The following is a 72,089-nucleotide window of genomic DNA, read 5'->3' as shown; positions in this document are numbered from 1 at the left end:
ATTTATTTGCTCTAATTGGGTGGATTTTATCAACGTTTTCCATATTTATTCAATAAAATAGCATAGTTTTGTGAATTCTTCCTAATTTGTGCTTAAGAATGAAAACATGCTTTTTAGGCCCTAAAATTGCTAAATTTTATTCACTTTAATTCCATTTGATGCCTTGATGTGTTTGTTTGAAGGCAAAGATTGGATTGAAGAAATGAAGAAAAAAAGAATGTAATAGTGGAGAATTCATGAATAAATGAAGTTTTGGAAATCTTCCATGCGAGGCGTACGCGTGACAAGTAGCACGTGACCTCATTAAATGCAATACACTAGGGGCGAATTCTAGGCCTCCAAAACCCAATCCAACTCATTTCTGAAGCTATTTCAAGCAGAATTCAAGAGGAAACAAAGGGGGAGCAATTAGGTTTAGCTTAGTATTATGTTGTAGGTAATTTTCTAGAGAGAGAAGCTCCCCCTTCTCTCTAGAGATTAGGGTTTCTTAGTTTAATTTCTCTCTTTAATTCTTGTTTTATTATAGTTTTATTTCTTTGTCATGATCTATTGTCTTAATTCTCTTAGTTCTTCTTATTAATTTCTCTTTTACGTAACTTTTTATTTTATGAACACTCTTGTTAATTTTAATTTTCTTTTAATGCAATTTAATATTTTTATGTTTATTGATATTTGATTAAGTTGTTATTATTAATTTCTTGCATTTGGTAGTTTTAGAATTTATTATTATTGCAATTTAATATGCTTTTATTTTCATGCACACCAAGTGTTTGATAAAATGCCTGGCTTAGTTTTAGTGTAGTTTTCCACACTCTTGGCTTGGAATTGAGGACTTAGGTGACCTTGAATCATTGATGTCTATTCTTAATTGATATATTATGGTAATTAGTTGATTTGGTTTCCACTAATGCTAGTCTTTCACTAAGCTAATTAGTGAGTTAGCTAGGACTTGTGGATTGAGATCAGTTATGCCTATTTGACTTATTCTCGATGTTAGGGTTGACTAAGTAGGATTAACTCTTCATAATCATCATATGTTTATGGTCAATGGCTAGGATAGGTAACCTTAACTCTCACTCCTTGCCAAGAGGTTTCTAGTATTTAAATTTTCCTTTCTTTTGATTAATTGCCTTGAGCTTAGTTGCTTTTGATATTTAGTTATTGTTCGCTTATTTAATTTCTTGCTATTTACATTTCTTGCTTCTTGCCATCAAAACCCCAATCTCTCATAACCAATAATTGAGCACCTCATTGCAATTCCTAGGGATAATAACCCGGGAATTCAAACTCCCGGTTTATATTTGTTTTCAATTGTGACAATTCTTATTTTAAACTTTGATGTTGGGATTCCATTGCCAGTTTGGACTGTGCTATCAACGAAGAAGTTCTCTTTTCTAGAGTGAAATTCTAAATTGACACAAATCTCACTCATCAAACACCAAACTTATTTTATGCAATCACATGCCAAATTATTTGAAAGTAAATCTAAGTAAAAAATTGTTACCAATAGTTGGGTTGACTCCTAACAAGCGCTCTTTTAATGTCATTAGCTTGACTTTTGGTTCTTGAATTTCTTCCTCTTCTTCCAGTTGGTTAAGAGGAATGACTTCAATGAGGGAGAGGAGAAATTTGATGTCCCTAGATTTTATTTCCACCTAACAAGCTTTCTTTTATTGTTATTAACTTGATTTAACTTGCTTGTTGGAGTAGGGGTTGGATTGCTTTTTGTTGACTTTCTCTTTTTCATGGATATTATCTTTTGTTTATTGGTCACAATCCCTCTTTCAGTGCTTTCTATGATTGCCTTCACTTCTTCCTTTTCAAGGTTTAAGTGTTGTGTAATGGTTAGAAGATACCTTTCATCAAGAACTTCTTGGATTGATGGTTCAATTAAATCACTCTCCATGCAACTCTCTGCTTAATTGGAGTATGGACTCTCTTGGTTGATTTCCTCCCTTTCTTTTGTAGGATCTTGCATTGTTTCTTTTGGGAGGGACTTTGCATGTTCTTTTGCCAGTTCATGTAGCCTTTGAGGATATGGAATCCTAGACTTGTATGCCTCCACAATCTCCTTCTTCATTGGGATTTTACTTGGTGCAAGGGCCTCTTTGTCTTGCTCTTGCACTTCTAACTCCTTCTTTGTAGCCTCATTTTGATCTTCAATCTCCTTGCTAAGCACTACTCCACTTATGATCTTGTATTCTTCCTAGGGGTGTTCATGGTTTGGTTAATTCAAAAACCAAACCAGTTTTTTGGTTAACCAAAAATATAGTCTTGGTTAATTAACCAAATTGGTTGTACATGATAAAACCGGTTATTAATCGGTTAGTAAAATTTGAAACTGATTTTTAATCGGTTATTAAAATAATACCGGTTTTTACACTAAAAAAACCGGTTTTTCACCAAAAATTGGTTTTTATACCAAAAAATTGGTTTTTACAATTAAAAACTGGTTTTTACACAAATTAATTTTTTTATACAAAAACCTAAATTTTTAACCTTTTCTTTAAATTGAATTTTTTTAATCTCAAAATTAATTTTTTTTCTTTCTAAATGATACGAGTAACATTTGTAAATAATGAAATCCCTTCCATTGCTTCGTTCCTTCCTCTTTCTTATCTCTTTTCAGCATTTTCTATAAATAATTTTTTCTAATGTAAATAATTTTCTTTCTAAATGATACGAGTAACATTTTCTTATCTCCTTCTATCCATCTCTCCTTTTCTCTCCCCCTCCTCTCCTCTCTTCCTTCTCTCTCTCTTCCCTTCCCCTCTTTCTCCCCTTCCCCTCTCTTTGTCTTACTCTCTCTCTCTCTCTCTCTCTTTTCTTTCTTCCTTTTTTCTCTCCCTCTCTCTCTCTCTCTCTCTCCCATTTTTCTCTCTCCTCCTCTCTTCCTTTTTCTCTTTCTCCCCTCCTCTCTATCTATCTATCTATCTATCTATCTCTCCCCTTCTCCTCTTTCTCCCCCTCCCCTTTCTTTCTCTCTATCATTATCTCCCTCTCTCTCCCCATGCTCTCTCTCTCTCTCTCCCTATCCCTCTTTCTCTCTCCCCTTCCCTCTTTCTCTCTCCTTTCCTCTCTCCTTTCCTCTCCCCTCCTCTCTTTCCCCATCTCTCTCTTCTTGCCATCTTTCTCTCTCTTTTTCTCTCTCTCTTTCCCTTCTTCTCTCTTCTCATCTCTCCCATTTCCTCTATCTCCTCCTCCTCTCTCCTTTTTCTCTCTTACTTTAGAGAAAAGAGAAGAAAAGAGAGAGAAGAGAGATAGAGAGTGAGAGAAAGCTGAGAGAAAAAGAGAAAAGAGAGAGTAGGGGAAGAAAGAGGAAAAAGAGAGAGAAGAAAGAGAGGAAGAGGAGGAGAGAGAGAGAATGAAGAGAGATAAAGAAGGAAAGGAAAGAGAGAGGAGTGAGAGAGTGAAAGAGAGAAAAGAAAAAAGGAAAGAGAGAGAGAGAGAGAGAGAGAGAGAGAGAGAGAAAGAGAGAGTAGGGGGAGAGAGAGAGAGGAGGGAGAGATGAGAGAGAGAGAAAGAGAGAGAAGGGGAAAGGAGAGAAATAGGGGAGAGAGAGAAGAAGAAGAGAGAGATAGAGAGATGAGATAGAGGAAATGAAAGAGGGAATGAGGAGAGATGAGTAGAGAGAGGAAGGGGAGGAGAGAGAGAAAGAGAGAAAAGGGAGGGGGAGAATGAGGGCAAGGAGAGAGAGAGAGAGAGAGAGAAAGAGACAGAGGGGAGAGAAGGAGAGAGAGAGAGAAGGAGAGAAAAAGAGGGAGAGAGCAAAGGAGAGAGAGGGAGAAAAGGAAAGAGAGAGAAAGCGGAAAAGGGAGAGACATAGCATGGGGAGAGAGAGGGAGAGAAGGATAGAGAGACATGGGAGAGAGAAAGAAAGAGGAGGTGGAGCAAAAAGGGAAGGGGAGAGAGAGAGAGAGAGAAAAAAAGGGAGGGGAGAGAGTGGAGGGAAAGGGGAGAGAGAAAAAGAGAGGGAGAAGGGGAAAGAGAGAGATAGGGGAGAGAGAGAGAGAAAGGAAGAGGGGAGGGAAGGGAGGGGGAGAGAGAGAGAGAGAGAGAGAGAGAGAAGTGAGAGAAAGAGGGAGAGAGAGAAGCAGAGAGAGAGGGGAAGGAGAGGGAGAGAGAAGGGGAGAAGAGATAGAGAGGAAAAAGAGTGAGTGAGAGAGAGAGAGAGAGAGAGAGAGAAAGAGAGAGAGAGAGAGAGAGAAAAGAAGAGAGAGGGAAGGAAGGGGAGAGAGAGAGGGGGAAAGGAGAAAAAGAGGAGGGAAAAGAAGAGAAAGAAAGGGATAGAGAGAAAGGAGAGAGAGAGAAGGGGAAATTTAATTTGGTTTTGGTTAACCAATTCGAAAAAATATAGATATGGTTTTTAAAATTGTTTTATTAAACTAGTTAACCAAAATATGGTTATAATTTTTTAACCGATTAACCATATTTTGGTTTGTTTATGAACACCCCTAATTCTTCCCTTGGGTTGAAAATTGCATTGTGGTGCACGAAATCGTGATTGTTCATTCCTTGGTAACAGTGCCAAAAACTTCGTACGCACGTTCATAATCTTAGTTCTTTTTCACAACTTCGCACAACTAACCAGCAAGTGCACTGGGTCGTCCAAGTAATAAACCTTACGTGAGTAAGGGTCGATCCCACGGAGATTGTCGGCTTGAAGCAAGCTATGGTCATCTTGCAAATCTCAGTCAGGCAGATTCAAATGGTTATGGTGAATTGATAGTTAAAATATAATTAAAATATAAAATAGGATAGAGATACTTATGCAATTCATTGGTGAGAGTTTCAGATAAGCGTATGGAGATGCTTTTGTTCCTTCTGAACCTCTGCTTTCCTACTGCTTTCATCCAATCACTCATACTCCTTTCCATGGCAAGCTGTATGTTGGGCATCACCGTTGTCAATGGCTACATCCCGTCCTCTCAGTGAAAATGGTCCAAATGCGCTGTCACCGCATGGCTAATCATCTGTCGGTTCTCGATCATGCTTGAATAGGATCCAGTGATCCTTTTACGTCTATCACTACGCCCAGCACTCGCGAGTTTGAAGCTCGTCACAGCCATCCCTTCCCAGATCCTACTCGAAATACCACAGACAAGGTTTAGACTTTCCGGATCTCAAGAATGCCTGCCAATAATTCTAGCCTATACCACGAAGACTCTGATCGTAAATCAGGAGGCTAAGAGATATTTATTCAAGCTTGCTTTCATGTAGAACGGAAGTGTTTGTTAGGCACGCGTTCATAAGTGAGAATGGTGATGAGCGTTACATAATCATCACATTCATCATGTTCTTGTGTGCGAATAAATATCTTAGAGAAAAAATAGGCTTGAGTTGAATAGAAAAACAATAGTACTTTGCATTAATTCATGAGGAACAGCAGAGCTCCACACCTTAATCTATGGTGTGTAGAAACTCTACCGTTGAAAATATATAAGAACAAGGTCTAGGCATGGCCGAATGGCCAGCCTCCCCAAATGGCATATGAATTCGAAAATAGGGAAAAAGACTGATCCCTGATCAAGGATGATCAAAAGATGTAAAATAAATCACTAAAAGTAGTTTTTATACTAAACTAGTAGCTAGGGTTACATAAGATAAGTAAATAATGTAGAAATCCACTTCCGGGCCCACTTGGTGTGTGCTTGGGCTGAGCATTGAGCTTTCATGTGTAGAGACTCTTTTTGGAGTTAAACGCCAGGTTGTAGCCTGTTTCTGGCGTTTAACTCTGATTTGCAACCTGTTTCTGGCGTTTAACTCTAGAATAGGGCAGGAAGTTGGCGTTTGAACGCCAGTTTGCGTCGTCAAAACTCGGGCAAAGTATGGACTATTATATATTGCTGGAAAGCCCTGGATGTCTACTTTTCAACGCAATTGAGAGCGCACCAATTGGATTTCTGTAGCTCCAGAAAATCCACTTCGAGTGTAGGGGGTCAGAATCCAACAGCATCTGCAGTCCTTCTTCAACCTCTGAATCATATTTTTGCTCAAGTCCCTCAATTTCAGCCAGAAATTACCTGAAATCATAAAAAAACACACAAACTCCTAGTAAAGTCTAGAAATGTGATTTTTATTTAAAAACTAATAAAATTATATTAAAAACTAACTAAATCATACTAAAAACTATGTAAAAACAATGCCAAAAAGCGTATAAATTATCCGCTCATCACATTGCTAGGGAGAATATTGGTATGTCTCTTAGCAAGATGTTTGGCCATTTGTCTCGTTTTCCTTTCAAGGTTCCTTATGGTTGCCTCTTGATTTTTCATGTTGGCTCTAGTGTCTTTCATAAATTGTTCCATTGCAATTTTCAGAGAGGACTTTGAAGAACTTTGTGGAGTATAGGTATTGTATTGAAGTTGTTCTAGGAGGCATGAAAGGAGTTTTGTGGGTAGTAAAATGAGTTTTGTAGATTTTGAAATGGATTTTGTGGGTTTTGAAAGGAGTAATCAGGAGGTGAGGGTGGAAAGTCTTGCCTAACTGCAGCAAAAGATTTCTCTAGTTCATTCATGGCACGATCAAAACATGATGACTCTTGATGAGTGGGATATAGAATATTGAAATCTCTTTGGTAATAATTTTTCCAGTCACCATTTAGATAGATGCTCCATTCATGGAAGTATGAATTATGTTGTGGCCCTGGGAAGTATCCCATGTGGTTTGATTGCTCAAACCCCATCATTCCTTGTTCTTGATACTTCCAACCATCATTAGCATAGTAGCTTGAATCATTTTGTGGTGGTGAAAAATATCCCATATACTTTTCTTGACCAAAGGATGATGTAAACTCCATTCTTCCTTGATTACTCTATAACAAACACAATCACCAAGAGAAATTGAAATTTTTATGTCACAAGTAAGGAATTCTTAGTGAGGCAATAACACCAAATAGTTAAGTGACAAAAAAAAGAAATAATTAAAAGCAAATAAATGACTAAAACAAAGAAAGAAAAAGTGTCTAAGATAGGTAATCAATAAACCAGTGGTTTGTTAATCACAATTAATCCCTGACAATGGCACCAAAAATTTGATACGAAATTTATAATTCAATATTCCGCAGAACTACCAGCAAGTGCACCGGGTTGCATTAAAGGATATTTCCTTTGTCAGAGAAAAAAATTTGGAAGAAAGATCAAACCAGGGCACAACAAATCAGAGGCCTAAGGACTTTTTAGAGAAAATTATTAGAGAAAAGAAGGAGAATAAATATAAAATCAAAGAAATGCAACAAGAAAGAGCTGGCCCAAATGGAGGTAGGAACAATAATCAGCCCAATAATTCATCCAGTCGAACATATACAGTAGAGAGTCCTATGCACCAGGAAGCCATGGAGAAAGGGGAAATGTTTATAAGAAAGAAGTAGGGCCTAAAGGAGAACAAGATTGATAAAGAGGACAGTAACTAGATCAAGAAATACAAAGAGGCCCAAGAGAAGATGGATTAGGAAACAAACTAAATGATGAACATAGAGGAATTGTTAAAGGAAAAATTCAGCAACATGGTACTAGGCTGGGCGAGTAGCAAAATGGTTAAGACTAGTGGAAAAAACATATCGAATAATGAACAAAGCAAAGAAAAGAATGCATTGTGTAATGAGGCGCAAAGAGAAAAAGAAAAATAAGTGTATACGACTGAAAGCGGAGCTTGCGATTTTGTTGAATTGACAAGCGAAGATGAGGAATAAAAGGAGTCAAGTGTTGAAAAAAAGCTTAGTGTAAAAACCGAAAAATCGAATCAAATCAATGGATATGACCAAGAGTTTAGGACAGCTTATTTTTTTCTTAATTAGTGTAAAAACCGAAAAATCGAATCAAATCAATAAAAATCAAACCGAACATTTTAATTGGTTTGATTTGATTTCGTTTGGTTGGCCTCACCAAAAAAGTTGAATTAAACCAAACTGAACGTTTTACATATAATTTGTTCGGGTGACTTTTTTTTCAAAATACTGAACTAAACCGCAAACCAAACACTCCTAATATCAAATATCTGCAAGAAGTATTATGTTTAGTTTCTTATAGTTTTATAATGTTTTTAAATATCAAGAGTACAATTTTGAAAAGTATAGGGAAGTCTTGGAAGGATACAAGGAGCAGGTTGTATCATGAGTATTATGACTCAACAAAGACATTTGAACAAAATTTTGTGTTCACTTTTTGAAGTATATCTTCATCTACATATTCTTTATTTAGGTGAAATATGGTGATGGTATAAACTATATTGTTACCGTAGTAACTACAAGGGAGGAAAGTTATGGAACTTAGTGCACAAACAAAGTGATGGCTCCTATATCCATAAAGAAGCTCGGGCCATTGGTGTAAATACTACGTTGTGATGCTTCATTTTGTTTCCCGTTGGTTTTAGTTACAAAATTGTGTTGAAAGTATATTCGATTATGCTCTAGCCCACAATTGCTTATTTTGCTTATTTATATCTATAGGAAAGAATTGTGGAAATTGAGCAACATGATGAATTCTCTAGAGTGTTATCTCAAAATGATTTTCTTGTTCAAGCTCTTGAAAAAGAGTACTCTGGTAGAGTGCATGGTGCGGATTTTGGGCCGACTCCTAGTCAACTCTTTGGTCCAAATTCACATCAGTCGGGCGATGGAACCCAAACAGAAGAGACCCAAAGGGTGCTGCTTGAACTACAGGCAGAGGTAGTGGCAAAGAAATTGAAAAGGAAGACAGTGGAGGATGAGGTAGCCAACAGCAGAGAAGATAAAGAGGCAAGTAATAGAAAGTGTTCTGAGATAGTTAATTCAATGGCAAGCTGAGGAGCTGCCACTAGACATCGCTGCAGGGTTGTATTTCTTGGAAGGACAAAGTGAAAAATAGAGATTATGATTGTATATTATTTTATTTGAAGTATACATTATTTTTAAATTGACTATGCAACTCTTAATTAGAGATATACTTTATTGATATTTATAGATATCTGAATTTGTTTTGCAGTTATGTTTTCATAAGTTTTTGCTATCGATTTAGATATTTAGAGGAAAAAGTAATAAGATTTTTACTATTAAAAAACAAACCCCCTAAAAGTCACACAAAAAGTACCTTAATGTTTAAAGAAAAATAGTGGCAATTTGTGTTATAAAATACAATATTTTTGCAGCAATTTAAAATGGGATCTAGCGGCGTTATAAATAGACAAAAATAAATTTAAAAATTGTGCGGTTTCAAATAGCGGTGATTAGTAACGACCCCAAAAAAAATTGAAGAAAATTAATAGTTCCAAATAGCGGTAATTTATGCCCGTTGAAAGTTCCTAATTGGACATATTGCAGCGGTTTCAAACTGCTGCTAAATAATCTGACGCGATACATTTGATTAGCAACGGTTATACTAGTGGTTGCTAAAAACTGCTGCAAAATTTAATCCCCGCATCCTAAAGGACATCGGTTAGTTAAGTGCTGGAGATCGGTTTTGCGGCAGTTTTAGATAATTTGATAGTTTGACTAAATTTTCATTTACTAATCTTAATTATCAACTTTATATGAATATAACTGCATGTAAATTTTCCGTAAATATTTGGTATACTATATTTATATTGATAAGAACTTAAAAGTTTAAATTTTTTAATTTAAAATATGGTTCTGAAAATCGGACCGGACCGGTCGGTCGAGCCGGTCCAATTAGAAACCGGCAATGCCAATGGTTTGGTTTTATGTCTAAAACCGCTCAAGACAGAACCGGCCACAAGCCACTGAATTGGCCAGGAACTGACCAGTTGGACCGGACCGAGAACTGGCCAGTTTTCCCTAAATGACGTTGTTTCGTAAAATTATAAAAAAAAAATGACAGAATGCGTTACCCCGAACCCCCTCCTTCGTTCAATTGCTTTTCTTTCCTTCCTCAAATTAGAGAAATAAAAAGTGAACTCAACTCAAAACCCTAGCTTGCTGCCACGGTTCCACCATCATCGAACGGAGTGAGCGATTGCCACCGTCCGTGGTTGTCCGAGGCTTCTCTATTCGTCCTGTCCTTAACCCCTTGTTTGCTCTGTTCTTCCTTGCTCGGTGTCCATCCTCCATCGTCTTCGTCCTGCTTGCCGTCATGTCGTCGCCTTCATCTCGTCGCCATCATCTTGTGTCCTAATCTCTGTTGCGCTCAATCCCTCTTAAAGGTTAGTGGCAGTGCTCAGAATAATTCATTTTTCTTTTTATTCTCTGTCCTAAAAGTGAAATCATTGATAAGATTACATGGATTTTGTGTTTTTCTTGAAATTATTAATAAAAAATGACTTTGCTATGTTGCTGCTCTTTTTGAATTTCTGGCTCTGGTATTTTGAAATTTTATTGATGATTTATGGATTTCAGGGTTCTGTGTTTTTGTTGATTGTTGCTGTTTTTAAATTTTTATTGATGATTTATTTGATTTTTGTTGATTGTTGCTGTTTTTAAATTTTGACTCTGTTGTGTTGTTGTGTTTTTTATTGTGTTGAAGAGAGCTGTTGCTTTTTACTGTAGTGATGGTTTATTGATTTTAGTTATGGATAATTATTTGTTGAATGATTATTTGATTTTTGTTCTGCTGTGCTGCTGCTGTTTTTGACTGTGTTGATGATTTATTGATTTCAGTTATAGATGATAGTATTAATCAAGAAGCAATTGCTGATAATAATACATCTGTGGATAATAATTTCCTGCTAATCTTCCTATTTCGAATGATGCTGTTAATCCTAATCCTCTTAGTTCTAATGATAATCAATCACAAGCTTCTTCTAATTTACGAAAAAAAAAAACAGATTTAGTTTGAAAATATGTTGCTTGAGAATATGAGCACAAAGTATTCCATCTGGCCTGTGATTTTTATTCCATATAATCTTCTACCATGCCTTTGCATGGAACAGACATCTTTCATTCTATCCACGCTTATACCTGGGCCAAAAATGCCAGGCTACGACATAGATGTTTATTTGCAGAGAAATTTTGATCTTTTATTATAAGAGTTACGTTGATTCCTTAATTTAATGATTTGGGTCGCGGTTTTTCATGTTTATCTACTTTTAGGATTTCTTGATTTATGTTTAGTAAGGCATAACTTCAAAGAGGAGTAACTTTAATTTATACTCGTTAGAACTTTATTTTAACTTTATAAATTCAGAGTATGACTTAATTTTCTTCTTTTACATTTATGTTTGAATGAAAATTTAAATGCCAATAGAGTAAAGAAGAAAATCTTATTGGTAAATTTGTTCACATGAGTTAACATATATAGCTTATTTAACTTGTTAACTTTTTTATGTAAAACGAATCTAGAAAAAGTGTTACGAGTGTAAGTAACAATAATTTAAACATATGTAGTTTAAAATAATATTGTTAACTTAACTATATTATACTCAGATGGTTATTACTAAAAAAAACATTGTAACATGTGGTAATACGTATTTTGCGGCGGTTTAAAGAAAACCGACGCAAAATGTAAAACGATAACTCACCCGACGATACATATAGCGGCGGTTCTAAGAAAACTGCCGCTAAATGCAAGGCTGATTGCAGCCCCAACCCCTAAGAGTCGCTATATGCGCTACAGTTGTCATTTTGCGACAGTTTTAAAAAATCGCCGTAAAATTTTTGCCACTATCTGATGGAATTGTTGTAGTTCGATAAGCAGTACGATTCTCAGTACCTTGATTTAAAACGTATTGAAAGTAGTTAAAATATTGGCTTCTTATAAAAAGTAATAAGAGTTAGCATCCCAGCTGTGAGGCGTGTGAATGCGTATCTCTCACCAAAAGAAGAAGAATGAAGGATCCCACAATTAGGCGATGCAAAAGAGTGAAATAATTAATGTTGTCTTGGCTTTAATACAAATCAATAATACACTACATTGGTAGCACGAATTATGCAAGGAGCAATCAAATATTTATTTCTGTATGACACACACCTAACAACAATAGCAATGATGGAAATAAATATTTTTGTTCCTATCTATCTCTACTAAGCAATCCTTTTAAAACACATACATCAATTAAACCACAATGAATAATAACAATCTTAATTATGGGACGCATTTAATTTAATTTAAAGCTCGTCGTTAAGAGACGATGGTAAAGGGTTAGTAGATGAGGTTTTGATAGGGTAGGAAGCCTCTATTGCAATGCCACATTGACCATGCTTGTGGGATATGCCCCTTTGCATCCTAATGTAGCCATGTTCTCCCCATTCTGGTCCCCATGAATTTTTCACTATCCAATATTTGTATCCGTCTTTTGTTGTTCCATACCCAACAATTGCAACCCCATGGTCTAGGTTAGTACCACATGCCCCATTAAATACTCCCTGCAATATTCTTGCAAACATTAATGTCGTTCCAACTAAACCATAGAAAATCAATTTTTAGTTAATTAATTTTAGAATTTAAAATTTAAAATTTAAATAATCTACTGTAACTATGGAGCGTTAAATAATAATAATGAATAATGTTTCAAATTAGTCTTTACAAAATTTTAATAGAATATTTTTATTTTTAATAACTTTTTATTTTATTAAACAAATATATTTTCATATCAAATTGTTTGTCTATATTAAAAAAATTATATAAAAATTAAAAAATTATTATATTTTTATTAAATAATAATAAAGACTAATTTATTTAATTTTTCATCCAGAATTAATTGGAAGATTAATTTGTCTAAAAAAAATTACATATTGATCATTTGATTAATAAAATTTTTTGAAAATTAAAAAGTCGTTTAAAAGTATAGCATTACTCAATAATAAATAAACTTGCCTCAGAGTAAAATTGAAAGTCAGATCCCGAGGCTTCAATGGCAACAGACACAGGTTGGTTGGCAACAGCCTTAAGCAATGCCGCCTCATTGTTCGTTGGAACATTCTCATGTCCATCAATTGACACTACATCCTTCTTCGCCTGCATCAATATATCAGTGTTTTTACAAGGGTTAGAATTTTAGCTGTACACTAATAAGTACCTTGTATGGTGTAGTTAATTATGAGTTTAAGATTGATACATTGGTGTAAAACGTTTTACATAATAATTTAATCATATTTTTTAAATGACTATTTATACAATAAATATAAAATGTAATTATTTTACTGACATATTATTATATAATTAAAAAGATTAAAATATGTTAGGTACCTTGGATGCATCGCAGGTGCCATCTTGTGCAGTGTAAGGGTAATCAGTTTCGGTTGTAATGCCACCCTTTTGTTTGATGAACTCGAAGGCATAATCCATAAGGCCACCATTGCATCCTTGATTTTGGTTTGTGTCACAATCTATGAGTTCTTGCTCGGATAAGGATACTAGGTTACGTGTCTTTATTTGGTTGATGCCTTCAACTGCTACCACTGTTGAAAATGCCCAGCAGCTACCTGATGTACCACACCACAAAAAAATTTTCATTTCAACCATCATTTATCATATATAATCCAAACAGAAACATCATTAGGAGTTTTCTAAACATTTTTAATTGAAAATATAGTACATACAGCTAACATATTTTTATAAATTACTTTCTTTTTTAAATTATCAATATTTGAACGTTGAACCTCAAACAGAATACTACTCAAATTTAATGCTTCATTCATAATTTAATCACGACAATTTACTAAAAAAATCAATAATTAATAAATGGAAATGAAAATAAGGGCCGAGGAAGAAAATTTTGAATCTAATACTGATACGTGCTTCAAATGTTCGTGATATGAAGAGTTCAAGTGTTATTTAGAAGATATTAGTTTACATTTTTAGAATATTTTAATTTAATGTATTTTGATTTTTGTTTATTTAATTACTAGATTGGGCCTTATGTTTATGGGCTTTAGGATTTTTATTTGTTTTAACCTAATAAGAGGTTATAAATACCTCCTTAGCTATTGTAGTCGTAGTATAGAATTTTTAGAGGTTTGAAAACCCCTTTTTGGTTTCGTGATGAAACCATGGTGTGGATAATTGAGGTTGAGGAGTCCCTCTCTTGTTACATCGGGGAATTGAGTAGAAGGTTGAGGAGTCCCTTCGATTCAATTTCCAAATTATGGCGTTGACAAGTTAGGTTGAGGAGTCCCTTTCTTGTTGCGTCAAGAAATTGGGTATAAAGTAGAGTGATTCTCTTTGTATTCAATTTCAACCTATCCTTTTTTGTTTTTATTTCAATTTCAATGTATCTTTTATATTCAATTTCAATTCTTGTCTTGTTTATTTCTTTTATTTTCGTATCATTTGGTATCAGAGCTCAGGTATTAGATTAATTCTTATTAATCTATATTTGTTCTTCTTTTATCATAAAAAAAAAGAGTCAAGTGTCTATCGATTTTATTGTTTAAAAAAAATAAAATAAAAAAGCATACATTGCAAAAAAAAAGGAGAAAAAAAATGGAATATATATAAAAAAGAAAAAAATTATCTTTCTTGTAATTTTTGTGCTTTTCATATTCTATTTTTCCACCTACAAGATTCGAGGACGAATCTTTTTTGAAGAGGAGGAGAATGATACGTGCTTCAAATGTTCGTGATATGAAGAGTTCAAGTGTTATTTAGAAGATATTAGTTTACATTTTTAGAATATTTTAATTTAATGTATTTTGAGTTTTGTTTATTTAATTACTAGATTGGGCCTTATGTTTATGGGCTTTAGGATTTTTATTTGTTTTAACCTAATAAGAGGTTATAAATACCTCCTTAGCTATTGTAGTCGTAGCATAGAATGATTTAGAGGTTTTAAACCTTTTTTGGTTTCGTGATGAAACCATGGTGTGGACAATTGAGGTTGAAGAGTCCCTCTCTTGTTGCATCGGGGAATTGGTTAGAAGGTTGAGGAGTCCCTTCGAATCAATTTCCAAACCATGGCGTTGACAAGTTAGATTGAGGAGTCCCTTTCTTGTTGCGTCAAGAAATTGGGTAGAAGTAGAGTGATTCTTTTTGTACTCAATTTCAATCTATCATTTTTGTTTCTATTTCAATTTCAATGTATCTTTTTTATTCAAATTCAATTCTTGTCTTATTTATCTTTTTATTTCTTTATCAAATACTTTTTGTTAGGAATATAAAAAATGATATCATCATGTGATACACACTTTTTCTTGTTAGAATAATATATATTCTAACATTTCTGATGATGATGTGAGTTGTTGATTAATTATAAATATCTATTTACGAAATAAGTTAATCATAATTTTTTTATAAGCAATGTTATATGATTAATAAAATTTATATTTTACTAATATTTAGACAATTCTAAATACGAACAAAGACTAAATTTTAATAGTATAAAAATAAAATATTAATTTAAAATATAAATTAATATTAATAAAATTATTATTAGCCTCTTAACATTTCCTTTCAAAATCACAAAAAAAATCGCTTCGGAGCAAAGGTATAATAATAATAATAATAATAATAATAATAATAATAATAATAATAATAATAATAAATAATGGTGAGTATTTTGCTTATTACCGCATTGGCCTTGATCTTTCACAGGAGTGACAGCACCTTTCTTCCTCCAATCCACAGAAGCAGGAACCCTCTCAACATTCTCATACATGAAGGTCCCATTGCCACGTGGCATGCCGCGGAACATTCTATGATGTCCCACCTTGGAGGCAGCATAGATGGTTCTGAACTCATGGTTGGTCAAGTCAGCAAATTTGTTCAGCTTCAACTTGTAAGGCTTGTCCAACTTGTTTGTTTCATGGACATGCATCACGTTCGCCTTGAACACCTCGAAACGTTTCTTCTTATCATCGAGGCTTCTAGAAACCGTGTGGTGGCTCCGCCACCTCTCGTACAAGTCCCATAGGGATTCCTCCGATTCGAGTTCTCTCTCCTGGAACTCGAAGCTCTCGGAGAATCCTAGGACTAAAGCGAGGGATAGAATAACACACAAGAGCTTCTTCATTGTGTTTTTCTTTGTATATGTGCTTTTGGTTTCAATTATTCGATGGATGAATGTGAATGAAGTTGGAGAAAACAAAGAGCTTGGGATGCTTTATATAGCTAGGGAAATGAAATGAAAAGAAAAAGAAGAAGAAAACAATGGATAATCTGAATGGAAGAAGTTACATGTTCCTTAAGGGCATCAACAATTAATCATCGATAATGATAACGATCATGCATGATCATGCCATGGACTATACGTTGAACACGAGCTAGGATTATGGGGAAGCTAAGAGAGAAAAAAGGACTATTATTATTACGATTTTGTTAGGTATATAATAATTTTTGTAAACAATATAAATAATAAATTTTAAAATTAATCTAATAAAATAAAAAATATTCCACTCTTAAATTATCTCTTAAATTTTAAAATTAGAATAACTATTTATATACTTAATAAATTGAACATCCATCTATTATTAACTGGTATGAATAAATTAAATAAAAAAAATAATCATCTAATTAAAAATAATCAATATAATTATCTATATATATATTGAATTAAATATCTAACATATTTATTTTTCATATTATTTAATATTTTTATTGTTTTCTTATATTTTTTCCTATTATTATGTGTTGATTTTGCATAAATATGGAAGCAATAAGGACTTCGTAGTGAGATTAATTTATTGTTGGTACACGTTGTATACATCGATATCACACCTGTAAGATTTTAGATATATAGATAATCAAATAAAGGAAGGAAAGTTAAGAAGTTTTGATTACTTATGGATAATAAAATAAATATAAGAGTTGGTGCATAATTGGTGTATATGTTTGGCTAATGATATCTTTAATTTGTGTGCTTCAAGAGTCATCTTTCGATTGCATGCCGACCACGCTATTACCATATCGAGAGTGATAGGTAGGTTTATATATGAGTGTACTTGTGCCTCAGTTACGTTTAGTTATGAACCACTATTTGTTTGTTCTTATTGTGTGTTCGTAACAGCATCATTATTCATGCATATCCACATAGCTAGGATGTACGTGTATATATGATCTCTTAATTAATAACAGTAATGTTAAATAGTCAAAAACTCACCAATGATAAATAAAAATATACATAGTTAATCATTTATAGGAGATTATGCTCTCTCTTAATTTAATAAACATAATTAATCTCCTTTTATATAATTATTTTCTTTCACTTAATTACACCAAAAATTAATCTAAATTTTATGTAAATCAAATTTTAAAAATTTCTTTTTTATTATTACATTTTTTTCCAAAGAAATGAGACTTAAATCTGCGCGCAATCTCTAAGTAAGTATAGAAAAATTATGTCATTTGAGTTATAATTTGTTGGTTCTTATTATTACATCTAACAATTATAAAATCTTTCTTTTAAATAAAAATTTTAAAGTAGTACACTACATTTTATAAAAAAAATTCAAATATCTCAAATTCGATTAGTCTTAATTTATTAAAAAATAAAAACATAAAAAATATTATTTTATGACCTGACAAATAAAATAATAAAAAATAAATAATAATAAATTAATCTCAATTTGTTGATTAAGGATGTTATAAGTTTGAATTATGAATGTTATACATATAAAATTATAAATGCTAAATTAGAGATATTTTAACACTTCTACTATACAATTTATATTATACATTAAAATTATATGTTATAAAATAAAAAGTTAAAAATGAAACATGAAAAAAATTATGAAATTATTTTTTAAATATAATTATTAACTAATCACATTAAAATCAATAAATAAACATAGATAAAAATATAAATAAAAATATAAAATAATTTGAAATCATGACTCATTAACGCACAAGTGAGATAATTTGAAAAATAAATAGCTTGAAATTGAGTAATATTAATTGTAAAAACATATTAACCATGAAAATTATATGTATGAAATTATGGATAATATGAGTGTGAAATTATGAATGTTATGTGTGTGAAATTAAATGCTAAGTTAAAGATATTTTTACAAATTTCAGTATACAACATATATTTTTACATATATATTGTTATAAATATAAAATAGAATATAAAATACAAAAAATATGAATTTTTTTTTAAATAAGATGGTCAAATTCACATGCCATAAAATAAAAAAAATAGAATAATTATTATAAATATAAAATACAAAAAAATATGAATTCTTTTTTAAATAAGATGGTCAAATTCAAATGTCATAAAATAAAAAAAATAGAATAATTGATACTTGACAAGGATTGTAATAAAAAAAATAAAAAATATAAAATAATAATTAAAAAACTAAGACAATACTTGTAAAAAACAATCTTATATTGTGAATAAGGATTGAGTACTTACAAAATTTAGATGAATGAAAATTTTTTCATTAAAAAACATGTTTGTGTTCTTTGGGAGGAGTTATGTAATATTAGTCAGAATGTCACGCTTTTTGCTACGTCATTTTGATAATAAAGAGTATTATGACAATTTTAAATATATCTTTAGTATTAACCTTTAAACTAAAAATCGCATTTTACTTTATGTGAAAAAAAAAAATTATTATACACACACGTATATAAGAAACCTTCATACAAGTAATATGTCAAACTTCATATATATCTTGTTACAATTCCTATTCCTCTTTACAAGATATAATAACAACAACAACTACTACTACTAAGGCATTAAAAACAAATATAGTGCAACCAAAATACTTAGAAAGGTCTTCGCTGGCTTCTCGTCCATTTCCTGAAAAACAGAGGGCTGTAGAGGATGAGAACCTAATCGCACACGATCTCAAAATCCAAATTTATATTTCAACCTATAAAAACTCTAATCAAAACAAATATATCATAGCATTTCACTACATATACTGAAGAAGTAATTTCAACAAACTCACCGCTGATTCATCCAATATAACATAACCAAATCATGACCTCCGGCCCAACACATAATCACATCACCATCACGGCTTCTGGCCTAACACAATATCACATCATGATCTCCGACCAAAAATATACACAAATCACGAGTCACAATCACACAGAGAGTCAAATAATCGCACAAAAGAGCAAGTATAACAAGTAGCACAATTAGTAGTTAACAAAGTATCAATTAGGCAAACTAAGTAACTACGCAGACCCAAAAAATGTAAAAAAATGAAGTATATGATGCATGTCTGTCCTATTGGCCATGAGCTCACGTGCTGATTATCTACTAAACCTGTCACAAAATTCGGTTGACATCCTGGATCAGTCTCTCAATGCGCATCTCTACGAGAAATTATACAAATCATGGTACCATTATCTCAACGGAGAGTGTCATTTCACCTTCTCATAGAGGTATAAACCGTGCCAAACAATGGAGAGTGCCGTCTCACATCAACGGAGGGTGTCCTCTCACCTTCCCGAGAGAAAATGGGCATTATGTATTGTCATTTTCACTGAGCCTTATGCACACATCTCAAGTGAGCATTACTTATCACCATCCTCATGAGATTTTGCTCAAAATCATATCACGCAAGAGGAATAACACCTAAACCTTGGCACATAACCAGGACAAATCACCGTCAGTTATCACATTTCAATAATATTCACAATCAATTATGCTCAGAATCATTTAACAGAACAATGATAAAAATGTTTCTGGAGCAAAACGATTTACTGCACAAAATGGAACCAAGAACGTTTTTGAACCAAGAACGATTTACGACAATGGTAAAGTTCAACGGCGGCAAGAGCAGCTCGACGGCAACGGAAATGCAGGCTCGACGGCCACTATGGTAGCTCCGGCGTCATTCTCCTTCTAGTTCTCTCTCGCGGTGGTGCGACGGCAATGTGACAGTGGATTTGATAGCGACGACGACGTACAGCTCGGCAACGGTGACCAGGTGTCGACGACGGAGGCCCTTTAGCGGTGGGACACAATCGGCTGGCCTGGGACTTGGTGAAGCTCGACGGCGGCGACTCCTCTCTCCCTCGTGTCACATCTTTCTCTCTCTTCCTCCTCTTGCTTCGACGACGACGGTATCGGCAATACTTAGTCCCGCCGGCGTCGTCCCCTTCCTCCATCCCCTCTCCTTCTTCTTCCTCTTTTCCCGCCGGGTCACTCTCTCTTTTTGTTTTCTTTCTTCTGACCGCTGGGGATGAGTGGTGGCTATGTAGAGGTGAGGGTGTGAGTGTAATGTGTATTAGGATTTGGTGTGAGTTGTTTTGGGAATGAAGGGTTTGGGTAGAGTAGGAATTTTAATAAAAATTAAAGGGTAGAGTAATAATTTAGAACCAAATCTAATCCAATATAATTTTACTTTGAAAATACTAATTATTCTTCAACTTACACATTATTTTCAATTGAATACTCTAATTTAAAAATTAGAGATAATCAAATTAATTTTTCTTTATTCATAAAATAAGGTTCAAAATCAATATATTTAAATTAAAGCATGTAATATTCTCATTATTTTTCAATTACTAAAACTTTAAATTATAAATGATAAATTTTTTAATTTATATATAAAAATCTCTGAAAATATAATCTTAAATAAATATAATAAATCATAAATAACTTCTTATTTAATTTTTAAAAATATAGAGTCTTACAAGATATGTTCTATTTTAGTCTTTGAGATTGGTAAATTGTACTGATATAGTCTCTAACTTCCTAATTACTATAATTTGATCCTTTAGATTAAAAAAAAGTGAACCAATATAGTCTCTTGTGTATTTTCTGCAATCGAAACTTAATGCTGTTAGTGACGTGGCTCAAGTCTTGCCATGCTGGACATATTAGAACGACGTTGTACGTGTTTTGGCGCTAATAAAGAAGACACTAAACGACGTCATTTGAGAATTTGAACAATATTAAAATGTTACACCCCTTCCTTTTGAACAATACTAATTGTTCAAACTCTCAAACAACGTCGCTTAGTGTCTTTTTTAGAGACAAAATGCGTATGACGTTGTTTTAATATGTCGGCAAGGCTAGAGCCATATCGCTAATAGCTTTGACGACGGAAAATACACAAAAGATTATATTAATGTACTTTTTAAATTTTTGAGGACTAAATTATAACAATTAGAGAATCAAACACTAAATCGATATAACTCCCTAATTTCAAGAACTAAAGTGACTTATTAGCTCTCTTTAGACGTTTTAATGTTGGAAATTATTTTTTAAAAAAAAATATGAAAAGTGAGTAAATATACTATAAAATAAAATCAATATACACAGCAAATATATATGGGATACGCTTTTATTACTATTAATGTAAATTATATATCCAACATAGAAATATATGGTGATTTTTAAAGGGAAATAAGATATTATATAATGCCAATCAAATTATATTGGTCCATTAAGTCTTCAAGGTAATTACCGTATTGATATTCATTCGATTAATGAAAATTAATATTGTATATATATGTGCGTGAGGTATATGTATAATAATGTACGCAAGTGATATAAAGGATAAATACCCTTTTCAATTTATTTTGACCATTTGTTTTTAGGATATCGCATTCTAATTATTACTAAACCTCAATCACGTCTCCACCTATTAATATAAGTGAATTAGTTAATTTCTGTGATTGATTGCGAACAAATTGTTTATATGACGTGTTAGTTGGAGGTTGAATTGTCAAATACACTCAATTTCTAGTGACACGTAGTACTTGTATTTGACAATTTAACCTCTAACTGACACGTTATCTGGGTAACCTGTTCGCAACCGATTATACGGATCGATTGGTTCACTTATATCGATGGATGAAAATCTGGTTGAAGTTTAGTGATAATCAGGATGCGACATGTCCTACGGACAAATGATCAGGGACCGAAAATGGTATTTATCCTGATATAAATGACACTACAGAAAAATGAAACATTTGTAACAAAAAATTTATATCAAATTTAAAATTGTTACAAATTATAGTTTTTTCGTAACAATAATTAGTTATTGTTACAAAATAAGAATATTTTGTAACAACTTGATTTCTTTTGTTACAAATTATGTTGGCTTTCGTATCAAATTGTTGTTTTGTTGCAAAATGTTATAATATTTTGTAACAAAAGATTATATTGTTACAAAAATTTAAAATATTTTGTAACAAAATATCTATTTGTTTCAAAAGCTTTATAACAAAAAATTAGTTTGTTACAAAATACAATATTTTTGTAACAAGTTATTTATTTGTCACAAAATTTAAAGATTTTTTGTAACTAATAAAAAAATTTGTTTCAACATATTAAATGTAAGACTTCGAATTTTTTAAAATTTATTTATGATTTATTATATTTATTTAAGATTTTATATTCAAAAATTTATTTTACTAAAAATATTTAAGTCAAATTAATGATAGTTTGAGTTTAGAATTATTTTAAAAATTAAATAATAAGTCATTTATGATTTATTATATTTATTCAAAATAAATTTTTAGAGATTTATATATTAAACGGAGTATTTTTTTATTTATAATTTAAAATTTTAGCAATTAAAAAAATATAAAAATTTTATATGATTTAATTTAAATATTTAAGATTTTTGAATTTAATACTTTAAATTTTATGAATAAAAAAATTAACTTGATTATTTCTAATTTTATCTTAATTAGTATTTATTTAAAAATAATTATAAAATAATAATAATATAGTATTTCATGAATAATTAATTTAATTACTCTAGTTCTTAAAATTAAAATATTTATTTAAAAATAATTTAAAAATTTATAGTTAAATAATATCTTTATATAATTATTATTAAATTAAAATAAATTTTCAGTTATTATACTACCCTTATTTTTATTGAAAATACTTAAATCACCCCATCTCTAACCCTAGCTTTTTCTACCACTCACAGCACACATCACACACCACACACCATACACACACAACCAATATACAAGCGTATACACAGAAACAGGCATATAGAGAGAGATCCGAGGAAGTGAGGGAGTCGCGGGGAAGAAGAAGGGAAGGAAAGGGGGGAGACCGCGCCGCCACCAGCGATCGTCGCGCCACCCTCGTCGCACTTTACCGCCGGTCACTGCTGCTGAAGAGAGAGGCTGTCAAGACGCGAAGAGAGAGAGTCCGCGAGAAGAGGGAGGCCGCCTGCGTCCTGTCGCCGCCGCTGGAGGGAGGCCGTTCGCGTCCAGCTCGCCGCGGTTGTTGCATCGCCGTCATTGCGCGCCGCTGTCGAGCCTGAAGCTTCCGCCATCGCACGAAGCAGAGAGAGTGAAAGACGCGATGGAGGAGTGAGGGAGGAGTTGCCGCTACTGTTGCCAAGGCTAGCCGCTGGAGCCATTGTTTTCGCTGCTGGAGCTAGCCACTGCGGAGCATTCTGTCATCGTGAAACTTGAAAGGGGGTGTCACTATCGTTGTTTCCGGTAGCACTGTTCCCGTTCTGGTTCCAATTTCTTCGTTTACGAGACCTGTAACATTTTCTTCCTTGCTTTGTTACCATTTGTTCCTCTATCATATTTCTGTCCTAATTATATTAGCATATTTTATTCTAGTGTTGTCAATTTATCTCTTGAACAATTATGATTGATTCTGAGATCACTGTTGCTGCTGCTCCAAGAGGAAAGTTGTTGCTAAATTAAAAACAAACGAAGGGTTTGTTGCATTTAATTACCGAGTTTCGGCTAACTGAGGTAGGAAATTTTATTTTGAAATTAACTATTTTAATTTATGAATGCCATATAAGTTTAGTGGGTATATGCAAATGATTTATGATTGTTTGAAATGACTAAATAATGAGTTTGAGTTGTATTTGTGACTGAATTTGATGAATATGTGTTTGATTTTTTGATTGTTTAGAAATACCGAAATTCTGATTATTAGCTGGTTATAATTGTCAAGTTTCTCATTGTTTTCAATTTTTGGGGACAAATTTTTTTTTGTGATTCAAAGGCATAACTTTGATTTCTACTGAACTTTTTGGCTACAAGCTCTAATTCATGCCATTCTGAAGAATAAGTTTATTACTGATGATGAGTAGTGAACATTATTGAAGATTATTGAACTGTTATTATTATGAGTAATGATTTTCTTAGGTTTCTCTATTATGAGTAATTTAGATTATTTTGTTGTATAGTAATTATGGAACTGTTCTTGTTTTTTAGATGTTGTATTTTTTTTTATTTAATTATGAAGCTGTTCTTGTTGTGTTTATTGAGTGTTGTGTTTAAAAGCCAACTTGTAATGTTATTTACTATTGTAATATACTGCGAATAATCTTCACAATTATAATTATTGTAGTTAATTTTCACAGAAAATTATCTTGCCCTCAGCTTGAAGACATGAACTGGAGCGCATAAAGTTCTACTATATTGTTCTGTTGTATGTATATTTTTTCACGTAGTATGTATATAGGTGGAGAATTCTTTTATGATGTAATTTTTTTTCTCTTGTTGCTTTTTCTATTCTCGCTTGCAGGCTCAAATGCGGGATTTTAAGTGGCTTTGTTGAGACGAGACAATAACTTTTGACTCTGAAACCAAATCATCGCATGAGCTGAATTGGTTTTTTCGTTGCCCATCATTTGAACTCTAAGTAAAATTTAGATTTATATCGAGTTAAATACTTTTTCAATTGACGATGCTCGATCTCTGAACTGCCTATGTAAAGTATTAGTAGCATGTTGATCTTAGAGCATATTCTTTAGTTCATTAATGTCTCTTCTTTATTACTGTTGGTATTTTGACTTCATATGTGTAAGTATAACTGGCAGTTCACCTAATTGTATTTTCTTCTATGCTTGTTGGGATACTTTGCTAGAGATTCCTTGTTTTATCTTATATAAAACTGCAAGGACCTAAGCTTGATCTGATATGGCTTAGTGCATCTATGCGCGTAGGAAGTGAGCTATTTTTTTTTGAAAGGAAGAGCTCAACACCAAAGTGGAGCAACTATCTTGTTGTCAGAATTTCTCTTTTGGTTCAAAGGGAGTAATTTAAATTTGGTTTCTTTTGGTTGTTCTGTATGTTCTTATTCTTGTGTTTTGACATGAATCTCACTTTCCTTGTATGGAATTTTGTGAGTGTAAAAGCATGAAAAATAGGTCAAATATATTTGTGATTGAACGATGATTAATTAGCCCAAGTTTTATGTATTGAATTGTCAATTCTTGATAATTTGTATCCTTGATTAGTTGGTTTTAAACTTTGAGAATGGATTCTCAAAGAATTAATTAATTTTAACTTCTATCTTAATTTTCACTTGGACGAAGATAATGTTATGTGTTATTTCTAATTTTGATTTTTATTGTTTATGTTTGCAGGGGTAAAAAATTGATGGCAACATGTTAGGCTTTATATTGACTGAAACATGCTAGAAGAGTCAAGGATTATAAATTCTACATGATATAAATTTTATGTTAAGAACAAGTTGTATTTAGTTGAATTTATAGAATTTATTTTATTGTAAAAGAATCTTAATTATATGTAAAATATTTTAATTATCTATATGATTATATATTATATAAATGTTAGCGCGTTTAGAAAAGTAATTGATATATCAATTATTTAAATAAATATTGTAAAATGAATCTATTTTTGTAACTAAGAATAAAAAATGTTACAAAAGTAAGTAGTATTTTGTAACAAAATATTATAACACAAATCTAAATTGTTAAAAAAAGATTTTATTTGTTAAATTTGTTATCATTTTTTTAACAAATTTTATTTTTTTGTATAAAAAAATTTGTTATAAAATATTACTTTGTATTGTAACAGTTTCATTTTTTGTTATAAAAACTTTTTGTAATGGGACATACTGCAATGGACTTTTTTTATTTCAAATTCTTTTTGTTTCAAAATTTTTGGTTTTTTGAACAATTTTGTTTGTTACAGATATTGTTTTTTCTTATAGTGTGAAGTCGAAATTGAAAATTTTTGGAGTTTTTAGGTTGAAAATAGTCATCTAATTTTAGTTTTTTATTTTAAAAATAAATAAAAATTTTATCCAAACAAAAAACTGATGGATACAAATGTTTAAAAGAAAATTTAAGTGTTTTTTGGGTGGTTAGTCTCTAAGACGGAATTTGATTATGAGAAAAGGACAAGACAAAACATTATGATAAGACACAAAATTAATATTTTTATAATTTTTTTGTAGTAAACTAAATTTAAGAGAAAACAAAATGTGAAAGTCTAATTTACTCTATTTTTTTATATACAAAAAATTTAGGAAGAAAAATATAATAATAAAAAATATAATTATAAAAAATTAATAGAAATAATGAAAAATAGTGGCGATTTGTGCTGTAAAATACAATATTTTTGTGATAGTTTAAAATGAGATCTAAGAGTGATTATAAATGGATGGAGAGTTTCTGTTTAGTTATATTATAGAGATTTAAAACTGCCGTCAAATAATCTGATACGATATATTTGATTAGCAATGGTTATATAAACAATTGTTGAAAATTGTTGCAAAAATTAATTTCTACACCCTAAAGAATACTGGTTGGTGAATTACTGAAAATCAATTTTGCCACAGTTTTAGATAATTTAATAGTTTGATTAAATTTTTATTTAATAAATTTTAATTATCAATTTTATAAAAAATTCTTTTATGTAAATTTGTACTAAATATTTAGTATAGTATATTCATGTTGATCCCTTGATGGAATAGAACTTAGAGTTTAAATTTTCGAATTTAAAACGTATTTAAAGTAGTTGAAATGCTGGCTTCTTATAAAAAGTATTAAGGTTAGCATCCCAGCATGAGGCGTGTGAGTGCGTATCTCTGACCAAAAGAATGTTATCTTGGCTTTTTCTTTTTAATATTGTATTACTAGAGGTGAAATCCTTTATCATGAACCAAATTGTGTGTTGAACACAACTATGGCCATTTACAAAACGTCAATGACGTTTTGTGTTTCTTCAATTAAAATAATATTTTTCTAACAAAACGTCAGCGACGTTTTGTGTTTTAATAATTAAAATAATATTTTTTTTATTACAAAACGTCAGTGACGTTTTGTTCTTTGATGATTAAAAAAAATTTTTTATTACAAAACGTTAGTAACGTTTTGTGCTACTACCACAACCCTGTAGAACACCAAAATCATCAAATATTTTTGTATTTCACATTAAAATTATCCATATATAAAAATTTTAGCCCGAATTATACAAGCAGCAATCAAATTGAAATATTTATTATTTCTACTGTGGCACACACCTGACAACAATAATGGCGCAAATAAATATTTTTGCTCCTATCTATCTCTACTATGCAATCCTTTTAGTCTTTTACGACACATACAACAATTAAACCACAATGAATAATAACAATCTTAATTATGGGACGCATTTAATTTAATTTAATTTAAAATTCGTACTTAAGGCTGCAAATGGTAATGAGAATAGAATAAAATAAAATAAAAATATAATTTATTTTTATTTGATTTTATTTAAAAAATTTAAAATAAAAAATATAATTATAAAAATTAACAAAAATAATAAAAAATAAAAATAAATCATATTATTTGTTAATATTTTTGTATTTTTTATTAAAATAAAAATAAAATATATTAATTTAATATTTTTAAATATAATATTTTATATATATTTTATTTATTAAATATAATTTTATATTTTTGTGTCTCTATTTTAATATTGTGTGTCTATAAACAAACACAATCTAAGAGATTAGAGGATGGTAAACGGTTAGTAGATTGATAGGGTAGGAAGCCTCCATTGCAATGCCACAGACCATGCTTGTGGGATATGCCCCTTTACATCCTAATGTAGCCATGTTCTCCCCATTCCTTTTTTTTTTGGACCTGGCATGTTCTCCCCATTCTAGTCCCCATGAATTTTCCACTATCCAATATTTGTATCCGTCTTTTGTTGTTCCATACCAACAATTGCAACCCCATGATCTAGGTTTGTATCACATGCCCCATTAAATACTCCCTGCAATAATCTTGCAAACATTAATGTAGTTCCAACTCCCAACCAGACCATAGAAAATCAATTTTTAGTTAATTAATTTTAAAATTTAAAATTTAAAATTTAAAATTTAAATAATCTACTGTAACCATGGAGTGTTAAATAATAATAATAAATAATGCTCCAAATTAATCTTTACAAAATTTTAATAGAATATTTTAATTTTTAATAAATTTTTATTTTATTAAACAAATATATTTTTATATCAAATTGTTTGTTTATATAAAAGAAATTACATAAAAATTTAGAAAATTATTATATTTTTATTAAATAATAATAAAGACTAATTTATTTAATTTTTCATCCAAATTAATTGGAAGATTAATTTGTCTAACCAAAAAATAAAAAAAATGATCAATTGATTATTAAAATTTTTTGAAAATTAAACAGTAGTTTAAAAGTAGCATTACTCAATAATAAATAAACTTGCCTCAGAGTAAAATTCAAAGTCAGATTCCGAGGCTTCAATGGCAGCAGATACAGGTTGGTTGATAACAACTTTCAGCAATGTTGCCTCATTGTTCGTCGAAACACTCTCATGTCCATTAATTGACAGTTTGACACTACTGCCTTCTTTGCCTACATTATTATATCGGTGTTTTTTACAAGGGTTAGAATTTTAGTTATACACTAATAATATGTGGGAGTTGCTATGGTGCTGAGTGGAAGATTCTTCAGCAGGTGAGGATGCTGCCTGTCCGAACGTGGTAGATACACCTGTCCTGTTAAAATATTCAACGCTTCTGCATTTGTCATAGCTGGAGGTAGCTGGTTCAGGTACGGGTCCCACAATTCAAAAAGGCTTTTTAGAAATCGAGGTCGTTAACAACTTAATTAAGGTATTTTAATAACTTAATTAATTGGAAAATAAATACAATGTGATAGAGTAGTTTTTTGGTTTTCACGTTCACGCTTCAGTCCGTGAAAAAAATTGGATGGGCCTGGGGGAAAGTTTAAGGTAATGGGCGAGAGATGGACTGTAGCCCTTAACCGTTCAGATACAAATGATACAAAGGCTTAATGTTTTTAAAACCCAAAAAAAAAAAGAGAACCTAACCTGCAGGAACCCTCTACCCCCGTCATTTGTGGATTCAACCCTCGATCTGATGCAACGCAAATTGGTATGAAACCAATACCCTAGCCCTAGCTTCCGGCGCACTCTTGATGTTCGCCGGCCGTTCCCCAACATAGCTTCCCGTCGTGCTCCAGGTTCTTCAACCCCTGTTCGGTCACGGATCGTAGCTACTTGGTGGAGCTCAGCGTCTGTTGTCTCTGTATTTGCAGATGCCTTTCAGGAAACGCTGTTTGGTTGCCTTTGTTGGGTTCCCTTCTGCATTCAGCGGTCGCCTTCGTTCTCGTTCTTTGGCATCCTCGATCGATCGGCCTTCACCGCTCGCGTTAGTCGCCGTTCACCGTTCGAGTTCGTGCAAGCGTTCGTGTGGAAGCCACGTCGGTTTCGTTCGACCACTGGGACGAAACCGCGAGCGACCCCCGGATGTGGTACTGCTAGCTTTTGTCGCCTCTGTGAGTTTTCCAAACCCGCCACCAGATAATACACCCACACATCACCAATACTCTGCTTCAACCTCTACAACTTTCGATTACCAATACAATAGGTAACATTTTGAATTGGTAGTGGTTTGGACTTTCTTCATAGACAGAATTAAAGTATAAAACATCTATGCTCTCTTCCCTGTGATTTTGATATTAGGCTTTGAATTCTATAGTTATGTTTTAATGTGGCTGCACTCTAGGGGTTCGATGTAATCCTTTAACCGTATCTCTAGTTGGTTTTATAATCTATAGCTTTTAGAAAGTTAGTAAGTTGAGTGCATGTGAAGGTAGAATAATTCGATCTTAGTAATCAGGAAAATATAGCTGCACAAATAGCATCTGTAGAAAACATATTAGCATGATGATTCCACTTGCATCAGTTTCTTCTGGTAAAGTTAAACTATTAATGTGAACTGGTTAATTTGCTAATTGTTCTTGTGCTGTTTGGTCTTGTATTATTTTTAAATTTTTTGTTGTTGTTGTTATTCTTTGCCTGTGGACTTGCCAACTTGATAATTTGGTAAATTGTTGGGCTACAGTTGTCTTTTCTTTTGCTAAATTGTTAGATTGCTATGAGGTACTTTGGTGGATTTTGTATTTAGGTCTTGTTCTGGATTAAGTGGCCAATCATTGTTCCGGTTTAGGTGTTATGCTTGAGATTATTGGTGGATGTTGGAGATCAGAGATTTATTCTATGCGTCGTGTTGTCTTCGGCTGAAAGCAAAAAATCAGTTTTCATTGTGGGGATTGTTTCCTTGTTTGTTTTGTTTCAGAAATCAATTTTTTTCTGATCATTGTTCAAACTCTGAATGATGGTCTGCTGGTTTTGTTCTGTTTTTTTTCGTAGAAAATGCATTTTTGTGATGAATGCCGAAGCTCTGAATGGTTTTCTGCTATTTTTGTTTAGTTAATATAAATCAAGTATCTGTGATTGATGCTCAAATTCCGAACCTTGGTCTGCTGCTTTTGTTGTCTCAGAAATCAATTTTGTGTTTGTTTTGCATTGTGTGAAAAATTGGGTGAGGTATATAAGAAGTAAGAATGAAGTCTATGTTAATGGTATTACTTTGGTGATTGTGGTCTCCCACAATCTTGAACATGGAATTGAAGAGAGAATCGTCTCTATTTTTCTTCATTTAGTATTTTTTGGGCATTGCATTTCATTGTAATTTGTTTAGGCATGGAAGTAGTTCTTTATGATCCCCTGTTGAAGGAAGTAAATGTAGATGAAGAGTGTTTAGAAGTAGTTGCATTATTCATTGAGTTTTTATTGAATCAGGTGTATTGGAGAAATATTTTTATTATACTATTAATTTAGGTAGAGTGTTGAATGCAACGAGAGCAGATGCCAAACAACAGTAAATGGATAGGGGTCTTTGACGTTGGTTGGTGTTGCAAGTCCTGATTCAGTCGATGTGTTGTTGAGGTACAGATGGAGGTGAACTTAAGCGAGGAGGATGCTGATTGTCGAGGGACTCAAAGTGATGCGTACGACGAGTTCATCGGTGCCGAAGAAGGAGGAGCCATGGCCGACGATGAATGTTGTGACTTTGAAGACCTGGGCGCACTGAGTGTGGATGATATTTTGAAGAAGGTTTGGGTCAGCGTTGAGAGTGCATATGAGTTCTATCGGAGGTTTGGAAAAATGCATGGGTTCAGTGTGCGAAAGGGTGACTCAGGGAGAGACTGTGAGGGGAACTTGGTAAGATATAGGTTTTTTTGTAACAAGGAAGGGTTGAGGGAACGAAAACACTATGACAGGATTGACAGAAGGGGGGAACACAAACCAGAGACAAGAACTAACTGCAAGGTAATGTTATCAGTTTTTTTAGACAAAAATGATAACTGCTGGAAGGTGAGGAAGCTAGTCACCGAGCACAACCACGAGTTGACACCGGCAGGAATGGTGCACTTGATTGCAAATCATCGTGGGTTAACGGAAACAACAAAGAGTCAGATAGATGGGATGCAAGCACATTGTATTGCAACGGCTAAGATTGTAGGGTACATGGCTGGTATGGCCGATAGCTATTCGTTGTTAGGGTTTCTGAAGAAGGATGTCTACAACTACGCTGACAAACAACGGCGCATTAAAATATCTGACGGTGACGCAAATTCTGCAATAGTGTATCTTGAGGGAAAAGCCGAGTTAGACCCCATGGAAATCGCAAAATACAACGTGACTTGTGACAAAAGGCTAGCCAATCTGATTTGGGCGGACGGATCCAGCAGAGTCGATTACCAATACTTTGGTGATGTATTGGCCTTTGATTCAACATACAAGAAAAACAAATACAAGAGACCAGTCGTGATTTTTTCTGGATCAAACAATCACAAGCAGACCACCATCTTTGGGTTTGGGTTGTTGCTTGATGAAACTATTGATTCATATCGGTGGATGTTGGAGCATTTGACGAAGATCATGTGTGGTAAGAAGCTGGCTGTAGTTGTGACTGACTGCGACAAGGCTATGATAAAAGCAGTTTTCGAAGTGCTTCCCTCTGCGACCCATCGTTTGTGTGCATAGCATGTGGAGAAAAACGTCACATCTAATTTAAAAGATGCAGAATTACGTGGGTTATTTAGAAGATGGCTGTATGCAGAAATGACGACAGAGGACTTTGAATCCGAATGGGAGGATGCTGACGATGTGTATGGACTACGTGAGAAGCAATGGTCATACCAGATGTATGAAAAAAAGAAAATGTGGGCAAGTGCTTATTTGTGTAACAAGTTCTGCGCAGGATATCGAACAACATCCAGGTGCGAAGGCATTAACGCACACGTGAACAAGTTTTTGAAGTCCACCCACACAATTTACGAGCTTGTTCAGAGCTTGGAGATGGTTTCCCACGAGTATCGAAATAGGGAGTTGCTCCTCCAGTTTCAGTCCCTCAACTCGGTTCCTGTTATGACAACATTCCTGAGAAGTATTGAACGGCATGCCGCTACAGTATACACAAGAGAAGTGTTTGGGGACGTCAAGAAAGAGATCGAAGGGGTAGGTGCCTTGAACCAGATTAACAAAAGAAGGATATTGAGTACAATGGTATACACCCTTGAGGAATATGAGAAACCAAATGTGCAGATAACAGCGTCGTTCGGTCAGTCGACTAGCAAAGTAAGTTGTCAATGTAACTTCTGGAAGAAGCATGGATATCCATGCAAGCACATGTTCTTTGTGATGAAGGCAGAGCACTTGAAGGAGATACCCGATAAGCTTGTTCTCAGGAGGTGGAGAACTGATGTAAAATCTCCTGAACAGTACACGAAAAGTTGGGACGACCTTAGTGAACACGGTGTTATCCTCCGCCATGGGGCACTCCAGTCGGCATCGCAGTGGATGTTTTTCTTGGGGGCACCAAGGTTGGTGTTGTTCGAAAAGGCTATGCGTGAAATTCAGTCCTTATGTAAAGACCTTGAGTTGGATTACAAGGCATTCCATGGTGGGGTTAGGCCGAGCGTCGAACATCCCCCTGAAGCAAATGCTGTGGTCAAGGACCCACTTGTTGTTCAGTCAAAAGGAGCTCCAAAATTTGGAAAGAAAAAAGCCCATGGTAAAAGGCGACCTTGCACCTACTGGAAGGGTACGGGACATACAGAGAACCTGCCTAGCCAAAGGTGATTACGATGAATAACACGATTTCAGAGACGATGCATTCGAGGGGGGTGATTTAGAGATGCCTGACTGGGTAAGATATTTTCTTCGATGTGTTTTTGGAAAATTGTTATCCATATGCAACATCCAACTTTTTACAATTACTTTGATTACAGGATGATGAACACGTGGGTGGCAACCTGTTTCTGGACCCCAACGGCACATCGAATAACGTCTATCACAACACGGTGAGTTGTTTCTGTGTTGCAGTATTGAATATCGTACTAAGAAGCAGTTACTAGTAGCTAAGACAAATTAGGAAATTGGGATGCAGGAAGATTGGATCGTATGGTAGTTGACTTATTAGCTGACGTAATGAGTAGATAAGCATAAAATTATTTCTCATGATAAATCGCAAATACAGTAACATGATTGGTGGTAGTGATAATGTTGGACTAATTACTTGTGTAGTATGAAATCACTTAAGGTCAACTTGCATATAGAGTGTAGTTATATGTGGCTGAAATAATTTTGGTCACGTGTAGGTAGATGTGTAGTGGTACATGATAGTAAGCATTAGTTATGAAATTATTTACTTCTAGTCAATTTTTTGGAAAATAGTTAATTACATCTTGCAAATACCCTCAAAATTGTTACCTCTTTTGGTTTGACATAAAATCCGCTTTTTTTCTGTTGCAATAGCAATCATTCATTCATGGAGGCATGATTGGTAGAATTGCAAGGCCAAGAAAGGTGCCGAAATACATCTTATCAGCAGGCCAGCATTTCTCGTGAGGCCGTTTCATGGGTAGACAAGTTAGGAGACCCATAGGGGTATGAGGAGCAAGGCATGACATATGTTGACCCCTCTGATGTTATTTTTCTCTCTTACCAGTAGGAGTGAACCCTTTGGGAGAATCCCAATTTCTTTCAGTTTGATGTCCTTGCGAATTTTTTCTAATGTGATAATAGATTAATTAACTTGTAACTGTATACATCAAATTCCAATATCAAATTGATAATCCTGCGGTGGACCTTGTGGGATTCTTCCTTGTTTTCTTTGGAACGTCATGGATTGGTTGTCTTTTTTGTTTCACAGAATGTGTATTAGGCTGTTTGCATAATTAATTTACACAAAATCGGGTCCAGAATGGACATCGGGCCCAACAAGATCCCACTGTATATGGACTTGGAGAACAGATCTGTAAAGGGCTCTTTTAAGAAATTCACCTTTGGCTAACATGCCACATAGATCTGACACGGTGTATGGGTGAACGGTGAAGGTGATTATGCAATCATGAAAATGAAATTTAAAACTAACAAGAAAAAATGTTTAGGTGAAACACCACATAATGACATAGCCATTTTTCATTTACGTCGGTGGTCACATGATTCCCAAAAAATAATCTTCAAAATGCATCACACTTGAAAAGTCATATTACGGTGCCTAATATCGGAGAGGAAAGGCATATTAGGGGCCTTAATATGCAATTAAAATGACATCTATTTGGTCTCCATAACACAAAATTTAACCAAAATGCATAGGCAGTTAACCATGATCCTAATAGCATGTGCCCCACTGATAGCATAACTCCGCCACATAATAGAAAGACATTGTATCCCCGAAGAGTAGTAGAACTAAACAAAATACTTGGTCGTTACATCCAGGACCCAGGATTTCATATGGTTATGCTTTGACTAGGAGAACTAACTGGCTTCGCTATTTTTTTCCTGCCCTTCTTTGCAGACCGAGTCGACCTTTGCATCTCCCTGTCCCAGAACCGGATTGCTCTGTAGACAACATCACGAGCGATAGGGTTATAAGCTCCCATCACCAAGTCAAGGGCAAGCCTCATTCTTTGTTTGATTATTGACCTCCTACAAAACAACAATGAGGTTCTTATGCATGTGGCACTAGTTAGTGAGGCAATATGCAAGTGAGTGTATATGGAAATTACCTCGAAATCAACATTCCCCCAAACCTAGTTCAGCATCATCCATTGGCAAACCCAAACTCTACAGTCATTTCTGTTTGTAATTAAATGATGAGGGTGGTGACCAAACCCGTAACTACCCAAAACGGATTCTACTAGTGCATGCATGTTTCTATGGTGTGGATAGCGACGAGGAAGGATGTAAGAAAACTTACGATTGGTCTGCTTGCTGGCCTACGGGTGGCTCCACAATGTCAAAACTTGATGGGTGTGGCTTGAAATGATCTTCCTTTCTCCAGAACTGCTTATCCTCTAGCATGTTCTCAACGAAGAATGCCTGCCACAAGTAACAAAATCGGTCCGAGCTTATGTCAGCCACATGTATCTCATAACATATAGTAATGAGCATCCCTTTCAGGACGAATGCAACAGTTTGGGAGAAATACACTCTCTTACCACAAACTTCATTTGTGAGACTCTTAATTCTTTGTGGTCGCTGTGCTTTGCAGAATCCAAATACAACAGTTTACAGTTGACAAGATCAATTACCATAAGATACCAATGGTTGTCTCTATGCATAGGGACATATATCTGCATCGCAACATCAAGACACGATGGATTAGTCAGTACACAGCAACATTTCTAGGTATTCACTGATTACGAAGGACCGAATTAGTCACCATCCATAGATCATCTGCATATCCCATGAACCTCTGGCGGATATACTCGAACGTGTCGATGCTATGACTCACTGGACTAAGAGCCACTTGCTGCAAAAGGGTCAGCCGCACTGTATATATGAAATACTGCTTGCAATGGCTTACCAAAAAATGTACTAACAGATTTAAGGTCCAATAAAAAATACCAAAAAGGTCGTAGGAAGAAACCAGGATGGCAGGTTGTTCTCATGCGTTAACATCGTGCAAGCAAGATTAATAACCTGCATGGTTGTGAAAATAAATTCTTTTAGAAACTCAACATGTGGGCTTCTCCCATGCCTATGGTTTCACAAGGCATGGTTGAACTTACATCCTCAACAACCAATTGGCCTGGGCACAACGTTAGTAGTGCTGCTAGATCACCGCGAGAATTTTCGTCCTCGACTAGGACCTTCTTGTATGATAATTTTGAATATACAACTCAAGATTTGTTGCCATCGAATAACTTGATCAATTATTTTGGGGTATCTAATATGTACTTTAATAACAATATATCTGAGTACAATACATGTACCTGGTGTCCATGTCCGAGGAAAATATATATGCTGCAACAGCAAGTTCTTTTCCGACAAAGTGCATTCCCTCCGAAGGGCGAAAGGACAGATTTAAGCACTATATACCAGAATACACCACCATTATGATGTCAACAGCTTATGGCTCAGTTGTGAACACACAAATAACGGCTCTATATTGTACTAAAAATTCTCACTCGAGGCATGTCCTCAGCGCCATGGTGTCCGTGGTGAGTGTGGTAGGTGAACGGAGTGCTGGGCTCAGTCTGCCTTAGCTCAGACCCGGGCGAAGATGACGAGTTCAGGTCCTCGAAATTTAGTTTCCGCTGTACACAGCAAGGAATAGAGTTCTGAGCTACACTTATTCACGAAGCTGGACAAAAAATTTTAACGTACTGTTACAAAAAAGCTCACCCTCAGAGACATTACATTAGTCTTGGCTGCTGCTGCCCGAAGGGGTTACCCGCCATGGTTTTCCGTAAATTGTGGGGACTTCCTTTTTGAGGACGAACAAATGGTCTCCTTGGCACATGGTTTTCCATGAGGCATCTCCTGGTAGACGGTAGACTTCTTTCCCCGTGTAGTGTTATCCTTTAGCTCCACGTTTACTGGTTTTGTCCTCCCACTGCGCACAGTTGTTGAGAGTCTTGATTTTGGGTCTTTTTCCCCCCATGGTTGTTCTTGGTCGTCTTCACATGGGTCAGAAACGCTTGGATGGCTTTGCCATGTATGGTCCACCAGAAGCTCCGTTATGCTGCGGAGTTGATCATTGTGGGTCTTGAGAATCGTCTTCGTCACGTCCTTCTCTAACAAAACATGTTGTAGTAAAACATTTACGAAGGTTACGTACCCGAAACCCCGGCCCTTGTTGTGTAGATAAACACGAAAAAAATAACATGACTAGTTTCACGTTACCTCTTGAACCATGTTTAACACCTTCAACATGTTATCCTCTAGTGACTTGCCTCCACGTCCACCTGCAGCACCCTTCGTCACCTCACTGAAGAAAAATAAGAAATAGTTAGCCTGATATTTAGATACCAGTTACTAACTTCATTCACGGAGCAGAAATATAAAAAATGCACCATTTATACCTAGCAAGAGACGCATCCACATCGGTGGTTTCTCCCGCTTTGTCGACCAACGTACTCTTCTCCTTCATGGAGCTCTTTTCCTTCTCATCAGATATTGGGTACTTCATTTCGTGTATCTCAAGTACAATGAAATTAGCAATGAGGGTCAGGAAGGAACGTCCCTCCTTTATTTTGCGTAGTGCCACCACCATGGACCCACCCCTAACCGATTTGGCAAAATTAGGCCCAATATGGCCGTAGGCCCATCCAATATCCATCACAACCCAATTTGCTTCATGCATAGGCGGACCCCAAACACAAATTCATTTAGTCATAAAGGTTACATTCATTTTAAAATAATTCGAAAATGGGGGGTAGTATTAAATGCACCTTTCATCTAGATGTCTATTAACAGTGAGCATAAAGTAAAGCATAATAGCTTTTTTTTTCAAGAAAATTTTCATACTTTGCGAGGGAGATAGCAACCTTCTTCAACCTACTCCTTGTCTAATCAATTGAAAAGGTGGATGTGACACCCATAGCCTAGGGGTTCAGAGTTATTATACTCATCAGAAATTTCCACCTGACAGAAGGCTAATGAAAAAAGATTTCTTTTTTCCAAGAAACATAATGACAATTTTCCGAAAATGTAATCCACTTTAACTCAAAATTAGGTGATTTTAATAACCATTATGAATGCAGACTAGTTCTAAAATACAGTAATCCTATATAACGACATCATTAACAAAACTCATTTATCTGAGATTTTGAAGAAGGCACAAGGCTATCGAACAAAAAAAAGAAGGAAAAATTTGTTCTTCGGAAATGTGCATATCAAGCTTCAATTTTCCTATGTAAGAGATGTGAATAAAAATTCAATATTTATCCTCGTGTAAGCAACACATAACCCGACGAAAGTTGGGGCGACGTGACTGTAATGATGTACGATTTTCTTAAGAGTAACATCTGCGTAGTGACTATATGGAAACGTGACCTCTAACCCTATCAACACACATATTCCCAACCAGCTTTCCTTTCAAGCACTTTTATTCAAGTATCGTACTTTTTTCTCTATAAAACTTCTTTATCAGCCCCGTAACCCCAACCCTTGCCGTGTAGTTACACGCAGCTTGATAAAAGCCAAAGTTTTCTTGGAGGACAACTTGGTTACCTTTATTTACTTTGGCCACAATTTTAAAAAACTTAACAACAGTTATCTCGCATTCCAGCAAATTCATTATCTCCCCAATAGGATTTCACCCTATCCTGTAAGATTTTATGCACTAACCAGCGGTAACACTAGAGTACTCATGTCTAAATAAACTTTCGTTTTCATCATCCAAAAGAATTACCCGAACAAGGGAACCAAAAAAACAAACCCCAACATCACGTTGAACTTCAATAATTAATTACTGCATAAGACTACTACCATGCATAAAAAAACCTCCCATGATTCATAGCAGGTACTTTTTTTGGGTCAATAACAAGATATGCTGCAAACACACGTTGTATGCCTGAGAAACCAGACTGAATGTCACAAACATTAAAAGTGCCCTTAACAAAAGTTCAAACATAAGCATTCATAAAACGAACCCAATGTAATAAAAACATAAAACACATAAGTACCAAACCGGACATGCATAGACTTTCCCAATATCAGATTCCAACCCAGCTGCCTACCTGAACAAGGTGTTGTAGAGTTCCAACCTATGCTTAAGCTCAGCGTTCTCTTTTTCCAATGTCATTACCTGCTCCGGCAGCGACATCCTTGCCAAGCATTGTGCCTCAGCAACCTGTTCTTTGTAACGAAGAGCAACTTGATAATTAAAGTCAAATGTTTTCACGTCCGCCTCCTCCAGGAGCCTTTCCAAAGTGATGAAGGCGGCATCCTGCCTTGCCAATTTCTCATCAGTCGACACCCGCCCGGACACAAAGAAGTTAATCCCCTTGCCGTAGCTTTACAAAGATACCCCATACCCATGATAATCCTTCCCTTCCATCCTGAAGCCATCATGGAGGAAAAACACTGGAGGACCAACCTTTAGTTGAGCATAAACCCTAAATAGCAGCTGCTCCATGTCTTCCATGATGACAAACAAAGTGTTGTCAAAATCTGGTGCAACATCTATATCCACAGATGCAATAACAGATCACAACTACTATAAGAACGAGTGTCAAATGAAACAGGAAAACCTAATGTAACCCACAAACTTCACAAAAAGAAGTACCTTGCTCATACAGCAGGAGGTTTCTCGCGGTTGTGCCAGATCCGCTGCTCCCGTCGCCCACAACAGTAACTGACTCTCCAACCTTGAGTTCTCCAAACCTTACCTCCAGCTCTTTATTCTCCAGTACCTTCTTATCACCTTCGGAGTCTTTGTTTCGCAGTTCAAACCAGGACTCCGCCTCACGCCTTACCATGAAGTCCTTGTGCTCGCTCCCCTTGAACCCAAACACTTGTTGGTTGTATTCCTCCCATGACGTGTATATCCCGGGCTCTCTTCCTCTCCTAACCACGTAGTAATAGAAACGACCATGTTCCATATATGGTAATTGTTATGTGCAAATGGTTTCAAACAAATCCCCTGCCGAAGGAACCTAAACCGAAAACGTAATGAAAGTCTCCTTAGTTTCCCCCTTCTAGTAAACCCTCATAGCCCCTTCGTTGGAACTTTCAAAATGATAACAAGTGTTTTCAATTTGAATCAATAATTTTCGGTTGCTCTTCCCAAAATTTCCCGTATTTATTTACTTACAGCATTTACACGAATGAGTTTCATGAGTCTTTTTATTCACGTGTAATAATTTTTAAACCAATTCACATATTAAGAACAATATCGCCCTCTTAGTAAATCCAATTATTTTCCTCATGGCAAATCATTCGTTTATAAATGTTTCTATCCCATTTTATAATACAATTATACCTTAAGTTATTTTGTAAGTGGTTAGAATTAAATTTATTTTATTATGTACATAAACTTAATTAATTATAATTTAACTTAACACTAACAAAAATATTTAATTTTTAGGTAGTATAACTATGTATGTTAATTATTATTTATGAATATAACTTATTAATATAAATTTGTTATTAAATAAAGATACAACTATTCAATAATCTTAATTGTTATAATTATTAATAAATTAAACATTAATGAATTATTTACTTTCTTCAATAGATAATTAAATTATTTAATTAATTATTGTTTAAAAAATTAATATAAAGTATTAATTAGGTATAGATACAATTAGTGATTATAATTATTAATAAATTACTTGAAATTTAATTATTTGATTAATTATAATTTTATATAAATTTTTTTATAACTAAATTTTTTTTAACATGTTTAATACAACTTATCTGTTCGCATATAGTAAAAGTTTGAAAAAAATAAACAAGATAACAATATGAAAAAACTATCAAACTTTTTTTTAAAGGTATTTTCAAAAGTAAAAGTCGAAGAACAAAAAAAAAATTAACACACTATATAGGTCTGTATAACGATTTAAAAAAGAAAACTTTCACATATGTATCATTTTATATTTTATTTCAGTCATTATCCTACATTATAAACTATAGATTCCAAAATGTAAATTGTAAACCCTATTACCCTAAAATGATAAATCCTAAAACGTAAGCCCTAAATCTTACACCGTCAGACTTTAATCATGTTTGTCCAACTCTCAACCATAAACCTTTTCTCATCAACCCTAAACTCTAAATTCTGCAATCCAAATTCTCGACCTTAGATCCTTAATCGAAAATTTTATTGAACCATGGGGGGTTGAGTCATATTCTCCATCATGTACGAAATTATGAGAAAGTTACTGTGTGCGAGTGAAGATAGTTATGGAGTCTGCCGTCGGATTGCTGTTTAACTTTCTTCTAACCCTACAGCCTTTTTTCTACTACATTCAGTCTATCAGTAAGTTCAAATCAGAAGAGACCCTAAATACTGTGCAACCTACGACAGATTCACAATCGATCGTTGCCTCACGGATATCCAACCACAATAACCATTGTCATCGTCGGACTCTTGACATAAGCTAAAACCTTTTTAACCCTAATTCGCGTCTACTAACTAAGTGTTCTTTGTTGATATACAGGTCTAACGTTGCTGAAAACGGATTTAAATTAGGGTATTGTTCATGACAATGACCACCTTATTACAAGAAAGCAAAATATGTCTTTAAAACGTTCTACTATTATTGTATTACTGCGGCTATATTTCTTTGATGTCTATTGTAAGGCCCACATCGGTTGGAGAGGGGAACGAAGCATGCCTTATAAGGATGTGGATACCTTTCCCTAGCATGACGCGTTTTGACGAGTGAGTGTGGGGGGCTTCGGCTAGCATCCCTATCGTCAAAAGCAAAACCGTGAGGCCTTGTGTGCCAAAGCGGACAATATCGTGATAGCGGGTGATCTGGGCTGTTACAGATGGTATCAGAGCAGTTCGTCCTCGTGAGCCTGAGGGATGGAACTGCTTATGCTTCAATGCATACTCTGAGTCTGTGCCTGTGCTAGTTAGGGTATCTAACTGATACATCTAGCATGAAGTCCATGAGTGTACCTTTGGTACTTTGAAGCACTATACTTCCGATATTGAGACTGATCAACTTGATATCGATTGTTTGATATGTATAGGAACCAGATGGCACCTCGTGGACCCGGTCGGGGACGTGAAAGAGATCGTACTAATGCGCAGGAACCGGAAATCAACCCGAATAACCCGGTAAACCTTATGGTGGTGTTGGAGAATATGGCTGCTGCTATGCAGGCCACTGCGGAGGCTCTTGGGCAACAGATGAACAATAATGGCAATGGCGGAAGGGAAACTCAGGGCCCGATGACACTGGCAACCTTCTTAAAGGTTAATCCACCTAAGTTCAAGGGAACCACCAATCCGACTGAAGCTAATACTTGGTTTCAGGCCATGGAGCGAGCACTGCAAGCGCAGTTGGTGTCTGAAAAGCAGCGTGTTGAATTCGCTACCTATCTACTCACGGGGGAAGCATCGCATTGGTGGCAAGGGGCTCAACGTCTCCTGCAACAGGGGAATGATCATATCACTTGGGATGCCTTCCAGGTGGAATTCTATAAGGAGTACTTTCCGAATTCCGCCAGGACAGCCAAGGAATTGGAGTTACTGCAGCTAAAGCAAGGTGTTATGTCCGTATCTGAGTATACAGACAAATTTGAGGAGCTATTCAGGTTTTTCCGCATGTGTCAAGGAGCTCTGGGAGGCTTCGAGGAATGGAAATGCATTAAGTATGAAGGAGGGCTCCGGAGCGATATCTTAAGTTCAGTGGGACCAATGGAGATCCGAACTTTTTCAGAGTTAGTGAACAAGAGCCGTATTGCTGAAGAATGTGTGAGGAAGGCTGTTGAGGCGAAGAATGACCGTCGGGATTCCCACCGCAGGGAGCACAATCAAGAATACCCAACAAGGGGTCAAGAGTTTAAGGGGAGAGGATATGTACAACACATTCCCCAAGGACGGAATAACTTTGCGAAGAGTGAGGAGTCCCAAAGAAACGGTAAGGAAAAACGGGCAGTGGCTGCTTCTGATGTTTCGAGTTGTCAGAGATGTGGAAGTCATCACCCATATAGGCCGTGCCGATTGGGGTTAGGTGTATGTTACAAGTGCGGGTTACCAGGGCATGTATCAAGAAATTTCCAACAAGGAGAGAGTTAGGATGCGGGCCGATTGCGACAGTAAGATTGAGGTAATTGCAATAATCAGGCTTAAAGGACAGTGCGTGATTTTATAATACCGCCTGTACAGTAAAACTGGGAATGTCAAGCTTAATATTAGACTAAGAAGCAAACCAGATGGTCCGAGTAAGGATTTACCTTAATACAAATGGATAAATGCCTGAGATGTAAATGATTTTCTGTTGAGAATGATGTGTTATGTTTGTTATGTAGTTGGTTGATTTCTGGATTCTTGGTGAAACGGATTGAACCCGTGACTTTTAGTTCCTTTGATTTAAATAGACAAGGAATGGTACGGTCCTAAATGATGGATTTGGAAACATTGATTTGAAATGCCAGTCATGCTAAGTTGTGGTTGAGTACTTGAGGAAATAAGTGATGGAACTAATACTTGACGAGAAATCAAAGTGGCATAGCGGAAGCTTGCTAAAGCATTAGCATAGTATGGTAATAATAAGGAAAAGTGGGGTATGATTAGAAATGCTTTATGCTTTGAATACTTAAAAATTTAGTGAGCTTATGCATATAATGATTCTAGATAATTGGAATTAATTGTGACTGTGAGCCTTGATGGTTCTGAAACGGATGAGGAAATTATCATTGATGCGTAATCTGATTTAGATTATGAGAGAGTGCAAGTTGTCGTGTTTGAGAGATGAGTACTATGATGTTTGGTCATAGTGACCTTGGATTTAGTTTGGGATTTATAATGATTGGTTTTGAAAGACGAATGTGAAAACCATTAAATTGAAATGTTGATGCGGTACTGAGATTGGTTTAAGGGAACCCGTGACGGGTGGTAAACTCCAATTTTTAGGGAGGTGCTGCTGAAAAAATTTTCCCAAGAATTTGAAGGAGTGTTGGTTATATTTTTAAAAATGATTTTTGATCTGAGTAACTTCAACAAAAGAGATGTGTCTCGAAAGCTTTATATAGATTATTAAAGGAAAGCGGATTCTTAAGGGTTTGTCAGCTTGTTAGTCCAAACTCATTGAATTCTAAAAACGAAGAAAGCTTTGATTGATTATAGTGATGTGGGATAATGGCTATGATTAACGATGATGGCAATCTTATTGATGACATGATTCGAGATTTAATAAGGTGTGAGTTGATGAGACGATAAAAGTAAGGAACGAGGCTGTTGGTCGGCGTTGAACGAACGACCGAGACCCTCAGGGATAGAGAAATCAGAGCGCGACAACGGAAGCGTGCAGAGTAAAAAGACCTTGGATCTGTTATGTGTTGGATATAAAGGCAAACTACGTGCGCATACTCGTAGTGATGGATGGAATTTTCGAGGGCGAAAATTTCTGTTAGAGGGGTAGAATGTAATACCCGGTATAACCGAAATTAATTAAATAATAGGTTAAATAGGAGCGAATACGGTTGGAAGATTTGGCAATTGGAATTTGATGATTTAAATATGATATTTGGATTCAGTGAATTTTTCCGAGTCGAAAGACATAGTTTTCTGCGTAAAAGCGCGCAGTGGAATTTTGACCGGCAGTACCGGCTGAGACCTGTCTGGTACTGCAGCTGAGAAAATTGATTATGAGTAAGTAGGATTAAGAAATGAGGAATTATAATTAGGGAAGGTAGAAATATTTAAAGTGCGATTTAGAGCGCTAATCTTAAAGGTTTTGGCCCAAAATTGGGCCAATGGACAAAAATAAGTGAACCGGGCCTAAGTGGGCCCAAGACCCAACATATATAAACATTAGTTGTGAGCATTTCAGCTCATTTTACCCTAAAAAGAAGGGTTGGGGCGCTGATTTGAGAAGAGAGAAGAGAAGAGAGAAAACCTAACTCTCTTTGATCTTCAAACCACCATAACTTGAGCTACGGAGCTCCGATTGACGAGCCGTTTGCGGCCACGCATCGCTCTTCTCATCCTCTACAATTATATCTAAGTTTGGTGGTGAGTATTCCATTCATCTCTGCCCAGTTTTCGAAATTCCCTACTGTTACACGTTTTTGGATAGTTAGTGTTGAAATCTTGTGATTTTGGGTGTTTAGGGATACTCCAACATGGATTCTAAGTGGGTTCTATCTCTACTTCATATGGGATGAGGTAAGAAGTGCTCAAACCCTTGTAATTTGTCATTTTTATGAGCCCTAAGTTGATGTATGTATGTGATATTGGTTATGTTAGTGTATTTGGTGATGTTGGTGCACAATTGGGAGATTGGTATTGCTTGAGGAGCTTTGGTAAGGCTTAGAGCTAAGGTTGGTGAAGAATTCCAAAGAAGAGGCTCAATTGGTTTGGCTACAAGAGGTACGGTTTAAGTTTCATTTAAGTACCGTGTGTTGTGATGAGAATTCCTAGGCTAGATGCCCCTAGAATTAAGTTTGGATTGTGTAAATGGTTGGTGCTAATATGCATAGTTGGTATGTAATGTGAATTAATGATTTGGGTTGAGAATTGTGTGGCCTTGTATGCTTGGTGTATTGAGAATTTGATGTAATGGGTAATGAGTATTGATTTGTAGTTTATGCATTTAAATTATGATATTGGGCCGGAGGCCGTGGATTTTGGGCCGGAGGCCGAAAAAAGGTGAGAAAGGTAAGTTGATGTGTGCATTGTATGATGACACAAGTGATTGGATGAATTTTAGATAATGAATATATGAATGATTGGGTTGGTTATTGAATAATAAGGTTTGAGGAGTTGAGATGTGAGATTTGGTAAATTTGGGTGCAATTATATAGATGAGGTATGTTTGGTTTTGGTTGAGATATATTATATGGTCATATATGTGATTATGATTATTGATGCCTTGATGGTATGATGATGCATTAGAGATATGTTTGTCGTGATATATGCTTGAGGAATGATTAAGGTTGATTTGTGGGTAAAGCCACGTGATAGTGAGTACGATATTGATTATGTATAATGATGGTTGATTGGAAATAGTGTTGTTGAAATTTGGCATGAGAAAGAGTATATGATATGTAAATGTGTTTGAGTTTGAGAAAGTGTCAACTTGCGAGTTGAGGAGGCTTGATGTTGATTTTGGTATATTTTGATTGATTTCAAAGAAAAGGCTGAAATTGGCATGTTTTGATTGATTTTGAAAAGAGTTGAAAATTGCTTGTTTTGAAAATGGCACCTTGTGGTTTTGTATGAAAACATGGTTTTTGGGCACACTTTGACGGGACATAACTTGGACTACGGATCTTTGTTTTGTGCCAAATCTGTTTAGAAATGAAATTGGATCCGGCATGTCCATGCCGTTCGAAGAACGGGTGAAAAATGATTTAAAATGAGAAAGTTATGTCCGTCAGAAGATTGGGGGTTGAATCTGTAAATTCTGCAGCTTTTAACTTAGAAAATTTTTAGCAGAATGACCCTCCACGCGTAGACGCACTTGGCGCGTATGCGTCGTTCTTCAAGAAGGCACCATCCACGCGTGCGCGTGGTGTGTGCGTGCATGTCGATGCGCTGCACCCAATGCCCAGCTATTTTCCAGAGAGTTGTGCCAGAGTTGTGCCAGTTTTGTGCCTGGGCGCAAGAGCACCCACGCGTACGCGTGGCTGACGCTTGCGCGCCGTTTGGATATTTTTTAACCCGCACGTTCGCGCGTATGACGTTTGCGCGTCGATGAGTTTTTGGCCATCCGCGCGTGCGCGTGGAGTGCGCGTACGCGTGGCCCTGTTTTCATGCCAAAGTTGATTTTTGAGTTTTAAAAGCCAAATCTCATACTTCTAAGCCTCTGATCTCACCCCTTATGTATTAAATCATTATGATATGCCTAGCAATGAGATAGGAGCTAGGGGATGTGGTAACTTGCGAGTGAAGCAAGGGGAAAAGTTATGATCAATGATGATCAAGGATGATTATATGGGATATGGAGGATGACGGTGGGAGTACCGTGTATGCCATGAGCCGAAGGGCTATATTTGTTGATAAATGGCCGGTTCTTGATTGAACCATGGGCCGGATGGCTGAGTTATTGCCGGGTTACGGCAAAGCCATTATTGTTTATGGCTGAGTATAAATGCATATATGATTAATGAATGAATATGTTACACGGATAACAATGAAAAAGGTTGAAATGTGATGTGTGACCCCGGGTAGTAGGCAGTGGCGTTGTCCACTTGCTCCGGGTATGAGACGGGAAAGGATGTTTATGATAAATGAGTTTAATTATGGAGTTTTGAATACATGTATGTTTTGAGATCCTGGGTAGTAGCAAGGGTTGTGGTTCGTCCCGCTTGCTCCAGGTTAATGTTTGAGATTTGATAATAGTGATGATTACTTCGAAACTGAACGAAGGTATGTTTTGAGATCCTGGGTAGTAGCAAGGGTTGTGGTTCGTCCCACTTGCTCCAGGACAGAGATTGAGACCCTGGGTAGTAGCAAGGGTTGTGGTTCGTCCCACTTGCTCCAGGTCAGAGATTGTGACGCCTGGGTAGTAGCGGCAGTAGTGGTGAATCCACTCGCTCCAGGTTGAGCTTTTAAACACCCGCCTGGGTAGTAGCCGCAGTAGTGGTTATTCCACTGGCTCTGGGTTGAGCGGGTAGTAGCAAGGGGGTTGTAGCTCAAACCTACTTGCTCCGCAATGGGTGTTTCTGTCCAATGGTTAGCTACCAGGACGTGTCGGGTTGGCTATATAACTGACAGATGATATCATCAGCCATAGGGCAGGCATTCATCATTTGCATATGTTTGAATTGTTTGGGTTTGCCATTTGTTTTAGATTTCTACATCATATATGCCATGTTACCTAACTATATGCTACTTGTTCTACTTGTGCCATATTTGTGTATTACTTGCCTGTATTGCTTGTGTTTGTACAACTGAGAGGCCCTCATGCTGGTGTCGGTGGGTGTGAGGGCTGTTCTTGATGGGATGAATTGATGATGCGATTGCATGATGATGATGATTATTGAATGAGATAACTGGAGCTCCCTGGGTAGACGCAGTGATGTGGTTTCACTAGCTCCAGGCGAGTGTATGATGTATTGATATAGAATTGCTGAGGCAGAACAACTGGTGATGGTTTTGCTTATAATTCCGAGTCTGATTCGTGGAAGAGTCAGCGAGTTGGGAAACATGTGAAACATGAATTGAATTTAGCACTCCCTTATGACAGTTGCCTATTCATGGATTAGCGAGAACCTAGGATGAATAATTGGTGAAGAAGTTTAGGATGCTTAGTGAGTTTTTATTGCAGTACATTGAATTTATTTGGCACTTTTACCGTACTGGGAACCCATGGGCCCGGGGTTCTCATTCCGTATATATCTCTTATTTTTCAGATACAAGTCCAGGTGCTCAGAAGTGAGCTGTGGTTCGTCTGAGAGACGGCGAAGATATTTATTTTCTCTACTTTGTGTTTTGCTTAGAATCTCTCCACCTTTGTTTTGAAAAGATTATATTATGTATTGAACTCTTTTGGAACTTGCCTATAGAGGCTCTTATGTTTCCTTTGGGAGAGATTAGGATATATTGTTGTCATCTACTTTCATACTGTACCCTAGCCGGCCTAAACTTCGCGGGTCGCGACTAGTGGCTATTTACTTATGCTATAAATATCTATCTGTTATCTATCTCTTAATCTCCTTTATGCCTTGTCCATATATTGCGTTGGGCTTAGCAGTTTAACTTTTCGTTGTCGAAACGTGAGTGATACGTCTTCGCGATTTTATTTCTATTCTTTTCAGGCTTCTTGATTAATACTCCTTTCGAAAATTACCTATATTTATATATTAAAAGTCCACCTGAGAGTCGTACCACCGTAATATCATTGACTTATGACTCGAGCATAAGGATTTGAATATTAGGGTGTTACATTATGGTATCAGAGCTAGAACCCGGATTGATGTGCCAGCGAGGGCGCTGGACTCCCTTAGGGGGGTGGATTGTAAGGCCCACATCGGTTGGAGAGGGGAACGAAGCATGCCTTATAAGGATGTGGATACCTTTCCCTAGCATGACGCGTTTTGACGAGTGAGTGTGGGGGGCTTCAGCTAGCATCCCTATCGTCAAAAGCAAAACCGTGAGGCTTTGTGTGCCAAAGCGGACAATATCGTGCTAGCGGGTGATCTGGGCTGTTACATCTATTTTCAAGTTTAGCAGTTCTTACTAGTCTATAAAGTAATAATTCGATAGAATTAAGAAAAGTTTAGCTCATGCCGTGAATAGATAATCTTCTTCACTAATATTTTAAACATACTCAAATTTTAAAAAAATTTACTCCACAATTAATAATCTACTTATTACTTACTAAGAATATAAAATTTTAGTATTTTTTGATAAGAACACATTTTTAATTTTATCTTTATATTAAAATAAATATTGTTTTATTAACTAACTCATTAGTTTATATTCATTATATTATTACATACCATATGTATTTTTCAAAAGATAATATCAATAAATATTACACAATCTTAAAAAAAATTACATTGCTATTAACAAAAATATTTGAATATTTATATTAATACATATTTAATTATATTTACAATAATAATCATAACTAATAAAAAATATACCTAATTTAAATATACTTAATTTAACAACAACTTCATAATCAACTCCTACCTATAATATCCAATGATGTTCCTAATACTCACCTTCACTGTAGTATCTATTTAAAAGTTCTTCATGACTTATTACATAATTCATTGATGGCACGAATAAACTATTATACTCACATAAAAATTTCAGTTCCATTATTTTTTCCTACTTAGACCCATCATATTTGTTTCGGTAATGTAACGTACATATATTTTTACTTAGGCCCATCATATTTGTTTCTGTAATGTAACGTGCATATATTTTTCGAAACCCATGATTTTATCTACGGGGTTTTCATCACTTCAGACAACCCACCAAAAATTCAACTTCCAAGGCCCAGCCGACCATTAACACATATCCACCAAAAATAAAATATTACATTCCAAAAAATTACTTTTATAAACTTAATTAATTAGCGTGTCTTAATTATCATCTTAACATCTATCATGTTCAGACAAATTCTAAAAAGAATTAGGCTCAGTGCTGCAATTGCCAGTAATAACTGCAATGGTTTAGGCCAAACCATCACATCTAAGGGACACGCGTTTCCCTCCACACATTGACACATAGGCTTCAGTATGTGTTGATGAATCTTTCTTCAGCATCACAGAATTTTCCATAATACGTACATTGTATGTATGGTGTAATTAATCGTATGAATTTAAGATTTTTGTATTGATAGTGTAAAATGTTTTACTAAATCGTTTAATTATATTTATTTTTTTCTAAATGACTATTTATGTGATAAATATAAAAGATAATTATTTTTACTAACATATTATTATGTAATTGAATATATGTGTAAAATTATGGTTGTATATACAATATATCAATTTTTAATAAGAATAAAAAAATACAAAAAATAAGTTATCTCTAACTAGTATCTCTTTGTGTTTTAAATAATAAAGACGGAAAAAGAGAAACCTTACCGCTTTTATGGAGGAAAGTGAGAATGAAATATACATAGAGGTGGGATTCAATAGTTATATACTGGATTCAATAGCATTCATTTGCTCTCATGAAGCTAGAATTGCTCAAATTGCTAGCCATCACTTCCCAATGATGATGACACATTTCAGTAACAGATTTAATCGTTTATGATATGTTTAGTTTGAATTTTCAAAAGAAAAGCATTCATTCTCTCTCAAACCTAGTCTTGATAGAGATTGTACTAAATTATTGATATACATGCAAAATATTTTTGAAAATTGTAAGCCAAAAAAGTTTGTGTATGGCTATAACACTTTGTTTCAGCTTACATTTATATTTGGCAATAAAAAGACATATAATATTAGAAACTTGTACTTAAATAATTTATTTCTACTTATGAAACTAGTTATCAAGTTTCAGTTTTTTTTTATTTTAAAAATAAATATGAATTTTATTCAAACTTTAAGTTTTTGAAAAACAAAACTTTTAAGTGTTTTTTTAGATGGTCGTTAGTCTCTAAATATGTATTTAGTTTTGAGAATATGATAAGATAGGATATTGATAAATTGTAATTTTATGGTTTATTTTGAATTGAATTTGGTTGATTTTATCAACTCATCCTACATTTATTCACTGAAATAGTATGATTTTGTAAATTTCTCTTAAATTGTGCTTAAGATTGAAAACATACTTTTTAGACTCTTAAATTGCTAAATTTAATTCACTAATATTCCATTTGATGCATTGATGTGTTTGTTGAGTTATTTCAGGCATTAGAAGGCAATGATGGATTGAAGAAATGAAGAAAAAGTATGTAAAAGTGGAGAAATCATGAAAAAATGGAGTTTTGGAAATCTGTCCCGTTGCGCATACACATGCCTCATGCGTACGCATGACCTGGAATTTCGCTACTTTGCGCGTATGCATGCCTCATGCGTATGCATGATTGCCAGCACGTGATTTACTTAAGTAAATACGTGGGTCGCGATTTTAGCCCAATTTTAGACCCAATCAAACTCATTTCTGAAGTATTTCATGCAATTCTCAAGGAGGATCAAGGGGGAGAGCAATTAGGTTTAGTTTAGTAACATGTTTTAGGTTATTTTCTAGAGAGAGAAGATCTCTCTTTTCTCTAGAATTAGGGTAGATTTAGTTTAATCCCTCTTAGATTTAGATTTTGATGCTTGTTTTTATTTAATTTCCTTGCAATTTTTTGTTATTATATCTTTGTTCTCTTAGTTTTAGTTGTTATTTTCCTTGCTTTTGATCTCATGAACTCTTGTTACTTTTGATTTCTATTAATGCAATTTGATGTTTTTATGGTTATTGATGTTTAATTGAGTTGTTATCATTATTATCTTGCATTTGGTAGTTTTAGATTTTATTATTATTGCAATTTTATGATACTTTTCTTCTATGCCTTCCAAATATTTGTAGAAATGTCTCTCTTAGTTTTAGGGTAGATTTTCTACACTCTTGGTTTGGAATTGAGTAATTTAGGTGATTTTTATTTCACTAATGTCCGAGTTGATTGACAATTTGGAGATTTTAATTAATCTCGTTTCCATTAACGACTAAGACCTATAGATTGAGATTGATTAAACCGGTTGACTTATTTCGTCATTAGAGGTTAGCTAATTGGGTTTGCTCTTATAATTGTCATGTCGTGGTTAGTGACACAAAAGTCTTTGATATCCGATATTGATTGGCGATTTAGGGTTGTTAGTTATTCTTGTTATAAGACTGACTATGCTTATTTGACTTTCTCCCGATATTGGAGATGACTTAATGGGATTAACTCTGGATAGTCACCATATTCGTGGCCAATGACTTGAAAAGAAAGCTTTGATTCTCAATCCTTGTCAAGAGTGTCTTTTAGCATTTATACTTTTCTAGTTGTTAGTTTTACTTTCTTGTTATTTAGTTTCTCGCCTCTTTATTGTCTGCAAACTCCCCTTTATATACTCATAACTAATAACACATATCTTACTGTAATTTTTTTGAGAGACGATCCAATGTTTAAATATTCTCGATTTTTATTGGTTTGTATTGTGACAAACAAATTAAACTTTGATCGAGAGTTATTTGTCAGTACAGAGCTATACTATCAATGAAAGCTATACTATCAATGAAATTCTATTGAGAAATTCTGAACCGACGATAATTCTCGCGTCAGATATTATGAACAAGACATCAACATTAATTAATATTCTTATATTTTGTTTAATAATAAACAAAATATAATAATGAACAATATAGTTATGAAAAATTAATAAGAATAATAAAAATATAAAAACAAGTTGTGTCTCTAATCAATATTTCTGTTTTCTTTAAATTTTTGAAATATTACATGCTAAAAATATTGATACCTAACTAATAAAATATATATAGCACAAAAATTTTGGTACACAATACAAATTTTTTTATTCATAACACAATTTTTTAATACACAACACATAAATTTTTGAAGGACTACACCTGACTCACCTAACTAACAAAATATATTTGTAACAAAAACTTATGTACTATGTGTACAAATTTCTATACTATGAATAAAAATTTGTTTTATGTGTAAAATTTTTTTATGTTATATTAAGAAAACTTTTATTATGTGCAAAAATTTCTATACTATATACAAAAATTTAAATGCCATATCAATAAGTTTTTATATTCTTTAACAAAAATTTTTATCTTAAAAAATTGTAAAAAACAAGAATAATAATACATATCTGTGTGTTTTTTTTGGGGCTTGTGCCAACTTAATTAAACTTAGCTATAATAACACTTATATATATAGAGTATCACCTTGTATGTATTTGATGAGCGGATAATTTATACGCTTTTTGGCATTGTTTTTAGTATGTTTTTAGTAGGATCTAGTTACTTTTAGGGATGTTTTCATTAGTTTTTATGCTAAATTCACATTTCTGGACTTTACTATGAGCTTGTGTGTTTTTCTGTGATTTCAGGTATTTTCTGGCTGAAATTGAGGGACTTGAGCAGAAATCAGATTCAGAGGTTGAAGAAGGACTGCTGATGCTGTTGGATTCTGACCTCCCTGCACTCAAAGTGGATTTTCTGGAGCTACAGAACTCGAAATGGCGCGCTTCCAATTGCGTTGGAAAGTAGACATCCAGGGCTTTCCAGCAATATATAATACTCCATACTTTGGCCAAGAATTGATGACGTAAACTGGCGTTCAATGCCAGCTTTCTACCCAAATCTGGCGTCCAGCGCCAGAAAAGGATCCAAAACTAGAGTTGAACGCCCAAACTGGCACAAAAACTGGCGTTCAACTCCACAAATGGCCTCTGCACGTGCAACACTCAGGCTCAGCCCAAACACACACCAAGTGGGCCCCGGAAGTGGATTTATTCATCAATTACTTACTCATGTAAACCCTAGTGACTAGTTTATTATAAATAGGACCTCTTACTATTGTATTAGACATCTTTTGATCATCTTAGGATCTGAGGATCATCTTTGAACGCATTGTTCTTAGATCAAGGGGGCTGGCCATCTCGGCCATGCCTGGACCTTCACTTATGTATTTTCAACGGTAGAGTTTCTACACTCCATAGATTAAGGTGTGGAGCTCTGCTGTTCCTCAAAGATTAATGAAAGTACTACTGTTTTCTATTCAATTCATCTTATTTCGCTTCTAAGATATCCATTCGCACCCAAGAACGTAATGAAGGTGATGATTATGTGTGAGGCTCATCACCATCTCCCCTACGAACACGTGCCTGACAAACACCTCCGTTCTACATGAAATAAAGCTAGAATGAATATCTCTTAGATCTCCTAACCAGAATCTTCGTGGCGTAAGCTAGAATGATGGCGGCATTCAAGAGAATCCGGAAGGTCTAAACCTTGTCTGTGGTATTCTGAGTAGGATTCAATGATTGAATGACTGTGACGAGCTTCAAACTCGCGAGTGCTGGGCGTTAGTGACAGACGCAAAAGGAGGGTGAATCCTATTCCAGCATGATCGGGAACCGACAGATGAATAGCCGTGCCGTGACAGGGTGTGTGAGCATATTATTCACTGAGAGGAGGGGATGTAACCACTGACAACGGTGATGCCCTTGCATAAAGCCAGCCATGGAAAGGAGTAAGACTGATTGGATGAAGATAGCAGGAAAGCAGAGGTTCAGAGGAACGAAAAGCATCTCCATTCGCTTATCTGAAATTCCTACCAATGAATTACATAAGTATCTCTATCCCTATTTTATTATATAATATTCGAAAACACCATTATCACTTTATATCTGCCTGACTGAGATTTACAAGGTGACCATAGCTTGCTTCATACCAACAATCTCCGTGGGATTCGACCCTTACTCACGTAAGGTATTACTTGGACGACCCAGTGCACTTGCTGGTTAGTTGTATCGAAGTTGTGACAATTATGTATTAAGATCAGAGCACCAAGTTGCTCACGTTGCCAGGGATTGTTTGAGCCTGGACATCACAATTTCGTGCACCAAGTTTTTGGCGCCGTTGCCGGGGATTGTTTGAGTTTGGACAACTGACGGCTCATCTTGTTGCTCAGATTAGGTAATTTTCTTTTCGTTTTGTTTTCAAAAAAAAAAATCTTTCAAAAAATATTTCTAAACTTTTCTCATCTGTTTTCGAAAAAAAAAAATATAAAAAAATGTTTTCAAAAATTTTATTCAAGATTTTTAAGAATGAATTCTAGTGTTTCACGAAGCATGTGAAGCCTGGCTGGCTGTAAAGCCATGTCTAAATTCTTTTGGACTGAGGCTTCCAAACCATCAGAGGTAAGTTACATACTTGATAAATGATGAGCAGCAATTTGTTATCAAGATCAATATACTCTGGTGTTAAATGCTGAAGCTTGGCTGGCCATTGGCCATGTCTAGTGTTTTGGACTGGAGCTTTCTTTGAAAGCTTGGCTGGCTAGTGAGCCATGTCTAATTCCTGGACTGAAGCTTTAGACTAAGAATGCAAGATTCCTGGAATTCATATTAAAAATTTTGGAATCCTTATTTTTCCTTTTAATTTTCGAAAAATATAAAATAAAAATCCAAAAAAATTAGAAAATCATAAAAATCAAAAATATTTTCTGTTTCTTGTTTGAGTCTTGAGTCATATCATAAGTTTGGTGTCACTTGCATATGCATCTTGCATTTTTTTCGAAAATATCATGCATTCATAGTGTTCTTCATGATCTTCAAGTTGTTCTTGGTAAGTCTTCTTGTTTGATCTTGATGATTTTTTGTTTTGTGTCTTTTCATGTTTTTCATATGCATTCTTGAATTCTTGATGTCTAAGCATTAAAGAATTCTAAGTTTGGTGTCTTGCATGTTTTCTTTGCATTAAAAATTTTTCAAAAATATGTTCTTGATGTTCATCATGTTCTTCATAGTGTTCTTGGTGTTCATCTTGACATTCATAGCATTCATGCATGCATTCATTGTTTTGATCTAAAAATTTTATGCATTGCATCCTTTTAGTGTTTTTCTCTTGCATCATAAAAATTCAAAAATAAAAAAAAATATATCTTTCCCTTTTTCTCTCATCAAATTCGAAAATTTGGATCGACTTTTTCAAAAATTTTTAAAATCAAATTGTTTCTTATGAGTCAAATCAAATTTTCAAATTTGAAAATCTTATCTTTTTCAAAATCTTTTTCAAAAATCAAATCTTTTTCAAAATTATTAGTTATTTTCGAAAATTCCAAAAATATTTTTCAAAAATCTTTTTCTTATTTTTATATCAAATTTTCGAAAATAACATAAACAATTAATATTTTGATTCAAAATTTCAAGTTTGTTACTTGCTTGTTAAGAAAGATTCAAACTTTAAGTTCTAGAATCATATCTTGTGATTTCTTATGAATCAAGTCATTAATTGAGATTTTAAAAATCAAATCTTTTTCAAAACTAATTTCTATCATATCTTTTCAAAAATATCTTCTTATCTTATCTTTTTCAAAAATATCTTTTCAAAATATCTTTTCTAACTTCCTAACTTCTTATCTTTTCAAAATTTGTTTCAACTAACTAACTAACTTTTTGTTTGTTTCTTAACTTTTTCAAAACTACCTAACTAACTCTCTCTCCCTAATTTTCGAAAATATCTTCCCTCTTTTTCAAAAATTTCTTTTTAATTAACTAATTATTTTTATTTTTTATTTTTGATTTCAAAAATTTTCGAAAATTACTAACATTTTTTCAAAAACCATTTTCAAAAATCACTAACTCCTTTTCAAAAATTAATTTTCGAAACTTCCCTCCTTCTCCCCCATCTCATTCTATTTATTCATTCATTAACTAACATCTCTTCCTCACATCACCACCAAATTCGAACCCCCTACTCTATCTGTGTTCGAATTTCTTCTTCTTTTCTTCTACTAACAATAAGGAACCTCTTTACTGTGACATAGAGGATTCCTCTTCTTTTCTTGTTCTCTTCTCTTTCTTATGAGCAGGGACAGAGAAAAAGGCATTCTTGTTGAAGCTGATCCAGAACCTGAAAGGACTCTGAAAAGGAAATTAAGAGAAGCTAAATTACAACAATCCAGAGACAACTTGATTGAAAATTTCGAACAAGTAAAGGAGATGGCAGCCGAACCCAACAACAATGCAAGGAGAATGCTTGGCGACTTCACTGCACCTAAGTCCAATTTACATGGAAGAAGCATCTCCATTCCTGCCATTGGAGTAAACAACTTTGAGCTGAAACCTCAATTAGTTTCTCTGATGCAGCAGAACTGCAAGTTTCATGGACTTCCATCTGAAGATCCTTTTCAGTTCTTAACTGAATTCTTGCAGATATGTGATACTGTTAAGACTAATGGAGTAGATCCTGAAGTCTACAGGCTCATGCTTTTCCCTTTTGCTGTAAGAGACAGAGCTAGATTATGGTTGGATTCTCAACCTAAAGACAGCCTGAACTCTTGGGATAAGCTGGTCACGGCTTTCTTAGCCAAGTACTTTCCTCCTCAAAAGTTGAGCAAGCTTAGAGCTGATGTTCAAACCTTCAGACAGAAAGAAGGTGAATCCCTCTATGAAGCTTGGGAAAGATACAAACAGTTGACCAAAAAGTGTCCTTCTGACATGCTTTCAGAATGGACCATCCTGGATATATTCTATGATGGTTTATCTGAGCTATCAAAGATGTCACTGGACACTTCTGCAGGTGGATCCATTCACCTAAAGAAAACGCCTGCAGAAGCTCAAGAACTCATTGACATGGTTGCTAATAACCAGTTCATGTACACTTCTGAAAGGAATCCTGTGAATAATGGGACGCCTATGAAGAAGGGAGTTCTTGAAGTTGATACTCTGAATGCCATATTGGCTCAGAATAAAATATTGACTCAGCAAGTCAATATGATCTCTCAGAGTCTGCATGGAATGCAAGCTGCATCCAACAGTACTCAAGAGGCATCTTCTGAAGAAGAAGCTTATGATCCTGAGAACCCTGCAATAGCAGAGGTAAATTACTTAGGTGAACCTTATGGAAACACCTATAACTCAACATGGAGAAATCATCCAAATTTCTCATGGAAGGATCAAAAGCCCCAACATGGCTTTAATAATGGTGGAAGAAACAGGTTTAACAATAATAAACCTTTTCCATCATCCACTCAGCAACAGACAGAGAACTCTGAACAAAATGCTTCTAATTTAGCAAATCTAGTCTCTGATCTATCTAAGGCCACTGTAAGTTTCATGAATGAAACAAGGTCTTCCATTAGAAATCTGGAAGCACAAGTGGGCCAGCTGAGTAAAAGGATCACTGAAATCCCTCCTAGTACTCTCCCAAGCAATACAGAAGAGAACCCAAAAGGAGAGTGCAAGGCCATTGACATAAGCGCCATGGCCGAACCTGTGAGGAGAGGAGAGGACGTGAATCCCAAGGAGGAAGACCTCCTGGGACGTCCAGTGACCAATAAGGAGCTTCCCTCTGAGGAACCAAAGGAATCTGAGACTCATCTAGAGACCATAGAGATTCCATTGAACCTCCTTATGCCCTTCATGAGCTCTGATGAGTATTCCTCTTCTGAGGAGAATGAGGATGTTACTGAAGAGCAAACTGCCAAGTTTCTTGGTGCAATCATGAAGCTGAATGCCAAATTGTTTGGCATTGATGCTTGGGAAGTTGAACCTCCCTTGTTCATCAATGAACTAAGTGATCTGGATCAACTGACATTGCCTCAGAAGAGACAGGATCCTGGAAAGTTCATAATACCTTGTACCATAGGCACCATGATCTTTAAGGCTCTATGTGACCTTGGTTCAGGAATAAACCTCATGCCCCTCTCTGTAATAGAGAAACTAGGAATCTATGGGGTGCAAGCTGCTAAAATCGCACTGGAGATGGCAGACAGCTCAAGAAAACAGGCTTATGGACAAGTAGAAGATGTATTAGTAAAGGTTGAGGGCCTTTACATACCTACTGATTTCATAGTCCTGGATACTGGAAAGAAAGAGGATGAATCCATCATCCTAGGAAGACCTTTCCTGGCCACAGCAAGAGCTGTGATTGATGTTGACAGAGGTGAAATATTCCTTCAATGGAACGAGAACTCCCTTGTGTTTAAAACTCAAGGATATCCCTCTGCAACCATGGAGAGGAAGCAGAAAAAGCTTCTCTCCAAGCAGAGTCAACCAGAGCCCCCACAGTCAAACTCTAAGTTTGGTGTTGGGAGGCCACAACCAAATTCTAAGTTTGGTGTTGAACTCCCATATCCAAACTCTAAGTTTGGTGTTGGAGAGTCTCAACAAAGCTCTGCACATCTGTGAGGCTCCATGAGAGCCCACTGTCAAGCTATTGACATTAAAGAAGCGCTTGTTAGGAGGCAACCCAATGTTTATCTAATTCTTATTTTTATTATTTTTTTTTGTTTTCTTAGGTTCATGATCATGTGGAGTCACAAAATAAATATAAAAATTGAAAACGGAATCAAAAACAGCAGAAGAAAAATCACACCCTGGAGGAGCATCTGTCTGGCGTTCAGCGCCAGAACAGGCATGGTTCTGGCGTTCAACGCCAGAAATGGCACACAGATGGGCGTTGAACGCCCAAAATGGCCACCAACCTGGCGCTGAACGCCCAGAGTTGGATACAAAGGCATTTTTACATGCCTAATGGGTGTAGGGATGTAAATCCTTGAACACCTCAGGATCTGTGGACCCCACAGGATCATCTTAGGATCTGTGGACCCCACAGAATCCACTCAGGATCTGTGGACCCACAGGATCCCCACCTACCTCCACTCACTTCTTCTCACCACTCTCCTTCACACAACCCCATAAACACTCTTCCCTAAAAACCCCTCACCAATCACCTCAATCTCTCTTCCCACTAAACCTTCACCACTCACATCCACCCACTCTTCCCAATAAACCTACCTCATAAACTCCACCTACCTTCAAAATTCAAAACCAATTTCCCACCCAAACCCACCCATATGGCCGAACTTTAACCCCCCTTCCTTCCCTATACAAAGACCTCCATTCTTCATCAAATTCACACAACACACCCCTCTACACTCTCCTTGGCCGAAACCACATCTCCCTCTCCCTCTCCATATTTCTTCTTCTTCTTCTTCTATTCTTTTGTTTATTGCTCGAGGGCGAGCAATATTCTAAGTTTGGTGTGGTAAAAGCATAGCTTTTTTGTTTTTCCATTACCATTGATGGCACCTAAGACCGGAGAATCCTCTAGAAGAGGGAAAGGGAAGATAAAAGCTTCCACATCCGAGTCATGGGAGATGGAAAGGTTCATCTCCAAAGCCCATCAAGACCACTTCTATGATGTTGTGGCCAAGAAGAAGGTGATCCCTGAGGTCCCTTTTAAACTCAAAAGAAATGAGTATCCGGAGATCCGACATGAAATTCAAAGAAGAGGTTGGGAAGTTCTAACAAATCCCATCCAACAAGTCGGCATCCTAATGGTTCAAGAGTTCTATGCCAATGCATGGATCACCAAGAACCATGATCAAAGCAAGAACCCGGATCCAAAGAACTATGTTACAATGGTTCGGGGGAAATACTTAGATTTTAGTCCGGAAAATGTGATGTTGGCGTTCAACTTGCCATACATGGAAGAGAATGCACGCCCCTACACAAGGAGAGTCAACTTTGATCAAAGGTTGGACCAAGTCCTTATGGACATATGTGTAGAAGGAGCTCAATGGAAGATTGACTCCAAAGGCAAGCCGGTTCAACTAAGAAGATTGGACCTCAAGCCTATAGCTAGAGGATGGTTGGAGTTCATTCAATGCTCAATCATTCCCACTAGCAACCGGTCTGAAGTTACTATAGACCGGGCCATCATGATCCATAGCATCATGATTGGAGAAGAGGTGGAAGTTCATGAGATTATACCTCAAGAACTCTACAAGGTGGCTGACAAGTCCTCCACTATGGCAAGGTTAGCCTTCCCTCACCTCATTTGCCACCTATGCAATTCAGCTGGGATTGACATAGAGGGAGATATCCTCATTAAAGAGGACAAGCCCATCACTGAGAAAAAGATGGAGCAAGTAAGAGAGCCCAATCATGGAGCTCAAGAGGCGCAAGAAGCTCATTTCCATGAGATCCCGGAGATGCCTCAAATGCACTTTCCTCCACAAAATTATTGGGAGCAAATCAACACCTCCCTAGGAGAATTGAGTTCCAATATGGGACAACTAAGGGTGGAACATCAAGAGCACTCCATCATGCTTCATGAAATAAGAGAAGATCAAAAAGCAATGAGGGAGGAGCAACAAAGACAAGGAAGAGACATAGAAGAGCTCAAGGACATCATTGGTTCCTCAAGAAGGAAACGCCACCATCACTAAGGTGGATTCATTCCTTGTTCTTACTTTCTCTGTTTTTCGTTTTCTATGTTATGTGCTTATCTATGTTTGTGTCTTCATTACATGATCATTAGTAGTTAGTAACTTTGTCTTAAAGTTATAAATGTCCTATGAATCCATCACCTCTCTTAAATGAAAAAATGTTTTAATTCAAAAGAACAAGAAGTACATGAGTTTCGAATTTATCCTTGAACTTAGCTTAATTATATTGATGTGGTGACAATGCTTCCTGTTTTCTGAATGTATGCTTGAACAGTGCATATGTCTTTTGAAGTTGTTGTTTAAGAATGTTAAATATGTTGGCTCTTGAAAGAATGATGACTAGGAGACATGTTATTTGATAATCTGAAAAATCATAAAAATGATTCTTGAAGCAAGAAAAAGCAGCAAAGAACAAAGCTTGCAGAAAAAAAAATAAAAAAAAATAGAAAGAAAAAGAAAAAGCAAGCAGAAAAAGCCAATAACCCTTAAAACCAAAAGGCAAGGGCAAATAAAAAGGATCCCAAGGCTTTGAGCATCAGTGGATAGGAGGGCCTAAAGGAATAAAATCCTGGTCTAAGCGGCTAAACCAAGCTGTCCCTAACCATGTGCTTGTGGCGTGTAGGTGTCAAGTGAAAACTTGAGACTGAGCGGTTAAAGTCAAGGTCCAAAGCAAAAAAAGAGTGTGCTTAAGAACCCTGGACACCTCTAATTGGGGACTTTAGCAAAGCTGAGTCACAATCTGAAAAGGTTCACCTAATTATGTGTCTGTGGCATTTATGTATCCGGTGGCAATACTGGAAAACAAAGTGCTTAGGGCCACGGCCAAGACTCATAAAGAGGCTGTGTTCAAAAATCATCATACTGAACTAGGAGAGTCAATAACACTATTCGAAATCTGAAGTTCCTATAGATGCCAATCATTCTGAACCTCAATGGATAAAGTGAGATGCCAAAACTATTCAAGAGGCAAAAAGCTATAAGTCCCGCTCATATGATTGGAGCTCTGTTTCATTGATAGTTTGGAATTTATAGTATATTTTCTTCTTTTTATCCTATTTGATTTTAAGTTGCTTGGGGACAAGCAACAATTTAAGTTTGGTGTTGTGATGAGCGGATAATTTATACGCTTTTTGGCATTGTTTTTAGTATGTTTTTAGTAGGATCTAGTTACTTTTAGGGATGTTTTCATTAGTTTTTATGCTAAATTCACATTTCTGGACTTTACTATGAGTTTGTGTGTTTTTCTGTGATTTCAGGTATTTTCTGGCTGAAATTGAGGGACTTGAGCAGAAATCAGATTCAGAGGTTGAAGAAGGACTGCTGATGCTGTTGGATTCTGACCTCCCTGCACTCAAAGTGGATTTTCTGGAGCTACAGAACTCAAAATGGCGCGCTTCCAATTGCGTTGGAAAGTAGATATCCAGGGCTTTCCAGCAATATATAATAGTCCATACTTTGGCCAAGAATTGACGACGTAAACTGGCGTTCAACGCCAGCTTTCTACCCAAATCTGGCATCCAGCGCCAGAAAAGGATCCAAAACCAGAGTTGAACGCCCAAACTGGCACAAAAACTGGCGTTCAACTCCATAAATGGCCTCTGCACGTGCAACACTCAGGCTCAGCCCAAACACACACCAAGTGGGCCCCGGAAGTGGATTTATTCATCAATTACTTACTCATGTAAACCCTAGTGACTAGTTTATTATAAATAGGACCTCTTACTATTGTATTAGACATCTTTTGATCATCTTAGGATCTGAGGATCATCTTTGAACGCATTGTTCTTGGATCAAGGGGGCTGGCCATCTCGGCCATGCCTGGACCTTCACTTATGTATTTTCAACGGTAGAGTTTCTACACTCCATAGATTAAGGTGTGGAGCTCTGCTGTTCCTCAAAGATTAATGAAAGTACTACTGTTTTCTATTCAATTCATCTTATTTCGCTTCTAAGATATCCATTCGCACCCAAGAACGTAATGAAGGTGATGATTATGTGTGAGGCTCATCACCATCTCCCCTACGAACACGTGCCTGACAAACACCTCCGTTCTACATGAAATAAAGCTAGAATGAATATCTCTTAGATCTCCTAACCAGAATCTTCGTGGCGTAAGCTAGAATGATGGCGGCATTCAAGAGAATCCGGAAGGTCTAAACCTTGTCTGTGGTATTCTGAGTAGGATTCAATGATTGAATGACTGTGACGAGCTTCAAACTCGCGAGTGCTGGGCGTTAGTGACAGACGCAAAAGGAGGGTGAATCCTATTCCAGCATGATCGGGAACCGACAGATGAATAGCCGTGCCGTGACAGGGTGCGTGAGCATATTATTCACTGAGAGGAGGGGATGTAGCCACTGACAATGGTGATGCCCTTGCATAAAGCCAGCCATGGAAAGGAGTAAGACTGATTGGATGAAGATAGCAGGAAAGCAGAGGTTCAGAGGAACGAAAAGCATCTCCATTCGCTTATCTGAAATTCCTACCAATGAATTACATAAGTATCTCTATCCCTATTTTATTATATAATATTCGAAAACACCATTATCACTTTATATCTGCCTGACTGAGATTTACAAGGTGACCATAGCTTGCTTCATACCAACAATCTCCGTGGGATTCGACCCTTACTCACGTAAGGTATTACTTGGACGACCCAGTGCACTTGCTGGTTAGTTGTATCGAAGTTGTGACAATTATGTATTAAGATCAGAGCACCAAGTTGCTCACGTTGCCGGGGATTGTTTGAGCCTGGACATCACAATTTCGTGCACCAGTATTCATATTTCATCCATCCATATTCACTACTAAAAAATAGCAAATTACAAAGAGATTTCTCTAACAGAATTGTACTGTCAAAAATACCAATGAATTTTCAACAAATTTTCCGTCGGTAAAAACTGAGAAAAAATTTCACAAAATTTACCTACATATTTTAACATCCCTTGGTAATTTTGTCAATAAAATTGAAATTAAAATTTGAAACTATTACTGCTAACAAAATCGCTCTGTAATCATCTAATAAATCCCTCGAAAAATTGAATTAAGTTAAGCCCTAATGAAACACACCATGATGAAACTTCATTCAATATAAAATCACCGTTCATCTTCTCCGATCCTTCCTTTAAGCTTGCTCTTCTCCCCCCTCTCTCTCTCTCTCTCTCTCTCTCTTTCTCTCTCTCTCTCTGATTCGAGTTGAAAATAGGGCAAGTGTGACTTCTCTGTCGCTTCTGCTTTGTCGCCGCACGCATCGCACGAGCTCCCTCCGTCACTGCTCGCTTGCACGAGCTCCCTCTGCCACCGCTCGCTCGCATGAGCTCCCTCCTCTGCTACTCGCATTGTACGAGCTCCCTCTGTCGCCTCTCAGCTTATGTCTCTCTCTATCTCATGCCATCCATCCTCGCCGTTCACAGCCTCGTCGAGTTATCGTGTCACCAGATCTGAAACCTACATGTACGTCTTTATCTATTTTTGATTCTGGAATTGCTGTTGATCTATATTTTTTTGTTGAATTCAAATGTTCATACATTATTGTTGCATCTAAAACTCGATCTGTTCCATTTTCATTTTATGGTTTAGATTTTTGTTCTTGAATCTTCTTCAAGGTTTGAATTTGGTTTTGAAAGTAGCTCCATTAATTGTTATGGCTAAAAGTTTGCGTTGAAGATAATGTATTGTGCCTACTACAGTTCTTCTTCTGAGGTAAGATGGAGAGATTACCATAGTCTTAAATTGGAAAAAGGAATTGGAAGATTTGTTGTTTGAATTTTGCATTTTGCATTTGAAGGAACTATAAATACCAGTTCATGAAATGCAATCTGCTAAGTACATAGATTGAAATTACTTTGTGACTGATTAGAATGAGATTATCAACAATAATTTTGCGCCCTATCAATATTGTAAACCATCTCATAAATCTGAGTAATTTAACAAATATCAGTTGATGTTAATAAACTGTGTTCTTTGTTTCAGCTTGTTCTAGGTGCTGTAAATTTAGAGGTTCTTCTTAGAAGGTATGAGCTTTAAAATATTTACATGATTTTCATATGAAGTAATGTGCTGTTTTTCAGGCCTGGTGTGTAGGGAAATGAAGGTGGTCAAGTGTAGTAAAATTATTTCCTCATCAAACTTTTCATTTCATATGGTTAGTGGAATAATTCAAGATCGGATAAAGAGAAAGCTTATATAAATTGCATATGAAATAACTAGCTCAAGTTTTTGGAAGGTCCTTCTTTCTCAATCTCAAGCTTATATAAATAGCATATGACGTCATTCTTTTTTGGATGTCGCCCGCGAAATGGGTTTTCTCTTCAAATCAGCAACGGCGTCCGCAAAATGGAACAAGAAGCAGCAGGTTCCAAGTCACGAGTGGCGGCCATGAAATGGTGCAGCAGCCATGCTGTGGCTGTCACCCACGAAATGGGGGACATCTTGGACGGCGGCCACGAATTGGTTCCAATTCAATGGCAGCGCACGCGAGTTGGAGCACTTCATATGTACTGGCCATGAAATGCGATCTTCGTGTGCCTATATAAACGTTGCTGGATCAACCACGGAAGAAGCCATTCTATATCCACTCTTGATGCCAGGGCATTTTGGCCAGTTTCACTGACCTTTTCTTTACTGTTTTAGGGTAGTTTCATGCATTTTCTTAGGAAATAAGCAAGTTTTGGGTAGAATTTCACTTCCATCTTGATTCAAGCAAACATTGTGCACTTTACATGATTTCATGAGAATTATGCATGAATTAAATGACAAATTAGATGATCCATGTCTCATGACTTGGATTAGAACTTTGATGCACTCTACTGCTTTATTTTAGGACAAAGGAAGCAAGGAAGAACCACGTTAACAGCCACGTTAGTCTAACTAACGTGACCACTAACGTGGAAAGGGAGCTAGCTTGCAACGTTAATGAGAAAAGTAATCACCAATAACGTCCTCGAAGCCATCATAGCCAACGTTAAGAGTCACGTTAACTAAGTTAACGTGAACTCTAACGTGGAAGAAGAAAATGAAGCCAACGTTAATGACACTCACCTTTGTCACTAACGTTGGACCAAGCTCATATTGGCCACGTTAAGAGCCACGTTAACTCAATTAACGTGGACTCTAACGTGGGGAAGCAAAAGAATGGCCAACGTTAGTGACACTCACCTTTGTCACTAACGTTGGACTAAGCCACTTTGAGCCACGTTAGTTGCCACGTTAACTTAGTTAACGTGGACTCTAACGTGGAGGGAGCAAAGAATCACCAACGTTAGTGACACCCACCTTTGTCACTAACGTTGGAATGAGCCACTATGAGCAACGTTAACTCCCACGTTAACTAAGTTAACATGGAAGCTAACGTGGAGGAAAGAATGATGAGCCAACGTTAGTGACACTCACCTTTGTCACTAACGTTGGAGATGGCTATCACTACCACGTTAGAAGCCACGTTAACCTAGTTAACGTGAACTCTAACGTGGGAAGTAGGGGTATTTTGGAACGTTAGTGACAAAGGTAAGTGTCACTAATGTTCTCAAAGATTTGGCAAGCCTACGTTAAAGGTCACGTTAGCCATACTAACGTGAATTCTAACGTAGGGGGAAGGGAGGACTCTCAACGTTATTAGAAAAGGTAGGTCCTAATAACGTGTGCGAAGGACCAAGAGGCAACGTTAGTGGTCACGTTGGTGCCACTAACGTTGAAGTTAATGTAGATCATCCCTGGGTAGGAACGTTAGTGAAAAAGGTGATTGTCACTAACGTTCTCGAACCCACACTTTCACTTAACGTTAACGCCACTAACGTCCTAAGCTAAAGTCCCTGCCTGCTTCACATTTTCTCTCTGCAAGTAAAGCTAAGCCCACTGAAGAGGATAACTGCTTCAAACTCAAGATCCAAAGGCCCATATCCAAGACTTGAAGAACCAACTAGAAGATCAGAAGAGTAGTATATATAGGGGTAGTTTTGAATTAAAAAAAAGGAGCTTTTGGCATTATTAGAATTACTCTCTGTATTTTACTTTCTCTGCGACTTTTAGTTTAATTCTCAGAATGTATTCTCCATCTATGCTTTTCATTCCCAGAGCTATGAACAACTAAACCCCTTTCATTGGGTTAGGGAGCTCTGTTGTAATTTGATGGATCAATAATAGTTTTCATTATCATTCTTCTCTCTTTTCTCTTGATTTTACTAGAAAGCTTTCAATCTTCATCCAATTGAGTAGTTATCTTGGAAAAGAAGCTATTCATACTTGGATCTCTTCTGAACCTTGGAAGAGGAATGAAGAGATCATGCTAGAATTGCTTTCTCATGTTGGACCAAATTGGAGTTTGGGCGGATATGGTGACATATAATTCTCCCAATATTTTGATTTGGAAATACATGTGGTATAATCAGTGACCACACTTCATCTCTTCTCATGAGCAATTAGACCAAGGAATTGGCTATTGATCTAATTTGAGAGATTGAATTACCAAGGAATTGGAATTCAATCACTTAAGATTGCCAAGGAGATCAATGAATGCATTGATTGAGGAAGAGATGAAAATGAACTTGATCCGGAGAATGCAACATCTCCTAAGCCCAATGAACTCCCCATTTCTGATCTTACCCATTCTCTTTACTTTCTGCTATTTACTTTCATGCTAAACTCCCCTTCTCCATTTAAGATTCTGCAATTTACATTCCGTCATTTATTTTCTGCAATTTACTTTCCTGCCATTTAATTTCCTGCAAATTCTCAACCCAATTTCTGCTTAGCTCAACTAGAACATTCTTACAATTAAAGTTGCTTAACCAATCAATCCCTGTGGGATTCGACCTCACTCTATTGTGAGTTTTTACTTGACGACAATTCGGTATACTTGCCGAGGGAGATTTTTTAAAGGACAAGTTTCCGTGCATCAAGTTTATGACGCCATTTCCGGGGATTGATTTTGTATCAACAATGATTAAATTGGTGGATAACTAGATTGAGCATTTGTTTTTATTTTGTTTGATTTAAATTCATTTGAGTAATTTACTTTCTGTTTGGCTATTTTCTTCCCTTTTTTCCTACCCATTTTCTTAGTTGTTTACAATTCAGTCACTAACCCACTAACTGTTTGATATATTACATCACTCACACTAACAGCATTTCTGTAGAAATTACTGTCTGCATCTATCTCTCTTGCTTGTGCCTTGTTGGTTGTATGATAGGTAGAAGAAGCGGGGCTTCAACTTCCTTTGATTCTGAACCTAAGAGGACCTTCCTTAGATTAATGAGGGAAACAAGAGGAAAGAGAGTAGTCGGTACTGAGGAAGAGGAAGAGTACTTTGAACCAGATATGGATGAGAATATGAAAAACCATCATGAAGAAGAGGCTCACAACCATGGCAGAGAAGGTCCAGCGCATCAGGCTGGGCAAGAGAGAAGAGTTCTGGGTTCTTACATCAACCCAAACCCAGGAAATTGTGGGAATAGCATCCAAAGGCCAACCATACATGCCAACAACTTTGAACTAAAGCCACAACTCATCACCCTTGTTCAGAACAATTGTTCATTCGGAGGAAGTGTCCAAGAAGACCCCAATCAACATCTAACCACCTTCCTGAGGATATGCGATACTGTGAAGCCTAATGGTGTTCATTCTGACACTTATAGACTACTTCTGTTCCCTTTCTCACTCAAGGACAAAGCATCTAAATGGCTGGAATCCTTTCCAAAGGAAAGTTTAGCAACCTGGGAAGATGTGGTGAATAAGTTCTTGGCAAGATTCTATCCTCCTCAACGGATCAACAGGTTGAGAGCTGAGGTACAAACTTTTAGGCAGCAAGATGGTGAGACTCTATATGAAGCATGGGAGAGGTTTAAGGACCTGACAAGAAGATGCCCGCCAGATATGTTCAATGAATGGGTGCAGTTGCATATTTTCTATGAAGGCCTTACGTATGAATCAAAGAAGGCAGTAGACCACTCATCCAGGGGATCTCTGAACAAGAAGAAGACCATTGAAGAAGCCATAGATGTCATTGAGACTGTAGCAGAGAATAACTACTTCTATGCTTCTAAAAGAGGTAACACTAGAGGAGTGATGGAGCTGAACAACGTGGATGCACTGCTAGCTCAAAACAAGATGATTACCAAGCAATTAGCTGACCTCACCAAGAAGATGGAGAGGAATCAAGTAGCAGCAATAACCACTTCAGCAGCAACCCAAGAAGGAGTGAATGAAGAAGCAGAGGGTGATCAGGAACATGCCAACTACATTAGGAATTCACCTAGGCAGCACCATGACCCATACTCCAAAACATATAATCCTGGTTGGAGGAACCACCCAAACTTTGGGTAGGGAAATCAATAGGATCAAGGCCAAGATCAGAGACGCCACAACCCCAGCAACAATACAACTCACCAACATTCCACACAGAGATCATATCAGCACCCACCTAACAACACTTCTCAACATCCATACCAAAGTCAAAATGGCCCTTCTCATCCCTCCAATCTCAACTCTCCATCATTGGAAGAAAGACTATCAAGGATTGAGACTCTACTTGAAGGCATATGCAAAGAAATTCAAGACAGTAAAGCATTCAGAGATGAAGTGCGGTCCAATATGCAGAATCAAGATGCTGCCATCAAGAAACTTGAGATACAAATTGGGTACCTATTCAAGCAAATTCCCAGCCACAACCTTCACAGCGATACTGACTCAAACCTAAGGGAGGAATGTCAGGCTATCACCCTTAGGAGCGGGAAAGAACTAAAGAAAACCTCCTAGAAACCACAAGAAAAGGACTCAAGTGAAAAGGAAGAGAAGCAAAATGAAGTTCGAGTTTTCACTTCGAGTTCGCAAAAAAGGGAAGAAATGCTGAAGCCAGAAGTCCCAAGAGTCCCATACCTTCAGCAATTGAAGAAGAAGGGGGATGACAACCAGTTCTTAAGATTTTTGGAAATCTTTAAGAAACTACAAATCAACATACCCTTTGCTGAAGCAATAGAGCAAATGCCGCTTTACGCCAAGTTTTTAAAGGAGCTAATGACTAAGAAGAGAAGCTGGAAGAGCAACGAGACTGTGATACTAACTGAGGAATGTAGTGCTATCATTCAGCATAAACTACCCCAGAAATTGAAGGATCCTGGGAGCTTCCAGATCCCTTGTATTATAGGGGAAATCACAGTGGAGAAGGCTCTATGTGACTTAGGAGCTAGCATAAATTTGATGTCAGTAGCTATGATGAGAAAGATGAAGATCGAGGAGGCTAAGCCAACAAAAATGGCCTTACAACTGGCAGACCGATCGTTCAAATTCCCTCATGGCGTAGTGGAAGATTTGCTGGTGAAAGTGGGGAATTTCATCTTCCCAGCAGACTTTGTAGTGCTAGACATGCAGGAGGAAGCCAAGGCCTCCATCATCCTGGGAAGGCCGTTCTTGGCCACTGCTGGAGCTGTCATTGATGTCCAAAAATGTGACCTCACCCTGAGATTACACAATGAAAAGATGACATTCAACGTGTTCAAGGCCATGAGTTACCCACCAGAACAATGGGGAGAATGTATGAGGTTGGACTCACTGGAAGATGCAATGCAGGAGAGTTTCAAAGAAGAAAAACCTGAAGGGTTAACAGAGGAGGAATCAACGTTTAGTGAAGAGGCTGCAACAACGGAGATTCATATACAAGGTGCACCAAAAGAAGAGAATGAAAAGTTAGAAGCACCCAAACTTGAACTCAAAGCACTGCCACCCACTCTCAAATATGCATACTTAGGAGAGAATGAAAGTTACCCAGTGATCATAAACTCATCCCTCAGCCAAAACCAAGAGGATGAACTACTTCAAGTGTTGCGAAAGCATAAAGATGCCATAGGATGGACGCTCGCTGACCTGAAAGGAATCATTTTGGCCATATGCATGTATAAGATACTGTTGGAAGATGATGCTAAACCATCCATTCAATCCCAAAGGAGGCTGAACCCAGTCATGAAGGAAGTGGTACAGAAAGAAGTTATGAAGTTATGGCAGGGAGGGGTAATCTACCCGATCTCAGACAGCCCCTGCGTCAGCCCCGTGCATGTCGTCCCAAAGAAGGGAGGAATCACTGTAGTCCCCAATGAGAAGAACGAACTAATTCCTACAAGGACCGTCACAGGATGGCGGATGTGCATAGACTACAAAAAACTCAATGAAGCTACACGAAAAGATCATTTTCCCCTTCCATTCATGGATCAGATGTTGGAAAGACTTGCAGGGCACGTATATTATTGTTTTCTCGACGGTTATTCAGGATATAACCAAATAGTGGTTGATCCCAGAGACCAAGAGAAAACCTCATTCACTTGCCCATATGGAGTGTTTGCCTACAGGCGCATGCCATTTGGGCTATGTAATGCACCTACGACTTTCCAACGCTGCATGCTTTCTATCTTCTCAGATATGATAGAGAAATTCATTGAAGTATTTATGGATGATTTCTCGGTATTCGGAGATTCCTTTCCTAGTTGCCTAAATCACCTAGCCTTGGTATTGAAAAGGTGCCAAGAGACCAATCTGGTCTTGAATTGGGAGAAATGTCACTTTATGGTGATAGAAGGAATAGTCCTTGACCATAAGGTTTCTAACCAAGGCATTGAGGTGGACAGAGCTAAAGTGGAACTTATTGAAAAACTGCCTCCACCCAGTGATGTCAAGGCAATTAGGAGTTTTTTAGGGCATGCTGGCTTTTACAGAAGGTTTATTAAAGATTTTTCAAAGATAGCCAAGCCCTTAAGCAATCTCCTTGTATCTGATACACCATTTGTCTTCGATGAAACATGCATGCTAGCGTTCGAAAATTTGAAAAAGAGGTTGTCCTCTGCCCCTATCATTTTCCCACCTGATTGGAACCTACCATTTGAATTGATGTGTGATGCATCTGATTTTGCAGT

At 36.0% G+C, this 72,089-nt stretch overlaps 2 protein-coding genes and 2 non-coding genes across 5 annotated transcripts; 1 reads left to right on the top strand and 3 right to left on the bottom strand.

Moving 5' to 3' along the window:
• Positions 1-11,771: 11,771 nt before the first annotated feature.
• Positions 11,772-16,574, bottom strand: LOC112722185 (vignain). 2 transcript variants are annotated; one of them, XM_072206968.1, is made up of 4 exons: positions 15,435-16,574; positions 13,116-13,351; positions 12,740-12,884; positions 11,772-12,288 (listed from the first exon to the last, which is right to left on the bottom strand). In XM_072206968.1, exons 1-4 carry the CDS (start codon positions 15,874-15,876, stop codon positions 12,035-12,037), a joined length of 1,077 nt encoding a protein of 358 aa, XP_072063069.1. In that variant the 5' UTR covers positions 15,877-16,574; the 3' UTR covers positions 11,772-12,034. The 2 variants fall into 2 exon arrangements, with proteins under 2 accessions (XP_072063069.1, XP_025628939.1); XM_025773154.3 differs by having other exon boundaries at positions 11,772-12,292; positions 12,744-12,884.
• Positions 16,575-31,968: 15,394 nt separating this feature from the next.
• LOC112721434 (protein FAR-RED ELONGATED HYPOCOTYL 3-like) lies at positions 31,969-32,988 on the top strand. The gene has a single exon (XM_025772500.1). It carries the CDS (start codon positions 31,969-31,971, stop codon positions 32,986-32,988), a length of 1,020 nt encoding a protein of 339 aa, XP_025628285.1.
• Positions 32,989-57,354: 24,366 nt separating this feature from the next.
• Positions 57,355-57,462, bottom strand: LOC112724594 (small nucleolar RNA R71). Its single transcript, XR_003163749.1, has one exon. It is a non-coding gene; the product is annotated as a small nucleolar RNA R71 (small nucleolar RNA).
• An 11,499-nt stretch (positions 57,463-68,961) lies between these two features.
• Positions 68,962-69,068, bottom strand: LOC112726006 (small nucleolar RNA R71). Its single transcript, XR_003165080.1, has one exon. It is a non-coding gene; the product is annotated as a small nucleolar RNA R71 (small nucleolar RNA).
• Positions 69,069-72,089: the final 3,021 nt, after the last annotated feature.

The sequence above is a fragment of the Arachis hypogaea genome, chromosome 11, assembly GCF_003086295.3.
Source record: "Arachis hypogaea cultivar Tifrunner chromosome 11, arahy.Tifrunner.gnm2.J5K5, whole genome shotgun sequence".
NCBI classification, from domain to species: Eukaryota; Viridiplantae; Streptophyta; class Magnoliopsida; order Fabales; family Fabaceae; genus Arachis; species Arachis hypogaea.
Note: the sequence above shows the minus strand (reverse complement) of the source record. Positions and strands in the feature narration are given on the sequence as shown.

Bases quoted from the DNA above. Each gene is read 5' to 3' on its own strand.
- LOC112721434 (XM_025772500.1), top strand. From the start codon at position 31,969: ATGACGACAGAGGACTTTGAATCCGAATGGGAGGATGCTGACGATGTG.
- LOC112722185 (XM_072206968.1), bottom strand. From the start codon at position 15,876: ATGAAGAAGCTCTTGTGTGTTATTCTATCCCTCGCTTTAGTCCTAGGA. The intron at 13,352-15,434 runs GTAATAAGCAAA...GTGGTACATCAG, and splicing joins GAAAGATCAAGGCCAATGCG to GTAGCTGCTGGGCATTTTCA. The intron at 12,885-13,115 runs GTACCTAACATA...ATATTGATGCAG, and splicing joins GCACCTGCGATGCATCCAAG to GCGAAGAAGGATGTAGTGTC.